Genomic DNA, 72,089 nt, shown 5'->3' with positions numbered 1-72,089 from the left:
CTATACACTAATATTCACTTAAATCGGCCTCTGGAATCTTAAACCATTAAGTTATAGCTATTTAAACTAACATAGAAGTGTTCCGTTGTTTCTTGCATTTGCTATATTCAAGTCACTCTACAACGAATTTTAATTTCGAAACTAATATACGCATAGATAGAAAATGTAATGAAAGTATTTTTAATGTTTTAATGAATTGAGATGACAAAGAGCAATGTTTTGTTTCCATTTACCCCCAAAGTGCTAATTTTTCAAAAAAAAATGATTTTAAACAAAATTTTCCGTTAAAAATCTGCAAAAATGGCTCAGATATAAAGTATACAGTCTACTCAAATGAACTACGAATAAAATAGAATGTAATAAAAATGTAGAATATTTAAATCACAAAAAGAAAAAGTCGGAAGTTCAAAGAAAATTGGGTTGTAGGCAGTTTCTATGGGATTTTTATGGGATCAGTTTGAATACCACCTTTAGGATATTTCCTGTCCTTTCTCCTAACTAACGTCCCCCTTGACACCATTCAAATATTGACCTTGAGTTGAGCTTAACAGCCAGGGTAGTTTAAGGACGGCCTCCCATAAATGCGATGTGTAGTGTGTATGAAGTGCGTGGGTGCGTGTTTCGGAAGACTGCAGTATATTCATATAATATGTTGTTTTATAGCTGAACTCTTGTTCTTTTTATAGTGTTATTGCAGATTGCATACTTTATATCACTGAAGCATTCCACCGAAATACCATGCAACACACCCCATCAGGTCACATAATACTGACAACGGGCGAACTAGCCATCCCACTCCCTTATCGCCATTTTTATAGACTTTGATATGTCTCGGCTAGGAGGTAGAACCCAGAGCCTACATCACATGGGCGAGCGCTCAACAGAAGGGAGATGTTAAGAACAAAAGATAAGATCCTGAATTTTGTCGCCCTTTACGATCATGCAAATAAGGGCAGCAGGTACTATTCTGACGCCATACCTGCAGGACAATCCTGTTTGGAAGGCCTGGTTTTCGTCCTTTATAGATAAATTGCAGGACAATCCTGTTTGGCCGGTTTTCGTCCTTTAGAGATAAATCTATAAATGTGATTGTTTCTGCCCTTGCTTAGCGCTCAGCATAAAGGGAGTGGGACGACTGGTTTTACCGTTATCAGCATAATGTGGCCGGGTTTAGTGTGTTGCCCAGTGTCTCTGACGGTATGCTTCTGTAGGATAGAGTGGGGAAACGTAATTTCGCACACTTTTAGCATTAAATTTAATAAACCTCAATCATTCCGGATAAAAAGACTGACTTACATCGACAGATGTGCAAGTCCTACATGACACACGAGTATGTAACTGGATACGCACAATCGTATCACTGCGCAAGGTAGCTGTTGTTAACTTGTGGTTAAACCTGTGTTTTAAGGAGTCTGGGGAACGTTATTTCGCACACTTTTCTAACTTTCTTGATTTTGGTGAATATTATTATTTGCAATCATTTCATGGACAAACAACATCATACAAAGATTAAGCACATATATAGTTTTGAAATGACATCTTAACCCAATCATACTTGAAAAGTGACATCTCGCCGCCATTTTCTCTACAAAATTGACCGCTTCCCATAGGAAGCGATAAACAGGACGTCATGAAAGTGATAGAATGTCCGCAGAAAATGTCTGATTTACATATGTTTTTTTTGTTATATTCTAAAAAGGGATGATTTCGTCATGTATTTGTACGCGAGTCAAATATTTAGCATCCAGTAATGTTTCCTATCAAATATTTTATCTTCTTATAAAATTTTTCACTAGATATAACACAATCACTAGCATCAAAGTACATCTTTCTGTCATTTAAAGAAAACCGCGAAAAATTGTGTGATTACGTACCCTTACTCTAGCACTATAAAATGGGGAAAAAGTTTTCACTATTGCAAGGAGACACATTTCCAATTACCCCCAAAGTGCTAATTTTTCAAAAAAAAAAATGATTTTAAACAAAATTTTCCGTTAAAAATCTGCAAAAATGGCTCAGATATAAAGTATACAGTCTACTCAAATGAACTACGAATAAATTAAAAGAAAAAAATATCTAAAGAAAACCGCGAAAAATTGTGTAATTACGTACCCTTACTCTAGCACTATAAAATGGGAAAACAAGTTTTCACTATTGCAAGGAGACACAACACGAACGTACCGCACCTTCAAACTAGCAAGCCATCCAAACAAACAACTACTAATAAATAAATAATGAACCCGTTCTGAGATGAGATGAATGTTAGGCAACTAATAAACCAACTTAATTTGGTGCTTTTATGTCTAATATCTGTTTCATGGCGATTTAATTTAGCGGTGTATTGAACTCACATGTCTATACTGTCCCAGCGCTTGAATCATTATCGCGATCGCTGGCGAAATATAATGACACGTCAAAGTTGTTTACAGTATTCTGTATTTACACGTTACAGAGTTATCTGCCCTTGCGGAAAGGTATTGATTATGACGTCATGTGTTTTTAAGTCATACATTTCGGAGAAAATGGCGCTAATTTCGCTCACAAAATATTGACGTCAAAATGGATACCTACTGGCATGGCAGGTAAACTTTGCAATATGCAAAGACGGAATATTAGATATGGGTACTTAAATAAATTTAATGAAATAGATTATATTTGATGATTTGACATTGAGGGAAATAGCGAAGACCTATCGTAGAGGTGTAACTGTATTTGTAGTGACTAAATATATCTCGACAGCGAGTGTGAAATTACTAATGAAACATACATCATGTAATCCGTCACATGTTACATGTAGATATATACTGTCATTTCAGTATTACAATGAATGATAACATAGAGAATTGAATGGGAAATGTAAATGTTATGTATTAATGTGTAGTAATAAGAGACCAAAGAATCCGGACTCAGAGAAACATTACTACCGGACAGAAACTTGGGGAAAGGAATTTACAAATGTATTTGGTGTAAATGAATAGACTCCACGTCTCATCGAAGGCTTATGTCACTTTAAAACGGCCTCTCTATTGTGTAATGCATTGCGTTTGTGAATATCTGCATGTGTTGGACAATATCGTTTTCTCGTTTGATTTACTGAACGTGAGAACAGATGGAATTATAATACAGTAAAACGCGCTAACAACGAATTCATGGTTATAATGTAGTAATTTTCATTTCCCGTAAAAGCTCTCTTGAGAAATCTACTTTATGTGCATAACAAACTACGTTTATAACAAAGTGATTTTGTTAGAACTACATGTTCATTATAAAAGTGTTTTACTGTATGTGAAACCAAAATAGCTATGTTTAAATTAATAATGGACTATCTTGTATCATTTAGATATGGATATAGATGTACTTTAATGTCTGCGTCCATTATAGTACATATTACATAATGTGCATGATTACAAACATATAGATCTACATCGACTCGGATTTATTTGGGCGTGAAATGATCTACACGTTATCGGGGTCGGACATACACTAGTTATTTACTTGTTGTTTGCCTTCGGATTACTATGTGTAGCTAAAATGTTCCGAAAGTTTGACTTTACTCGAAATTAATAACGGAAATATTAAGGAAATTAAGTAAAAACATGTTTAAAAAAACACCCACCAAATTAACTGTTATGGTGCCAACAACCAAACAGCGTTTACTTAATAAGGAGTTCATTTTAGGTCGATATTTATTTCTTTTTATTGAAATATAATATATATTTTCATATATCGAACCAACAAGATATTGGTTTAAGGTCCAACAATATCAAGCATATTTTTTGAGTTCAAGATAGAATGGACGGCAATAAACAATCTGTAGAGAAAAATACATTCTTCTACAGGGGTAAACTCTAATATCTCAAAACAATGTTATCAGTTTTTACCTAGATAAAGTCGATAAAAAATCAATACAAAGGTAAACATAGCGTGGTCTTGGCGTCGTCGCCATGCGTTTACGTTGTCGATATCAAACTTACCAGAGTCCAGATAAAAATTGTCCGGTTTAATCTTGGTCGTGTTTCACTCAATGACCTGACATCCGGGTTTATATATGAGATATCGTACCTACGATCGTAATGTACGGGTAACCTTTAGATAATCGGTCAAAATAGAACCATGCACAGTGACCCGGTCAAATCACATCAATGTTTGTACTTACAGGTAGTACTATTTATTAACAGTTTAAGAAAATCCTGCACCTGGGATATTTTAAGCTGCCAGGTATAAAGTTCTTGACTACTTCATCCTATTTCACTCTGAAAGCAAAGTAGAATATTCTCTTGAAGTAATACTTTGTTTCTCAAATTCTAACTGTATCACAATCCCACGTACTTGATTTAGCTACATGTATGTCTTACCGTAGTTGTGTGTTGTCATAAATACTGCAACACCATACCACTTTGTTTTGCTGATCAACAAAACGTGGACAACCTGTTATAACGATAATATTGTTAAAATACTTAGCACAAATAGGGCCGTTGAACGGTAGCTCTGAAAAAATACTACTAAGGCAGAAAACAAAACTGCATCATGGTATTTTATCATGGCATATTTATTTTCGTTATTTTTAAGTAACACATATATTACTAAAAGTTTATTCATTCCGATGACCTTACCGCTGATAGACAAAACCATATACATGCATGCTGTATACAGTATATTAGCGCGTTCCATTTGCGGGTTTGCACCGGTTGTACTAAATTGAGATAGCACCGCCTGATGGAACGCGTTTGGATTTTTCCATGATAGCAGCGGCACACATAATGGAAGATACGCTTTGAACATAAAAGCCAACTATTCTCTATGTTAACAATAGAATTTGTATAAATGTAATACCTAAATAATTTCGGCATACATTGAAATAAATAATCCATATAATTTTATCGCATGAAAAAATATCTGCCTTTTTTCAACAAAGAAAACATTACGATGACATATGAAAAATCTCGAGTATATACACATGTAAAGTACTACCAACAGCCCGTGGAAAACAACCGCCAAAGGGGCATAACCCATTTTCATATTTGCGGAAATGCGACAAATTGGTTAAGTTAGCTAGCAGTCCTTGTTATGCCAACCTAACAATGCACGTACGGGTTGACACGCACTTCACCAAACTTTAGAGGAATGTATTTACTACCCCCATCGCTTTTCTTCCCACGAGACGGCTTATTGTATGGTTTACTATTTCGCGCTCTCTGCTGCTCTGCGATCCGCCGTAGGCGTATGATAACTGGAGTACTTATCACTAGGTCGTCAGACTCATCTTCATCCTTATAATCTACTCCAAAACTGGCAGCCTTGTCGAAATACTCCTCAGCGCCGTCGGGACGCCCAACGCAGTCATAACTGTAGGCCAGAAGTACGTGTATATGCTCATCACACGTCTCGGGAAAACGGGACGTCTTCAACTTAGTCCACGCATCAAATTGCTTCAATGCTTTTGTAGCTGCGTCATGGTATGGAGAACACTCGCTCGTGTGGTTTGTGTGCAAGACAACTAGCGTTTGTATAATTTTGAAAAACAAGAACGCGGTGCTCGGTATTTTGCAGTCTACTATGGCGTCTTGGACACACATATCCATGGTAAGACGATTGTGGACGCTTATAGAGGTGTAAATGCCACCTTGGTATAGCATACCTCCGCGTGATGGCGCACGAGGAAGGAGATGAGTAGCAAAATGTTCCAGAAGCAGTTGGTGCTGGTTTGTAGTCGACAAGAGATTGTAGTATTCTCCATAAACCCAAATATGGGTATCAGCATTAGCAAGAGCCGTGTTAAATATCGCTCGACTTTTTTCTATGATCGTTTGATTTCCCTTGGCTAGCATTGCTCTTTGATGATACAGTGATGCCAATAAGCCGTTCAGACAACAAAGTGTGCTTTCTTCAGGCCGGTGTTTCAGAGCCTCCTCTAAACGATTTAACGTCATGTCGTTGTAATTATCTATACCCATTTCATGAAGCATATCAGCCCCTAACAGGTAGAGAGCCATGGAAATCTCACCTTTATCTAGTAAAATGGACACATAATCCAACACTACCAATGCCATAGCCCGCTTTGTCATACCATCACCTGACAAAGCAGGCGAGAGACACGACGTAAGGGAGATATCCCTTGAGAGCCAGCAGAACCGTTTTGCCTCGATCAAGTCCAGGACGATTGCCAAGCAGGTATCGCGAACCTTTACGACGTCACGTCGTATAGCTGCTACCGATGCAGCACTTATATGACCTATTGTGTTGTACTCCGCAATAAAGTAGTGTGGCAAGTAATGAGACGATAGAAATACTTCCATTTGGTGAAACAGTCTTTGTAGGCACTCAAAAGGATTGTCCTCCTTCCAGTCGTCTTGTGGACTTCTCTCACACGTCCAAAACATAATTTGTTTGCAATGAAAGGTTGACATACCGCGCTTTACTTTATTGATATGAAAGCGGAAAATGTATTTCAGCAGTTTGTAAGAACGGAATTGTGCCATGTTGAACGCATGTGCGACAGTCCTTGACGCTACACCGAAAGACAGTATAAATTCACGTGGGTCTTTACTTTTCTTGTGCGATTTTGCGACGACGAGACATCCACATTTTACAACTGCATTTAGAACTGACACGGGTGGCCAATTACGGGCTCTGTGTCGCCATGGTGACGCCTCAACTGGCCAGCTCGGATGAGGAAGCGCAAGAACATAATCCTTAGAGTAGTGTATGTTATATGTACGCTCACAAAGCTCCGCGGTCAGTGCAGGCCCATGATGTGAATATTCTACAGAAACATTTCTGCTTCCGTGAATGCGGATGAAGCTTCGTTCGTGGTATTCATTATGGCCTTCAATGTCTGCTTCTTGTTTTAATTTCCTGGCTAATTGTGCGCGCAAGACAAATCCGTCGCTATCGACATATTCCGCTGGGTTTGCAAAACTACTTTTTCTCGAGTTGAACATATAGAACTGATCATAGTAAGTCTGCCTTTGATTTAACCAATCGGTGTTGAAGGCCATATGCACGTAACCAGGGTATTCCCTAATTGGTATCGGTCTTGCGAATGCTCTTCGTTGATGAGGGTCGACTTTGAGGAAGGGATATAGATAAACAACATCTTCATCCGGCATTTCCTTGTACCACGATGACCTCGTAATATGTGTAATTTCTGGAAGTGAAAGACCGTCAGAGCTACTGCCAGCGATAAGTTGAACGTCACAAAAGGTTTTTCTACCGTAGAATGAAAACACCTGTTCTTCTTTCATGATTTCGCGAGCCTCTTTAACAGATTCCGCTACCGGGAGAATTGGAAGTATCAAATTCAGAACAAGATTTTCCGTCGATGATAGTGGCTGGTCGTTGCTGGCTTTCATCAGTGTTTTAAAGTAATTGCTTCTCTCCTTTTCATGGTCATTGACATTTTTCGATTGCATGATGATTTGCGTCACTCCCGTAGATATCTAAAAATGTAATTACACACAGAATGGTAAGTGATATTTTAGGTGGTTATATTATGTATTTTACGATAGCGCTTTACTAAATAATCTTTTTTTTTTGCATACATAAAACATATTGCGTTGTCAAAATCCATTGTTCTCTTTTCATTATTAGAACATGTCTTTGTATTTATTTTAATTGAACGTTATAACGAAACATGACCAGGTATGGCATACGCTCCCTGTTGATGTTAAAGGGGGTTCACCGTCGACGAATGTTTACCTATTTACAACTGGAGCAACCGAAGTAATAGCTATCTTAAATAACATTTACTTTACACTAATACCATCATTTAAAAAATTAAGTTTCATATTCTACTTCAGAATAAAAGTATTTAAAATAATTAATTGCATTCTGAAAAATATCCATAACACTATGCCCTATATAGATATGGAATAATGTACTGATTATGCAGACAACGAAAGGAAGTGAAACTATTGTACATATATCCATTTTGTTTTAATTAGACATAATTCAATTTTGCTTGTTAAGAGCATTTTCATTGGCTTAAAAATTTACTTTATCATCCCATAAAGGAAAAATGGCGTCGCCGTTTGTAACGTTGCTTCTGATTGGCTGAGATGACGGCGTAATGATTTCATAGACAAAATAGTCCCAAAATGAATTTTGAATATTGAAGAGATTATCTTTGATAAATTGAATTATAAGGATTAATTTGAATATATATTTTTATGTTATGGAGATATAACACAAAAATCTGAGTGTACTCTCATCCTAAACCGCTTCGCGGTTTATTTAGAGTACACTCAGATTTTTGTGTTAAATATCTCCATAACATAAAAAATCTATTCAAGTTAATCCTTAAATATATATATACCCGATTAATCAAACCTCATTTGTGTATTTTAATAGTGATGAATTTCGTACAATAATACTTTACTGTCAGATTTTTGTTTTGATTTAGTTTCGGTGATTTATTATACAATCGGACATATACGTACATGTTATTCGGCTTCAGTATTGATTGTTTTACCGATTGCCGGATTATCCCACAACATTGTATGTCTGTGACATTCATATGAAAATATCTATAAAAAAATAGGTCTCATAAAATCGCTAAACAGTTCTCTTTATACCATAAAAAGATGTTTTGTTGATTTGTCTTTGGTAACATTTATATAGTGTATTTTATCGTGGTTTGATGACTTTTGTGAATCAATAAGAGGATTCAAGACAATTTGTACGATTATCCAAGCAAAAATATATTATTCAATAAAATGTGAAAATTTACAAATCGCAAACTTCTCCCTATTCATGATTAAGAGCTTCATATTAATTACATAACATATCAATGTTTATTCAAGTATTTAAACTTAAACTTAGACCTCTGTGACATCGTATTTTGTAGGAGAAAATTGCACTAACAATTTCTTTCCAGATGAGAGAGTGTGGAAATGTCAAGTCTACTTTTATATCATAAAGACTACCGTGGTGACAGCATTTCCAGAGATATTTTACTTTATATATAGTATTGTAATGCAAAGATTATAAACCAAGTTTGTTTCAAAATTTACTATGATAATGTTTTGCAACTTTAATCTGCGTTCGTCGATTCTATCAAAATTGCATATCATACAATTATAATGATCACATTGATATTTATGAATATATATATATATATATATAAACCGCTAAATATACTTAGTATGACCATTGTTACCATCAGGCCTATTCATTACACGCCATACCAATACGTTAGCATATTTAGTTGTTCTCTTGTATAGACTTAACAACACACGTGTGAAAAAATACACATATACCAGTGTATACTAACTATATGGGTATATGGTCTATAGGCCACAGTTCCACCAGAATGATTTTGCTATCGATCACAACTAAATCTTAATACCGTGAGCAGTATATGTACTGAACACACATACATGTTTGTGTAGATATACTTACAATATCAGGCTGAGAAATGAATTCCTGGCATGCATGCACGCCTGGTAAGTATCGTGTAATTGTAGTCGGTATATATCAGACGAGAATTGCTGGCAATGTTTTGGAAATGGAAAGAGAGAAGCGACATCTGCCGATCATCAAATAAAATAAGAGGCGGTAACTCGCGTGGGTGTTCATGCAGATAGCTAATGTTCCATTACAAATCTTCACAAGTTATTCATTCCTCCATCACAATCATACTTTATTATTTTAGTATATAGGGTTTGTTTGCCTTGAAATATTGTTATGCTTACTTCTGTAAAAAGATTTGTTCTACGTGGTTTTCTATTAGTTTTCCTGTTAAAGTGACTTAATGAAATGGCCACATCTTACGTAATAAAAAGATTTTTTTATGAAAAAATAGCATCTTCAATCCGATTAAACTACTGGTCTCATCTGCTCATGCACACAGAGCCTTCAATTTTACTCAGTTAGTCCCAGGAGTGGATATAACGACAGTGGTAGTAACCCCTAGAATATCGAGGATCATACCATCTTAATACTGTACATGGAATGATGTTCGTTGTTAGTGACCTAATACGGAAAAAAACATCGGGTCTTCATTAACATGTATTGGGCGATGCGAAGCCGAGTCTGATACATATTTATTTTAGACCCAATGTTTTCCCGTATTAGGCCACTAACAAAATGTGTAACGAATTCATCCCGTCGGAGACATCTTCAATGAAATAACTGCAAAAAGCAGCCCCATCAACAACCCCCTGGTTTATATCTCAGTAAAGGTTGTGTATCAAATAGCATATGGTTCAAGTAGTTTGGTCCTTTTGGATGTACATCAAACGAACTGAATATCGGTACACGGGTTAACTTTTTACAAAACGTCACAAAACAAACATACAACAGTCTCCCAAAACACGCACTTATACCACACACAAAACACCACATACACGGGAGGTCGTCTTTAAATGAAAATTGCTGTTAATAGGACTTTATATAATCGAACAATAACTTACTAGCAATCTCAGTGAAAGAAGCCACCAAAACGTTTAACAGCACATTCAACCACTTGGTTACTCGAAACGAGAATTGGTGGAGGGTGTAAGCTGTAGGTACTATATATGAAAGACAAAGGAACCAACCATTTTCTTTGAAGAGGTACACCTGCCTCAACAAAAGTCACCCGTATTCCGTCAAACATGGTTGAATAAGTACATATTTACTACCAATATATCGTTATTAAAATAAATTTTCGACATGGAAAACACAACTTCACATACGAATGCATTAACATACCTTTATTTTACTTTATATTTAGATATAAAGATTAATGTATCAGTGATATATTCTAAATAGTATTATACTATAAGACTCTTATGTAGATATGAAGGGGGGAATATACTACCCGAGGGTCACAAAATGTTGTAAAACCCGAGGCTTGCCGAGGGTTTAACAACATTTTGCGATTCCGATGGTAGAATATCCCTATCCTTCATATCCACGTATAAAAGAGTATTTTACTCTCATACCTCGACGTTTTATTTCAATCTTCCTACAATGATTTTCCGCCATTTTAAAACAAATTCGAAAAAACGACTGCGAGTCAATTCTCCATACATGAAAACTGCGTTTCTGAAAACACTTCAGTTAAAATTGTACCGAGAAAATAGTAATTTTGTTGACACTGTGACGTCACAAGCCTTTATTGCATGGGAAGCCATGAAATACAGATTCAGGCAATATGAGTTATTGCCCTAGACCAGCCAGTATTACACGTGTAGGTATGAGAGATATAATAATAAGTGCTTGTCGAATCAGGTACATAGTTTTGGTCAGTGTTTGTAGTTAGAACACTAAATATATATATATATATATCAAAATAAGGATACCACTTTCAGGAAATGGATGCAATATGCATGGCACAACAGCCATGGGTTACAAATGATACGTAATATATCAAATTTAACTTAATTATTGTTAAAGATGCTCCACCGCTGACAAATGGTGTTTTTTACTATTAAAAACAGGAGCAGACGATTTAGTATATTTCATCAGTTACAAAAGTTACTTACTTTACACCATTACCACCATTGAAAAGTTTAAGCTTCTAATTTTACTTCAAGTTAAAAATACAAAAAAATAATTAATTGCATCCCGAAAAAATTCCGTGCCGCTATATCCTATATGGAATGAAGTACTGATTTCGCATGCACCAAAGGCAAAATAAATTAGTTTATATTATTTTTTTGTGTTAATTAGACATATATATACACAATTAAACACCAATTATTGTTCAAATGATGAATATCATTTATGCTCTGTCAGCGGCGGAGCATCTTTAAATCATAGTTAGTAAAAACAGTTATTGATGATAATTAAATGTTATGAAATATATGAACGGCTCTGACTCCATCGTGCACTGAAAGATATTCAAATTGGATTATTTGTTACAATCATTGCAAGATAAAAATGTTTAAATGTCAAAGTGGTTATGAGTAACTTATGAGTAATATGAGTAAATAAGTTCAAAACGTATTTTGGAGAATTACTCGTTGTTCAATATACTTACTACAAAAGAAAAAGATATGTTCAGTAGTTCAATATGCAATACCACATTCACCCATTGATGATTCTGCTAAATTTTCATTAAAGAGGTCTAAGTTTAAGTTGCTACAGCAGTAGAACGAATATACGTACCCGGCCTACTATACCTGTCGACCAAGTACGAATTGGTTCCTATGTGTCGTAGTGGAGCACTGCCTTTCTATACTTTTTTGTAAGTTTCCAATTATTTTATGCGTATACATGCATTAACATATTATTTTTGTCCAAATCAAACATAACTGCCATTTTTGATATCTAGCCTACCGTACCGCTCACAAAACGTCAAAGTCACAATTTAGATTTCAGATTTTATTAATACACTCTGGGCACACCTTTGTGTGCCACAAGAGGTCAATTTATACAAAACATACATGACAGACAGGGTAATTGATAGTACAATGTGAACATAATACACTCAAGCGTACATATCGGTGTATGAAATATTTTACGTACATTGGTGAGTATAATGCATGGTCATTGTTAGTTATGTATGATTGTAGTATGAACAACAACCATATCAATATTTTAATATTATAATGGTATATGTTTAATACTTCATATCATTGACCTTTAGCGTAGCCATAGCAGTATAATACAACTGCATAACCTCTAAATATATTTCAATTTTACTTAAGTTCATACTTTTAGCTTTAATAGAACTTGAACGCTTAATACTGTGTACAGAGTATAAATAGATTGAACATATACATGTAGTAGTTATACAATTGTATATTCGATGCTATATCGTATAACATATATAATCAGCTATATCACAGCATAATAAGAAGTAATAACAAACATACAAGTAATATAAATGCAGGTGTATGTAACCAGTACACTGTACTTTTTGATCAATTTAAAATACATGACTGTTTCTATTTGTTTAAGAAAATAACTCACTCTCGTTAATAGAGTTCGATTACAGATTTCAAACATGCCTCCCATTTTTAATAAACTTGGATTTGTATAATAGTATTGTGGAATATATTTATGTCTATTATTAGTTACACTTGCATTACTACATTGAAATAAGTAGTGATATTCATCTCCAATACCGTTATTACATAGTAAACAAATACGGTTATCACGCGGTATACCAGCCCATCTTCCAGTTTCAATAGGGAATTTTAAATTCGAGGTTCTAAATTTACTAATAATAACACGTTCTTTGAAATCAAGCTTTACTAAATATGGTTCAAGTTTAAAACTGCTTTTTAAAGGTTGAGTAGAATTGTCCGCGAGACGATGTTTCAAGAATAGAATACCAATTTTGAATATATTGATCACATAAACGTCGTTTTAGCAAGTTTTTAAACAAAGCTCTATTCATCGTACATGTATTTTGAAATGCCCATAAATTGTTAAAACCTGTGTCATTAAGGAGTGACTTTATATGCCCAAGCCACTTAAATTCTGTAGTATCGTTTTCTTGCATTCTTAATGTAAGGCGATAAAATACACTGGAGAGTTTATCTCCCCCTGTAATTACTTTGTGCCAAAACATTAACATCCGTACCTTGATTTCAATTTCTAAGGGAAATTTACCAAGTTCTCCATAAACCATAAAATTAGGAGTACTGTTTCTAAAGACCTTCATATGTAACATGTTTAAAAATAATGCCTCGATGAGAATTTGGTATTTCATGTGATTAAGTTTTATTGTCTAGTAGGTAAGCGATATCAAACAAGTACGATAAAATGCAAACAAACGTTTTATAATGGCTTGCATAATCATTACTTTGCTCCTACTCTTGCAGTAATAGGCACCAATTGTAGCTCTAAAGACGACACGATTATCTGTCTAAAAGTCTTTTAAGCTACACAAATGCAGCTACTTATTCAGCAGCTGTTCCTTAATTGACATATCAGAATATTTTCCTTTTGCCTCAATTGAAGAAAGTACATTGTATTGTACTTTCTATTATATGTGAGATCACCTTGTGTTGATTTAGAAGGTGATTTAAAAAAAAAAATGGTTGACAGAGGTGAATATTTGTTAGGTAAAATCTTGGAGCAAGTTCATTATATTCTTTAAAGGTTTTTGTAGTGAAACAAAGCCCTTGTATTTTATATAGTACCTACAGCAGACACACAAATACACTCACCCCATTTTCGTTACAAGCCCCTGTGGTCCCACTTACTTTACGCTGATCGCTAGGCATGAGGAGAACTATCGATTTGATAGACTTTGCTTTACTCGACGCCAAAAGTGAAGCGGTTTCAAGGGGGGGGGTTACGAAGAAGAAAGTCAGTTAGGAAGAATAGAAAGGAATATATCACATTAAACATATAACGATCATGTAATTAGGGCAGCTGATACAGTTATAACGCCCTACTTTCAGAACAAACTCATCAAAAAAGAAGGGTATTATTTTTCAGATTACATTTTATATTATGGTCAACAGAAACCAAAGGTAAATCGTCACTGCTCATTTTTACAGTATTTATCTATTCTAGTTATCTAATTATCATTTGTATACAATTGTTACAGGGCTCGCGCTGTCAGTCGCCATAGGCGCCAATGGCTAATTTGAAATGCGTTTGGCGATTTTAAAACAGTATTGGCGAAAGAAGAATTTTTCATGAACCCAAAATTTTCCTCCCAATATAGACTTCAACGTGAAGAGATCGCAAACTGTAAAGGTAATTTCAAAATGTCATAAAATTTTCTTCCATTGTTAGTAGTATCCCATTCCACCTTGTTTTCAATATTATTGGGCGTTTTGAAAACTTTAGCGGACTATTTTTACTGCAAATATTTTTAATGACGTAGATTAGGTTTAGATCTCCTTTTAAAGGTGAAAAAACCCATGTTATTGCCGAGACTATTCTATAGAAACTGCCAGGGTTGAGGCCCTGGGGTCAGCCTCCTCGCAAACAAATGTCCCCACACACGAGGGCTCTCAATCATCACACCTACATTTATCCCCATCTAAACACAGAAACAACTCTCAACCCTTTCATTCTTAAGTACATAAATTACATATTCAACATCAACAAACATTCATCCTAGCTCTCACTCCATCTGATTCTCACTATCATTAATATTTCATACAGTACCATATCAACTTTTCTTATTATATAATTTTACTGCAAACTAACGGAACAAGAATTGTGGAAGATAAAACAAGCCTTGTTAACGTTATCCTTAGTTTTCTTATAGATTGGGTTTATTTTGATAAGATTGATATAGTTTTATCATGTAAGCACATGAAACAGTGTACCGTGATCCGTCATAAACTACTAGATTTATGCAAAGAGGAGCAACTCTTATATTTCTAGCTTCAAAATGTGAATCATGGACCATCACTTAGTGTATCCTATATCTATGTATCTATCTATCATATCTGTCTAAAGAGTATCAATTACGAGTGAAACATTTCTTGTAATAAAACATAAATATCAGGACTTAAATAACGACCCCAAAAAAGATTTATTTAGAAAGTTTTATTTATAGTTTTCATACTAACTCACGTGCATAGAAATATTATTGATCACATAATGTCACATCAGTCAGTAGCTGTCACGAATCTTTAATACCTGTCTTAGAAATCTTAACTTCCGGTTCGGACATGACGTCAGTAAAAACCACAAAGGGAAACCCCGCGAACTGTTCACCAGTTAGTGGATCTGTCCATTTCTCTAGAGTAGAAGCGGCCCCATACTCGTGCTAAAAATATCAAAGGTCACACTATCAGCGAGAATTTTGTTTATTCAAGGCCCACCACGTTTCCGAAACAAAAATTTAAAGTTAATTTATAATAATTTTAACGCCAAAACATCTATGATAATGGTTTAGATGAATATAAAAACAAAACAAATGTAAGATTTCCAGTGAGTGAGTGTCAACTACGTATACATACTGCGTGGTATTCAAGACGACGCTGGGAAACATAAGACGATCGGTCGTGTTAAGGAAATTATATTTTATCTATCTGTTAAAAATATTAAGGAAATGATGATAATTGTAGTATTTAATAACGGTAGGCTGATAACTTTACAAGAATAATTTTACATTTAAAATAAAAATAATAATAATATCCGTTTCGGAGCCGTGGTTGGCCTTTAATAGTTCTTTGTACTACAGGACGCACGGATTGATGTGAGAAAGAATACAGTAGACAATGAAATGCCTTAAAATTATATGCAAAACGAAATAAAAGAAATATGTATATATAACTGCTTATGCAGTGTAAACCGACTTAATTTCGCGTGTTTTATACATAAGGATGTTTCCATGGAGATTTATACTCGCGGTCTAGACTTCTGAAGGTCAACTTTACCTGTGACTATAGCGCGGTAATATATTTTCGCTTTTCTCATCGACCGCGAAATCCCCAAAATTGAATCCCATGCGAAAGTAAGTTGTTTTACAGTATTGAAAGCTATTTTTGAATTTGATCATTTCTAGTCTAACAAGTCTAAAGATTACTAAATGGATAAAGAGCAAATGGACTTTATAACAAAGTGGTCATTGTAAAATTGGTCATTTGAGTTCCCAAGCAGGTGATGTTTGTGTTATCAATGTAACTGAACATGGACTTCAACATGAATTTTGTTGAAAAAAGGACATTTGTTTCATTTAGATAAAGATATTTTTGATCAGTTCCTAAATAAAGCAATAGGTTTAAGATTAGAAACAGAAAAGTCCAAGGGTAGAAAAGGAAATGACGATTTTTTTAAATTATTTGTCTATGAAAACTTTAAAACTATTTTCAATGTATTTCGATTTTCTATTGGTTGACATATATGTCAGACATATGTCTGTACAATATTGCCATGACACAGTTCTAATCCACACACCTACCTTCATATTAACAGCTATAATAGACACTTCAAACAGCTGTCCACCACACTTCCGGCGGATGTCACCAGTCACTTCCTCACAAGCCACCTGCGGATGTTTCCCCTAAACAAGGTATACGAACGGGAAATGTGTATGTCATTTTCACACAAACTATCACATGCTGTAAACCAACGTATTTTTGAGTGCTATCAATCCCCTCAAAACGGCAGCTTCCCCATCCCCTTATCATGATTTCGTGTTAATTTCCATGTTTACATTCGTTTTATGATTACTACTACTGTAAAAAAAATGGTAGATTTTGATTCCTTTAGAAAATAAGTAACTGCAACATCATACTCATGTTCCACAAGGAAAGATTTTTTATGAAAGATGCATTTCATCTAACACAGGCAAATTATAAACGTTTATGTTTAACTCATATCGTATCTTCAAAACAGTCTGTTTGTTGTTATCTAAAGTATTCATAAAGGATTTCCACTGGCTTTCTTAAATCATGGAATAGCAAAATTGAGAAACATGTACTACACTTACCTACATCGTTACGGTAGTAATTATTAAATAAAATAAACAAATATTTTTTAATAGTACATTTTATGTATATCTTCACGTATTCCAAGCTAGAAGCTTTGCGCTATACTGTGATTGCGTCCATTTTATTTCCTTCATGTCTTTGATAAAAATCATTTCGAATGCACGTATTCGAATTAATTATTGCCCTACCTTATCTAATATCCATAAAATAAATTAACAGTACCTAGTTGATGTTTTAATGACTATTTGGTGTTTATTGCATCATAAACATTTATGTGTACCACGATCATAATCAGTTAGAACAAAGACAAACACCGAATTTGATATGCGATTGTTCAAAATGACAATGTTATGGTTCTTCCATAATCCAGGGGTTACTATCACTGACGTTATATCCATCCCTGGACTATCATAGTAAAATTGGAGGCAGGTCAGAAAAAACTAAATAACTAATAACAAGCCAACAGAGACTTCCTTTGAAGATTAAAGAGTGAGTGACGCCCAACTTCAAAGCAACAGAGTCAACCACCGTGTATCCAAGGAATTACTGTTGTCTTCTGGTGATATGCTAACACGCTTAACATCCTTGGAATTATAATTTTTCGGATTATCGTAAAATGATTTGTTTGGCCAAACAATAACCATTATCAATAACATAAGATGATGAGCTATCTATTATCCTTTTTTTCCAACATCTGTTTTTGCATTTTTTTTTAATTTCCGTCATCAAATACTAAATGTATTTTAAATACACAATGGGTGGCATATTTGGCACTTTTAAACCTTTGCTTTTCAAAAGTTTTTTTTTTCATTTCCGTGAAAATATTTACATGAAAGGGATATTACTGTGTATTTTCACAGCTGGGACTAGCACTGACCTCTTTCATCAGCTGGACGACCCTGAAACAAGGGCAGTACACCATAATCTGGTCACCGTCTCCACTACAGCAGGCAGCACCGGCTTCACCGTCTGTATAGGAAGGTAAATATCAACATAGCATTTATAAAACATTTGTTTTTGTTCTGAGATTTCTAACATATTTTTTCATTCCTCAGATATCGGTCATATCATTTAAAAGCATTATTTTATCTCTAGGAAGTCTTTCATATCATTGTGTGTTTTTTTTTAAAATCAATTCCTTTCAAAGATCTACGGTATATTTTGCTATTTTTCAAAAATATTTTAAACTTTGAGTTACCGCATGACCATCATAGTTATTAACATTGATATCGATTCTGAGGTTCATATTTCAGCTTGACCGCCTCGATGGAATTGCTTGATGCAGTAGACTTATTCAAATTCTTACAGTATTATCTTTCTTTAGTTCTTCAATACGATCATCATTTACAATATGTAATGCAAAAACATTTCTTTTTACAAAAAGAAAGTATTCCAAATATTAATTTATTTTCTCAGTTTCTTCTTGAAAATGACACTAGTCATGAATAATTTAACATTTAAAAACCTCTTATTGGGATCGATCCTCATTGCTATCAATACAACGTCAAACTGCAAATTTTGGTCATAAGTGTCATGGAATGCCAAGATAATATCCATATTCTAACAAGCAAAAATATAATTTGAATCAAAAGTTAATGAATAACCGGTGAAAAGTTATACGTGCACTACATCTGAAATACATTTGTGATAATAACACCCACTTGCCATTGAACACTATAAAAATGGCTAGAGTTCCACAATCACAACATGACAACACGAATATACCGCAGCCTTCCAAAGCATAAGACATTCACACATGCAACTAATCACACACGTGGGAGGCCGTCCTAAAATGACCTTGCTTGATAAAAGGAAGGTATTCCTAATAAAGCAAATCATTTGAACAATACCTGCATACAATCCGTTTCCAGGAAGTGCGCTATCTCCAACTCTCCCGGGATGTTTATTTCCAGAACCGCTCGTGGAGACTCCTGTGGAGCGATATAAAAGTAAATAGATAGTTTCTATACACATGTAGTTCAACATTTGCAGAAGATCAGCATGGATTAGGATTTAAGCAGTAGTTGATTTCGTAAATGTCATATGTCAAAAGATTGGGGTTGGTATCTTCTTTAACGCAATTACTTGACAGATCAAAACACTGACTAACTCATGTGAATAGCATTGCCATTCATTCACGGTAACGTAGTGGAAATGTAGGTTAAGGGTAGAAAAAGGTATGTCTGCAGGATCCCAATAAATTCGAATACAGTAGAAAACAACGGGCAATAAAGTAATTCCATCAGTGTAGACAAAATAGGTTGTCTAATTTTCAAGGCAGCCAATAAACCATCGGTGAGCGGAGGACGGAGTTGGAATCTGGCACAATAGAAACCGTTGAAATGACCGAGATATAGATATTTGAGATAATGTAAAGATATAAATGTGAAAACGAAGACGTAAACGTCATTTTAGGGCATTATTTGTTCTCATTTGTTTTTAATCTTGTTGAAAATTTAAATATTTATTTTCTGAACCTGTATTGGTGTTTATCTCATTCGAACTATATCTAATGGGTTTTACCTGCACATACGTTATTTTGACTTACCTGCACATACGTTGTTTTGACTTACCTGCACATACGTTGTTTTGACTTACCTGCACATACGTTGTTTTGACTTACCTGCACATACGTTGTTTTGACTTACCTGCACATACGTTGTTTTGACTTACCTGCACATACGTTGTTTTGACTTACCTGCACATACGTTGTTTTGACCGTCCACTGCCAATATCCCCAAGGTATCATGACCGGACATGAGCTGTTCCGTCTGAAACCAAGTGAATAGGTATACGGGAAAACCTGACAGTGATATTTAATGTTGATCAACATGAGATGAAGATATGCCAGACGACTATCCAAAATGGATTTAACGGGAAAAAAATGAGAATGAAGATATCACTTATTACTCGAATCCCGGTTTCTCAGATTCTCTGTCGTCAACGATATCCATCATTTCACCAATACTTTTCCTTTACTCCTGTGTATGCATGTCTAACTTACACCAAAAATATATTTTTTTTCTTTTGGTGCATACGCAATCAGTACTTCAATCCATATAGGGCAAAGTGCCACGGAACTATATCGGGCACAATCAGTTATCTTAATACTTTTATACTGAAGAAAAATAAGAAGCACAAATCCTTCAATGTTGGGAATGGTGTAAAATAACTTTATAAATATAAGACAAATCCGCGTTACCTTGCAATCTTAAGTGAGTGAGATTCAGTGCAAAATCCATTTGAGACAAAGAGACTCAAAAAATAATTTATAAAGTAATTATAAACATAATGGAGCTATAATGACGACAGTGAAACGTATATTTAGTTACAACACCAAAGAAATCCAAAATTCCCTATGTAAACCTATGTTAACAATGAAGGTTGTTTTGCTGAATGGTATAATGAACTACTGTGCGGTAATTATATACATGACGAATATTATGATACATGCATATATGTGATGTTGCATACTTTGTTCGTCTTGGCAGTCAGTAAATTTTCCTCGATGGTGAAACCTTGCTCCTTCGCAAATGCCGTGGCCCCGCTACCTGACAACATGTTGTGGGGACATTTTTCCATTACAGCTCTTGCTACCGACACTGGTCGTGATATCCTACAAAAAGTTTGCTGTATATTGGTGGTTTTTTAACAATAACATTAGTATTACACGATTGCAAGTGGAGCAATAGACATTTTCTCTAGAAGTCTGAATGTCGCATCTTAAAGTAGCTTTTTAGTACTTTACTTTCATTCAAAGCACTTATTATTATGTCGTTTCAAAAATGGAGGAACTTTTCAACATAACGCTCTGATAGTAATTTGTTTTTTGTCAGGAAACTATGGCAAACAGATTACTATGTAATGTCGTAATACTTTTATATATTTGGCTTGATTTCGGGCTACTCCTTACTTATAAGTTAACTTTCATGGTAAAGAAAAAAAGGTTACCCTTGCATCGCGGTCACAGCGCCAAAGCGCATGCGCAGTCCCCGCCCCTCCATCATTGCAGCATCCAGTTCCAAATATCCATCCGCGTTCCGGAATCCGCCTACACCCACAACACAAGGGCCATAACTCTCATCCACCTCAATCTCTACAATTGGAGTAGAATTTCTCATTGTTTATTTTTTTAGTATTTCTAATTGTCTCATACAATGTTAAAATTTCCATTACGTGTCTTACGAAAACGAAACCTCACAGTAGATGGTACATTCAACTTTGGCCCTACACATTGTATACACCAGGGAGCCCGTCCTTGACCCTGGCTGTTAATAGGACGTTGATATAACAGACAAAGCCAAACAGCCAACTGTAATGAAGAAATAGTCAGTTGATGTCGTATTTCCTGAAAACTATAACGTTAATGCAGTCAAATTATATTCACGTGTTCATGGCAAGATAATTCCGTTGTAAATCGCACGAAAACGAAGCAGGTCAAAGTTTTGCTAGTGTCAACCTTTTGCTTGATCCATAAACCCCGAGGCTAAAAAATAAAACCGTGTCCTACGGAATATCAATTACAGATAACTTAGCCTTTGGGCTCTTGTAACAGTTTTAGTTATTACACAGATTTTAATGATTTACACATGTATGGGGAATGACATTTATATCAATTTATTATCCAGGTAAACAAAAAAAACAAAAAACATAAAATTGGTATCCGCAGTGTAACATTGAAAGCTTTCACCTCAAAACAGCCGCGTTGAAACTATAGTTATACTCAATTGGGTCTTTCGAATGTGCAATATCAATTTCCAAATATCAATCCTGTGAATGTATTGTCGACTTTTTCATCATCTGTTTATGTCTTTGTTTATAAGTACGCGTATTTCGAGCATTCTGAATGGGGTAGTGTATGTCGTATGTCAAGTTGCACAGTATTGAAAAACTCCATTTATTGTCCAGAGAAACCCTGACATAGTGAAACTTATGATGTTGAATTTCCAATATTGAGCTGCACATCATTCAAAGTGCAAATGTCGGATGTTGAGCTGCAGAACATTCAAAATGCAAATGTCGGATGTTGAGCTGCACAAAAGTCAAAATCCGAATGTCAGATGTCGAGCTACACAATATTCAAAAGTCCGTTCTCGTTTGCCAGTTACAGATTCTGAATGTTGAATGTCGAATGTCGAGCTGCTCAACATTCAAAATGCAAATGTCGGATGTCGAGCTGCACAACATTCAAAATGCAAATGTCGGATGTTGAGCTGCACAACTTCCAAATTGCAAATGTCGTATGTCGAGATGCACAACATTGAAAATGCAAATGTCGTATGATGAGCTGCACAACATTTAACAGTCCTCTCATTTTCTAAAGAAACCGTTATGATATTGAACTCTATCATGTTGAGTTTCAAATGTCAAGCTGCATAGCATTCAAAAGTCCGTTCGTTGGCCAGTGAAATAGCGTCATATCTTTGAATGTTTAATGATATATGTTGAGTCAACTTTACGCAGACGCAATAAGTGTCACACTTAATAAATATTTCGTTTTGAAAACAGGACCCTTAATCACATATGATTAGTGAAATTTGCATTACTCGATCATTTACTGTAAAACTTTTTATTATACCTCACTAAAATCAGCACGAAAATACATAAAGAATGGAGAGGTCTTTTTAAAAAAAAAAGTTTAAACTCAAGTGTCGTTAAACTGTGATTAGCCTAATCACGTTTTGAACAACTTGGCTCCATGGACATTAGTTTGTCGGTTTAAATTCTGTTCAATTTAAGATGCTCCACCTCCGGAAGAGCATAAATGATACTCATCATTTGAACAATAATTGGTGTTTAATGGTGTGTATATATGTCTAATTAAGACAAAAATACAAATAAAATAATTTATTTTGCTTTTGGTGCATGCGCAATCAATACGTCATTCCATATATGACATAGTGCAAGGGAATTTTTCGGGGATGCAATAAATTATATTTAATATTTTTATCTTGAAGTAAAATTAGAAGCTCAAACTTTTCAATGGTGGTAATGGTGTAAATTAAGTAACTTTTGTAACTAAAGAAAACTACTTATTCGTCTGTTCCTGGTTTTTACCGAGAAAAAAATAGCATTTGTCAGCGATGGAGCATCTTGAAGGACGACCACACATTTTTGAAATGCGTTGCCTGTGTGTATTGGGAGACTGTGGTATACCATTTATGAAATGCGTTGCCTGTGTGTTTTGGGAGACTGTGGTAATAAAAATTAAACCATTTATGAAATGCGTCGCCAGTGTGTTTTGGGAGACTGGTATACCATTAATGAAATGCGTCGTCAGTGTGTTTTGGGAGACTGGTATACCATTAATGAAATGCGTCGTCAGTGTGTTTTGGGAGACTGTGGTATACCATTTATGAAATGCGTTGTCTGTATGTTTTGGGAGACTGTGGTATATTGTGTATCCTTGTAATTATCTCTTTTCCCGTTAAATTGCACAAAGTCATTGAAACGTACGCATAAGTGCAATCATCTTGCATTGAAAATGTAAAGAAAAAATCGCGACGTCATAGAAATCTGATTTAAAGCATATATTCATGGATTATTTGTTGCCTTCGCTGTCTGTTCAGTCGTAACATTTAGCAAACAAAGGCTATTATCGGATGATTTTAACCAAATTGACGTTATAGTTTTCTAAAACCAAATGAAATTATCGAAACCAGTGGAAACACAATTCCTTTGTTTGTAAACTTGGAGATTGTATGAAGATGACGTCCTACGCCATTACGTGGCACATGCACCTGGCATGATATTTTTAAACCAACCGTAAACATAAAGTATCTGATACTATAATAAATATATGTATACTGTTGGTTAAAAAATTCATGCCAGTTCTCTGTGTTACGTGGAATACCCTTTGTTTTATCTCGCGGGAGAGGATTTACGTCTGCGCAAATTTCAGTGGTTAATGTGCACTAATGATAATGTGGCCACGCGGGTCAGGTGGTCAAAATACATATCTGATGAATGACGTCATCTCCCACTCCTCACTGACCACCAGTCCAGTAAAAAATATGTCTGTAAACATTCATGTGGTCAGTCAGCTTGTAATTGATTACCTCGGTATATGATGTTAACATCGTCTTTGGAATGTTACGGTCTGTTGACCTTGGTGTTATTTTTACACTTTTTAATTTGAATATGAATTGTTTATCTTGAATCTGCGTTAAATGATCTTTGTCCAATGGTTTATAAATAGAAATTATATATTAACATAAACTTTGTAATTTTTGACGCTTTAGATATAACGCACAATATACGCGAGGTTTCCGAAGAGTTGAAAATGACGTTTTCAGAGGAAGACACGACGTTTTGTTCATATCGATCACTTTAATGGAATGAAAAAAAAAATCATGGTGCCAATTAAAATTGAAATCGCGTTCTCATATACAATAATGATTATGCTATTCCGTGGTGATTCATGATAAAAGACACCACCAATAATTTCAAATTTCACTCTCGAGCTCTCCGGCCAAAATCTCTCCGTCTGGATGTTGTTTACTCTCCTTTACCTGTGCATTGTCTGGCGTATTGTATTGATTGTCCATAAAAGGAACAATTCATCAAATGCATTGTTATTATCATATACAGATATAACGTTATTGGCATTGTTGTTTTGGTAAACAGGCGTATAGGTCAATAAGGTGACGCCGATGTATGAGCATAAAAGTCACACATAATTTATCAGAACAAACAAGAAGAATTCCTAGTAAAGAAACGAATAGATGTACATAGATTACACATAGGGAAGATTCAGAGAAATACATTCGACTTAAACTTTACACCCATACCCTATCTTACAGTTTGTACAAAACCGGCCACACGTTTTGAAAAATGCAATCGAAATTGACTGTATTCCTTGTGCAAAGATTTCCGCTTGCCATCTTTGGGTTTTTTTCTGAATAAGAAAGTGATATGTCATATACTATATATTAAATACCTAACACCATGTTGTAACATTTATAAAAAAAATAATGGGGTGTCTCCGTATGTCCTGAAACGCTCAGTCGAAATATGGAAATATCCCGGTATTATTACAGGTGTGTATTCCTTAGATGACGTTAACCAACAGGTGGGCAGGAGTAATCCGTGCGATGATGTATGTATTAGCAATCAAACTATCCCATTTGAAGTCGATACGCGGCTGTCAATTTAGAACCTGTAATATATAGATCTAAACGATACAGTTCTTTACGGGTCACTAGTGGTCAGTCTTGGTCAGTGGTCAGTCTGATGATGGATCGGGTACACGCGGACAACCGGGAAGGGTGGACGCTTATGACAGACCGGAGGTTCCGGCGTACGTACTTATACATGTACACAAGTCTACAGCACTAGTGGCACCCCCGGGCTACTGCAGAACCGATCGATCATCGATCAGTGACGTGTTCGATCTATTGATCCGTTAGCCCACGGTATTATTGGTAGTATTGCCATAAGGACCGTTATACACGGAAGAGCCAACTATTGTCGGGAGATTCAGAAGCTTTTGTGATCTAAACATTAGCACACTAGGAACACTTGAGGATCAAGGGAATAATTCGTGTGGGAAGACAGAACTTTCGGAAATGTTTACTTTTGAAACTGTGTTGTGAGATTTGAGAAACTATTTAAGTGATTATTTGGGAACTTGTTCATATTTCGCATCAAGGTAAGTGTCCGTAAAATGGTGATGGGATTATATCAATTCTCCAAATGGTATGACATAATGGTTGTCTATTTGACACATGACTACTATTAATACTATACATGTATTGTATTCATTAAACATCACAGCAAAAGGCGATATGTCCAATTGTCATATACAAATACTATAAACGATAATCAAGATCAGCTAGCTGTTGTAACTTAAACTATAAGAGGCATTGGTAATTTACATCTTCAAAATAAGACACTTTCAAACCCTCCATTCACGAAAGGTTATGTCATTCTTGGTGGTAAAAGAATAACCAACCTCAGCAGTACTTTGTTGAGGCGATGATACATTTTTGAAAATGACGTCACGTCATCACCTGACCGTAGTAATATTTCATGAAAAGAGTACACATTTCTCGATCCTTATCAGGGAATGAAATATGTAATTGAATAACCGTTGGTTTTACAAGACATACAAGATTAAGTGTGTTAGAAAAGAATGGGTTGGTTAACAACAATCAACCCCACCAATCCAATCCGTTTTCCTAATACACTATTGTACTCACTATTGATTCCGCTCTCCACAGCGTCCGTACAAGACAGGTTTCGTGTTAGACATTGTCCGGTGGTAGCGACGGCTTCCTTGGAGAAGGTCCATGTCCCCACAACAAGGCAAGTCATCACTGTGTTATTGAAGGCTATTGGAGAAACATAGTGATCATACATTAATAAATATACAATAGTCATTGTGAATACATTGTATGATGTCACAAAGAACAAGGAATTATATACCATACTAAATCGACATTTGTGTATAATCTATAGTATCTCTCGTAATTGTTCTATGGTAATTCAGTGGAGATGCCCTTACGATAACTGTCATTTGAGGACGCGTATAGAATTGAAACCTTGATTATGATATCGACTTAATAATGTAATAACAATAAGGGTTAGTTTATGTTTATTTGGGAATGGTGTCTGTGACTTTGAATGTGGCGGAAATTGCAACGGAATCAAGATTTGGGAAAAATAATAAAATGTTAATTTATTAGATCATAATTATTATCTCCAGTTTAGATTTTTTTTCATTTCTAAAGAAGAAAATCAAATATTTAAATTACTTAGTCTGTTAAAATATTTGGATAATTTTTAAGCCCGAGGCTTGAATTGAATTATTAGTACCGTATATTGGCTGCTTAGGATTAATTAATTCACAATTAAGTTGTATTAATTGAACGAAGTTAATACGTACTTCCAATGGACTATGCTACATAGAATACAACATGCATGGTTTTTTGTTTTTTTTTTTATTGTATCTTTTAGATAATTTAAATAGCTCTTGACAGATCTATAGATATGTAGCAAATAAAAAGAAATGAAATAAACAAATCTTTTTGATCATTAATAACATTTGAAAAAGAAAACTATGTTTACTCAAAATCAAAATGTTGAGCTAATTATTATCTATTTGTAATTAAATTGATATTAGAATATAACTGCACGGTAAAATTAAGCGGCACTATTTTTTCTATTTGGTGTATACGAATACAATACATATAGATAAGAATTTAATTATCCATTTCACATTAATGTAATTAGTTATTTCAGCGTTAAAACCGAGGAAAAGGCACCAGATACATTGACCTTCCACACAAACATAAATTAAATGTACTATTGTGCTTTCTTCAGTGTGAACATGCATGTATAAATATGTAGATGTACGTGCACAATGTAAGGAAGTTACAGTACTTCGTTTGTAATTTAGATTTTCTTAAACAACAGTTTAATAAAAATGCCTTGAAATGACATGGAATTATTACAAAGTCTAGTATTTCACTTCTAGGTTTAGTAAATGTTTAGTCAGAAACACGTTTCGCATGTATTTACATACCCTACCCACACACGACTGGTTTTATCTCACTTCCGGGTTAGAGTTATCTCCCTTGATGGAAATCGACTGAAAGCGGAAATGGAGTTGATTATTGACAGAGATTAAGATTAAGAAATGTTATTGTTGTTATAACAGTAATGGCGACAAAAAGATATGGTCAGTGCTTTCCCATGTTGTGAGTAAGTATAGCTGTAATCCTTGCATCACTTGATGTGGTCATCTATACTACAGAATCGCTTGTTTGAGAGTCCATCTGTTTAGTGTATCGGCATCTCGATAAATACTCAATCTGATTATGGATCGGGCCATTATTAGCAATGTCAGGTGCGAGGTTGCATATATCTAGATTATGATCTTGATATGCATCAATGAATATGATCAAGTGAATCATTTTGATTCAATGTGAAAGAACATTCATGAGATTAAAAACAACATATAAACCGTTAAAGCTTAAAAGATGAAATTAAACAGTTAAACATTTGAAGATAATATAAGGCCTACATCAAACATGTATATAATGTGATTATTATCCTATAAACAACTGTTTGTAAATCAAATATGTCTACGACTTCTTCACTGTTCTCCTCCCAACTGAAGACTTTAAGACTTAAAGCTACAAATTAAAATGAGATCCAGTAAAATATGTATACATCATAATGCGAACCTACTCTTTTTAATTATCATCTTGAATTGGTCAATTTTACTAGCATTTTTATTTCGTTTTTATCATTTTTAGCGATAGATTTATAATTGACATGTTGACCCTATTTAATTTTCCTTCTCGTTATTATGCAGCTAGCAACACACTCTACAGAACACTATTTCTATTGTGTTTCAGTCTTTTTCATTGTCAAACACGACATCCTTCGTTCAGTGAGATAATATAATAACACTAAAAAGGGCAAGCATTCCACTATTACAAGAGTCATAACATGAACTAACTGCAGTCACTCGAAACATGTACACCCTTCATAAACAGATGCATCACACCTATATAGAACATTTAAAGGGACAATTCAGTCTAAGAGAACATTAAAGTTTGTACATATATCGAAAAAAAACCAGTTCTAATGAAAATTAAATCAGTCGGTTTTACTGTGATATGCACGAAAAGTCCGTGGTTGTGACATGTGTGTAGGTGTTCAAACTCGCTCGCTGTCCGCCATTACACATTGTGGTCGAACTTCTTGTATGCCGAACCCTGTCCCTTGCTCGTAGAGTAATGCAACTTTTGTCTAGAACTGCTCAAATCGCTCTGACAGTAGTGTGTTTACCTTATTAGGTGAATTGTCTTGCCTAAAAATTATTTTATCACCTTCTCAGTGGTTATGTAGTTTATTTGTTTAACGTGCGTTACTTTGACTCGGGTATGGGTACATCGTCCATATTGTACCTGCTTAATCGTATTGATCAACGATTTGATATTTCAACGATATTAATTAAAATACTTAACAATGTCGTGGAATTTATCAATGTTTTACGTTATATGTTTCATAAGAAATGTAGAACAATACATTTATGCCATATTTTGCTTCTTGTTTATGTAAAAGAATTAGCCTGAGTGCATTGTCCCTTTAAAACTAATTGTCCTATTTTATTGATCGAGGTCATTGTTAGACTAGAGTCCTGTTTTGTAGGCCATGGAATAAAAGGGTGCATTGTTTGTTAGTCCAAATTTTCTGGCGATCTTATATGATTTACAGGATTTGCCTAGATGAGTCAAGGACTCATCGTTTTCCTGTGCATGTGCACGTGGGACTCACCAAAATTTTGAGAACCCTCTAAATGTCTTTGTACTGGGACTCACCAAAATTTGAAAATTACTTTAATTAGTGTTCTGAACTCATCTATAAAAATTCTGTGTAAATTGCTGACATTTAACAATTTAATGTCTTCCAGTCGAACAAGACTAGTAGTAATCCAGAGAGTCTTTAAATAAAAGGTGGCGAGACATACGACATACAGTCTATAGTACATGTTAGGTTAAATCTGATGAACATGTACCATGTACACCTGAAAAACCAGATTGTTCAGTGAGTCTGAGATATCTTATTGAGGCAGCAATCTAAATTTATATTAATCAGTTGCTTTCACATTTTCAATTTATATCTAAATAAACTACATATATATACTGCTAAATACATTATACATACTCCATCTAAATTCTATAGTCTTTCCTATAAGCAGGCATACATTTGTATATCATTTAATTAACACCATTTATTTGTTAAATTAATTAAAAAAATGAGCATTTTCTGATAATCTTTTGTAAGAAAACAAATTGATTTTGATATTTTCTAAAAGAGTTAAAATTTAATTATTCAAATAGCATTAACAGATGGCCAGATAATTTGAATAATGTGCTATTTACCTGTATACATTGATGATGGAGTGATATTATCATATGCAAGTATAATTGTATCACTATATATATATAAGCAAGGGTCTATGAAAAAGAAAGTCCATCCGTTTTTTGTCTATGATTTTATAACCCCAAAAGATATTAAGAATAATGCTTTTAATTTAATTCAGCTAACTCATTCAGGTAATAATTAGGCATAAATTTCTCTGATTTTACTTAAACCTTTAATAATAAATCAAATTGAGTTGTCGTGCAGTGATATCTTATCCAATAATTCAGTTTGGGTTTCTTTATATAGAATCAACCAAGGTTTACTCTGATAAGTCTATCAAATCTTGTTTCAACTATATTTCTTGTAAACTTATCGTTTGTCATTTGCAAAAAAACAGGTTGACTGGAAGGCAGAAGCTTGAAAACACAATGTTGTAGAACCTTTTTGTCAACCAGCTGTTCCATTAATCTCGTTTCTCGTTGTATATGGGTGTCATAATTTTAAATATAATATAATAGCCTTTCAATAATTTTTGTTTTGATAAATTTTTCTAATGTAATTAATAAATACATATGGGTTGAATGTATTTTTCTAATTTCCATAGTCGCTATGAATAGCAGAAGCTACCGAGGAGCGCTAACACTTTTTGAAATTATATATTTATATTGAATTGTAAAATTTTTATTATTGTTAATAATTGAAGCCTAGCTATAGCTTTAAAGATGCTCCACCGCCGACAAATGGTATATTTTCACTAACAAAAACAGGAGAAGACGATTTAGTATTTTTCTTCAGTTACAAAAGTTACTTACTTTACACCATTACCACCATTAAAAAGTTTGAGCCTCTAATTTTACTTCAAGTTAAAAATATGAAAAATAATTAATTGCATCCCGAAAAAATTCCATGGCACTATATCCTATATGAAATGAAATACTGATTGCGCATGCACCAAAAGCAAAATAAATTATTTCTATTTTATTTTTTGTCTTAATTAGACATTCATATACTGAATTAAACACCAATTATTGTTCAAATAATTAATATCATTTATGCTCTGTCGGCGGTGGAGCATCTTTAAGCTTTGTTCAATGTTGTTGTTTCTTGTTAATATGAACAACCGATTATCCATATTATATATAAAAAGGTTCAATTTATAAAAAACAAAATAATGAGTTTATCCAACGCTCGAACCCCTTTAAGTACGAAATGTTACACTGCAACATGTATGATTAACTAGTCTTTTTACTTTTCATTAATTAATTAAGATCATTATCATATTCAGGTATTATTTTTATCAAAACTGTATACACCAGTCTATGATGTTAACTTTTTTCACTGCTAGTCCTTTGGACTTGTAAACCCAAAATTATACTAGTCTGGCTATTTAAACACTTTATCGTCCAAAATAAATATAGTCGTTTTGCTTCAGCACTTTGGTCATCATCAGTTATGCTTTTTTACCCAAATTACAGTTTGGATGCATTCCTGAACGCAAATTCTAACAAAATGATACATCCGGACTGAAATAATTGCATACAGAATGCACTCAAAATGTGTTGAAAATGCAATTGACTACTGCAGCATTAAGCCATGTAGTCCAATCAGACTAGTTCATAACAATTACAATAGAACACTAGTCCGGTCTTAAAATTACTAGTTTTGGGCATCTGGATTAGCACTTAAATTCGAAGACTGTATACACATTTGATGATTTGGGTCTTCAGTATACTATTCAGTATTGGATTTACATAATATAGCAACAACATTTAGAGGTGTCATTATAGGATATTGGCAGGTATATATGGTAGGTTGTAGTACACTAAGTATGTGATAATGAACGGCGTCATTATACTGCTAGGCAGCACACTTATACCATAGCAGAAAACAGATCCAATGATATGAGAGTAAAATCTCATCAGCCGGGGTAATCTGCTTATCAGTCTCTCATCATTGTCATCAACTCCTAGCTAGGCTACACTATTATATTGATGGGCATTAATTAAATATAACCTGAGAGGCTAACAAGTAAACAACCACCTGTGGTGACCCTGAGAGGCTAACAAGGAAACATCCACCTGTATGTGGTGACCCAGTTTACCTGTTGATGACCATTCCACCATAGCTTACCTATATTGTCATTTCTTTACACTAAAAGTAAATTTTTGTCTTCTGGATCTTGCACCAGCTGGCTTAGATATTCTGAAAGATTAAACATATCCTAGATGTTCAGATGGCATAATGTGATAACACACTTGAATGCATTGCCTTCCAGTTCCAGGGACCGTACACTCCTTAAACTGGCCATGTTCATTGAGTTTATGGAGTAGATAATAAACATCATTTTAATTAGATTGTTGCAGTAGCTGAGTGGTTAAGATGTCCCGACATATATCACCACAAGCTTTAGGCCTCCACCTGTATCTCTGGGTTGTGAGTTTGAATCCCATGTGGGGCAGTTGTCAGGTACTGAACACTGGTGGGTGGTTTTTCTCTGGCCATGGGTACTCCGGCTTTCTTCCACCAACAAAACTGACCCTGGCTGTTTATTTTATAATAGGATGTTGAACTAAAACCAGCATTCTTTGCCTTCCACCAAGACAACAGAAGTCATGTATTGACCGATGTCACCTATATCTGTACATGTTTGAGTGGGTTTTTTGTTACCACAGCTGCAGCTAGTCTAGTCCCTTCCACACCAAGCACTCTCGTTCACGCTCATCAAGGTCAACATGCAAGCATGATGTTCTTAGTTCACAATGGTTGTAATTAAAATAAAAAATGTTGTTTATTTACTGATCACCAAATAATTACATCACTGAATCATCTGGAGTTCAGTCTAAAGATTGCTTAGGCTGATTTTAGAGTGTACAAGGACATTTATATATATATATACATGTATTATGAATTTGAAAATGATGACCATGATGAAAGTACAATGATCAAACCTGTTTATAAAGGACAACAATGAGACAAAGAAAAAAATCCTTTATGGACAGGTGTCCTTTTTACAGAGGTCATTTATAAAGTTAATTGCACCAGTTGGGGTTAATGAGACTGTCTTTTATAGTGACATAGTCAGGTATCCTTTATATAGAGGTTCTTTTATAGAGAGGTGTCCTTTATATAGAGGTTCTTTTATAGAGAGGTGTCCTTTATATAGAGGTTCTTTTATAGTCAGGTGTCCTTTATATAGAGGTTCTTTTACAGTCAGGTGTCCTTTATATAGAGGTTCTTTTACAGTCAGGTGCCCTTTATATAGAGGTTCTTTTATAGTCAGGTGCCCTTTATATAGAGGTTCTTTTATAGTCAGGTGTCCTTTATATAGAGGTGTCTTGTACAGCAGGTTACACTGAATTTGAAGAATATATATAAATATTAACAGTATATATGTGCATGTCCTTTTGTAAGAAATAATTGCAAACTTACCGTTATAAGTATGTTTAAGAAGAACTACTTATGTGTGTATAAATGAGTCTGGGAGTTATATATATATATGTATATGCTACATCATGAACACAAGTAGAGGCCTGAAACGTGCCAGTGTACATGTATATAGATTTATTTGCTCAAGTTGTATGTACGGTACATGTATATGATTGTATATACGGTACGTACACATTGTATATAAGTAGTTCTTTTTCATTTAACTGTCAGAATGCTTTGTATTTTATTTCTGTGAAGAATGCATCTTCTGCATTCCTGATAATATATCAATGCATGTATATACATGTGTACAGTCAAACCTGTCTATAAAGACCAGTCATGGGACTTGCAAAACAGTCTTTATAGCCAGATGGTCTCAATACACAGGTTACGTTGTGTTAAATTTGATCATTTAATTTGGGGCCCTGAGAATGTGGTCTTATTATACAGGTGGTCTTTATACAGAGGTGGTTGTTAAGGCACGTTTGACTGTACATGTGTGTCACACAATTTAGCTGATCTTGATTGATGGAGTATTTATATTAGCACACATTATATATATATACATGCATTGTAACAAAATGTGTGCATTGATCGAGGTATGTTACATCAATCCATTAATTTTGACAAAGAAGTTTAGATGAGAATTTTTATTTTACCTGTATATCTTATTAGTAGGTTATTTAAATATCCACATATATGTTTTTGTGTGATTTCAGACCAGATTCTAGGAGACCCAAGAATTCTTAGGAGTGTTCTGATGCACGGCATGTGACAACACACCACTGCCATCACATACACAGACGAACTAAATGTAGCACAACTTTATAACAACAACGTAAAGTGCTAACCATTCTATAAACCAGACGGATCGGAAGTTTGGAGTTAAACTTGATGTAATATATATATATCTATACCAAAGGACGCAGACATGTTGGTGACCATGATGAAAAGAGTAATGTTGGTGATACTTGCTGTGCTGACTTTGACCTCGGCTCAAGCTGTGTTTCCGTCAAATTCCAAATTGAATTCTGTGATGGATTTAAGGATGAAAAATGTTTCTGTTAACAAGGTGAGTTGTCAGTGAATGTTTGCACTGTACGGGGTTTACCTGATAGTGATAAGGAGACCTGATCTAAGTGCTGTAGGATTGTCAGGGAACCTTGGGGATATTTAGTTCTACTGATATATATATATACCTGTGTACATCTTTCATGTAAAAAGATAATACAATTCAATGTTTACTAAATTAATAATCTGCCATGCTATGCAATTGGCTCTGTAGAATGGTTTTGATTTACCTAATATTGAAGTCAATTGCCTCACATCCTGAAAAATGAATTATGTACATGCAGCTTAAATCATGCATGTTTGAGGCTTTTGATAAAATATTGTGCAATATATGAAAGTTAATTGTTAGTAATAATTATATAAATTGAATATTTGCAATGACAACAAAGTACCCAAAGTTAATTAGGATAATATATGCACAAACTTGACAAGTTATAATTTTACCAGTCATTGATTCATATAAATTTCTGATTGATGATATTAATTTACAGTCAAATACTATATACAAATATATACCTATATTTACAATGTCCCTATATATATCTATTGTTTATAAATCTGGTGTAACGTTAACACATCAAACCATAACAACTCCACATAGACACAGCTGGCCGTATAATTAGATACCAGCAGTTGTAAAAACCACATCAAGTCAGTCAAAACAGCATGAATAACTACTAAGTTAACATTGGGTAAATTCAAATTATAGTTCAACAATATAAAAAAAAAAATTTGATACTAAGCTTTTACAATAATATTTCTCACTTTCAATTGAATCATTTATATGTTATTTTATCTCATATCATAAGTTACTATTTGTGCATATATACTGCACATTGTTAAACTATAAATATATCATCAATAATTATATAACTGCAGTGAAAATTTAATTATTCTATATAATTTGCTTAGTTATCTCCCCTTGTTGGTCAATTGGTCCTCATTATAAGTATATACATGTATATAAGGTCATGCTTTTGTGAATAGAATTCATTGTTTTTTTGTCTTAATAATTTAAATGAAGAAGGTCTTCATAGAAATGCCAGATAATCCAACTCATTTAAACTGCATTATAACAAAAACCACAGGTCTGACATACAGACAGTTGAGACATTATGATGTAGGCTTAACGATGAATACTAATTAATGTCTGTATACAGATGTATGTGTATATATAACTTAGGTAATGGGATGGTGATATATGACAACATTATACAGGGGACCATATATATTGTAATGCATATCAATTAATACCTGTCTGTATATATGTAGATTTCATCTATATCTGAAACAAAAAACTTAACTGAAAGTGTTTGCTCCTACATATACATGCATATGTGGTAAGCTTAATATATAAACAATTTGCTAATATACAGCTTCAAACTAATTAAAATATACAAGTAAGTCATAGTGATCTTTACCCTGTAACATGTCCACCAAATAATATCTTTTATGAAATTTCTGAGAAATAACTGTGTACGATTGTCTCCCCTTTGTTTGAATTTGCCACACAATAACAGTAAAATTTTCTGACAATCGATATATATCATTGCATGTAAATCACAGGAGAAAAGCTTAAGTGTCCCTGGATTTTAATTGGACATAATTACATGTAACAACTCTTTATCAAGTAATCTAAAAAAAAGAGCTGAATAACTGGATAGGAAATGTGGCACATGTACAGTAATTAAATGTTTCTACATTTTACTCAAAAATACTTATAATTCCTGTGATATGATATTGAGACCACTGTTTAAAGCTGCCTCTCAGATTTATTTTGAAATAAGTTAACTACCATATATACCACCAAATCCTTGTATGCATCTTTAAATAATCAAGGACAGCAATATAATTGGGACATTGAAAAGGTGTCCTTTATAGACAGGTGTCCTTTATAGACAGGTGTCATTTACTGACAGATGTTCATTATAGAGAGGTGTCCTTTATAGACAGGTGTCTTTTATAGACAGATGTTCTTTATTCAATGGAATGATGTCTCTTTCATTTATACATATAGAAAGGTGTCTTTATATAGATGTATCCTTTTTAAAGATTTGACTGTATACATATAGTGTATACCTGTAGCTAATTATAAGATCTGATTGTAATTAATTAGATTGCAATACAGTTTGCTTGCTTCATACATTTATTCGTTTTAATTTTCGATTTTGTTTTTGTTTAAGGATGACCAGTACTTATGTACAAGTTATAGAATGCCAGTCAACGAGTCCTATATTGGTAAGCTTTCTTCTGTCAGCTTGATTTTACCTATAATTATATATAATTACTTACAATCTCAATCTGTATTAAATGTTACGCGTCAAAGAAGTACGATATAAATATTCTGGTACACAGTATCCTTAATTACAAACTTATGTCTGTAGAATATGAATTACTTCAAAAAAAATTATTGATCGTGATCAAGGAAGTATAAAATTAATAAGTAAGTCAAACTGTCTAGACAAAATATATAAAAGATTCAAATTTTCAAGGCAGGCTGCCTCTTTATCAACAAATGCACACACATGAAACAAATATGTTCGCATGATATAGAATAATCAATAGAAAACACAAGATGACACGAAGAATTTTTTATATATATATATATATATAAATGGAAAACAAACAATTTGTTTTGTTAATATATTCAATTTCTATATCCTGTGCCTGCATGCTGTGTCATTTAATGTGATGTCATAATCAGTGGATCAAAGCTAGAGATGTCGGCCATAAAAAATATTTATATGCTTATGTATGTCTGTGTTTTGAATTCATAAACATAGAGCCTTAATGCAACACGTGCATGACAAAATGGCATGAATCAGAATGACAAGCTCCCTATATAAAGTGGTACATTTTATGTAACAATAAATATACTGTATTTATTGAATCATGAACGTTTTTGGTGTTAGGGAGTGCTCTGTATATATACGTATACATGTACCTAAACTATATGACACCAAAATAACCCTATGCCTCTATCATGAACATGACCCATGGCATCGGCTGTTGGAGACTTCCTGTTGACATTACCTTCAACCTAAACATTGGTATAACAGTTTCAGCAGATTTGTATCACATACAAAAATATGTACCAACATATTTTGTTTCCAGCTGAGTACTTGTTAATTAGGAAAGTTAGCCTGGTGTGTGTGTGTGGGGGGGGGGGGGGGGCAGTAAATATGAGTGCCCTGTATTGGAGTGTCCATCCATGCACAATTTGGTTTCTGGAGATTTCCTATTTCAGAGCATTAGAAAACTTTAACTTTGAATCAATTATAAATAGTTACCCTGGTATATGAAAAGAATCAATTAAATATATTCAATATAAACTTACTTTTCTTTGGTAAGAAATGTTAACAGTATAATATTTTCTTTTACTCCAACATCCAATAAAGTATATATAATTAGATATCTATGAGCTCTATATATTCAAGAACCAGTGTGTGCCAGACTGTACTGTGCTATCCAAATTACCTACAAGTCAGAATGGGGTATCATTAATGACCAATTGAGTAATAAATAAATGAATAATTTTGATTAACACTTACAGATGGCCTATATAAAACCAGTTGTAAAAAATGCTTCAAAGACAATTCAAGTAATGTTAATACTCAAATTCTGAAATTTTCATCACATGATCCACTCGCTTTAAAAATGCTTAATTACCAGCCATTTATTCAACAACCTATAATTCTCTTTGGTTTTCTACAGTGCAATTTGAACCTCTTGCCAATGCCAACACAGCTCACCACATCTTACTCTTTGGATGCTCAGAGCCTTACAATACAGAGGAAGAAGGGGCCTGGTAAGTATAGTATAAGTTATGAAAAAATATAATATCGTTCTCAGAATGGGTTCAAACCCATGATACATTATAGAAATTATTATACTGTGTGCTATGTAGCTGGTCATTTTCACAGGGATGATGATTGTCGCAATTTTGTGGCACATTTTTATGGTCTCAAATTTTTATCCAGGAAATATTGAGATATGCATATCTATACCTTTATACCCAGATTGTGTAAATTTAAAAAACAACAACATTAAAATAAAATTTCCTCCATTTTCAAAATCACAAAAATTTGACCTGATAAAAAAATAGCTACCTATGTATATGCTAATTAGATGGCACCACTTGTAAAATCGTATTCATTAATATATAAATACTGCATGTAATTGATTTATTGGGTATTATTTTAGATATCGTTCATATATAATGATATTGATATGTGACTAAAGTGTATTAGATTGGTTAGAGCTAATCATTACAAATAGCCCCTATATTATTACTGTATTATTAGTAAACTGTAGATTGTTTTACGGTATGAAAGATTTGTCAGGCCGGTCAGTAAGTGCCCCGGAGGGTGTCTAGTTTATAGACAACAATAATCAGCTGTCAAGGATACTACCTTACCATAGATAATAACAAATTACTATCAGGGTCAGAACAGTTATAGAGGTAATAACCCTAATTCCTCGGCTATGATGAGTTAACACCTGTGATTCGTTTGTAGGAGCTGCCGTATGATCTGTCGCGGAGAGGAACAGATTCTGTTTGCCTGGGCCCGGAATGCCCCGGAGCTGGTCCTACCAAAAGGTCAGTTATTGTGTAATAAACGCTGTCGGTCAGATGTCATCATAGGTCAAATATGCATGATATGAATCACATACAGAGTTTATTTTTATGTGAACATGTATTTGTGTTTTGTGTATACATCAGATATCTATAAAATGTACATTCATCTCTTTCATTTACTATAAAAAAGTACAAAATGCAGTTAGGATAAAAAAAAAAAAATTCTTTGCATTGACATTTCAGTTACCAAAATATTCAGTGGTATAATTTTCAGTAACTTTTTAAAGTTGTATGGTCTATAACTTTCGCTCTTTTTGTCATAGTGAAAACTGTTTAAGTGTTATACATATTTTTCACCGTCTGCCTGAGTTTTAAACTTTCTAATTTTACCACTTTTTATAAAGTTGCAGCACTGGAAGTATCTTTAATTATAAAAGTAAAAAATCTTTTTAACGTGTACACATGAAAAATAGGCTCGAAAAATGCCGAATCATTCCGAACTCTTCAGAACATTGTCGCGACAATCTCAAAGTAAAACGAGAGTTGTGAAACCAAGAGAAAACATCAACAATTTTTCATAAACAAAACATGTAGTCGACCTCATCAGACTCTATCTACAAAGAAAATAATGCTCGCACATTACTATATTTGATACACACAATATTTTACGGTAATGTGTAAATTGGATGTTTCAAATACTCTATCTGTGGACATATACCAGCATGATTTGCTCATATAAGCCAGAAGCAAAACGTAAACAAACACATGTGCGCTTACGCTAGTTATCTGGCTCACCACGTGCAGGTCGTGTTGAACGTCAGTCACGTGATACTATTCGGAATCCGAAGTCACTGAACATGGCGGTAATTGAAGGCGCTTTATTCAAAACCAGGAATATATGATTCCTAGATTTCGGCTCTCTTATAGGCCGACATATGCTTTTGGGGAGCTAAATCATCAAGTTACATTTCAATGTTTAAATATCAAATGTTTAAGTTACATATCGTTACAGTGAAATTAGCAGCAATACAACTTTAAAATTGCATATAAAACAAAGAGAAGGATTTTCTTTATCAGCTGCTGTAAGAATGTGTTTTAACAATCTTGAAGCATTTCATGATCAAAGTGCATAATATTTATATAATATATATACTGATTACCTGGTGTATCCATGATCATACCAATATTATATATTTCCTCATCGTCACTATTACTGAAAATTATCATGTGTCTGTTTCTATTTTGCAGATGTTGGTTTTAAAGTGGGAGGGCCATCTAAAGTCAAGTACATTGTTGTACAGATACACTACGCCAAAGCCTTGCCTTGTAAGTTTGTGTCTTTGTTGCCACTATCACAACATTTTGTAAGCCTCAAGTTATATGTTAAATCAGTTTCTACTCATCTATGTGTATTATAAGTATATTGTGTTGGATTTAAAATTGATGATAGCTCATTTCATTTCAATTGAATATAAAAATTTTATTCACCATAAACTGTAATTTTAAATCCAATTACCATTAAAAGTATAGATTTAAATTATTTTCAAGTTTACGTTCTGTTTTATGTTTACATTGTACCAGTAAATGTGAACAAAAATCCTAGGCTTTTTATACTGTGTAACTTTTCTCTATAATGACACAATATAACTTTTTAAAAATTGTTTATGTTTTTGTATCCAATTCAATTCTTTTGTGTTTATTTCAGCTTTTAAACCAACCGATCAGTCTGGAATCCGACTTTACATGACGCAAAAACGGTTTGTATTACTTAGTAGATGTCTCTATTTCATATGCAATGCAGCATAATACTAATATTGGAACTTTGTTCGTCAAATACAGTAACTCGAATATCATTTGGAGTTATTTCCCTTTAATCATTTTGGTTAATGTTTAACTTGAGACCTAAAGTTTGTTTAATATTGAGGGAAAATAAGAGAAACAATAATATACTACTTCATTATTACTGATAATTCATAGATGTTTAAACCTAAGGGGAAAGAACTTGGTCATTACAATTGTATATGAAAATCTGCAGTACAGTGTTGCTTGAGATATTCGCTGAATCGCTGTGATCGGATCGATGTAAGCTAGTTCTAGCTTGTGAAGATCCATCGTGGTAATTTAATTACTGGTTACAGTTTCAACTGTCACTTCACTTCCGGTTGCGCATAGCATTAAAAACACGAACTGTACAGCCTATTTACACAAGTACTGGTAGCATTTATATATTTTGACTTGCATGGTTCCATGCCAAACGTAATTTAATTGTCATTCTCCTCAATCTTAAGAACATATTCACAGTTCTCATTCACTATAAAAATTTTGTAGTTTGAGACGGCTTTCAGTCGCCCCTGTAGTTCATATATACAACATTACACATAGTTCGTGCTTGGTTTAAATAATGTCACTTAACACATTAAAAGGGGAGGCAGTAATCCCCAGTTTATTCATGCTGAATTAATTGTTACAGAGCTACATGATGTCTAAAGAATTTTGAATTTTCCCAATTTTTTTTTTTGAAAAATCATATACCGGGTATAACCATTCCAATGACTGACATATAAATAAATCTTGTGAAAAAAATAATCAATCTGATACTAAACACAGTCGTAACAGGTACCGTATGATGAATTTATACAAAGGCAGTTAACATTGAATGCTTATGACACTAATTAAATGCTTCAAAGTCCACTGTATGCTACATTGTACTTCATGGTAACAATAAGTAAAAATGTATTATGAACAAAGATATCAAATTGAAATATTTCTTTTGTTCAAGTGAATATGTCAGAGTCTGTGAATAGTATAAAGCATATCATTTATGAAAAATCCTCAGAAATGGAGAGGTAGTACTAGTTATAGTTGTTATACAGCTTTAACTAAAATGTCCCTTTTACTCTTTTCACCCCTGAAACATTAGTTTAAACTCATCCAACGTTGAGCTTAAAGAGTCCAAAAATCTGTCATCAAGGGTGAATTAGTAACTATCACCAGAATATCAGAGATTTGTATCCTTTTATGTTATTGGCTACTCTGCTGTTAAAGTTGGCTATTTATTGAATTATACAGACAACGTTACGAGGCTGGAATATTTCTACTGCTGGCTTACTCTCTCACCATACCTCCCAATACGCCAAGTAGGTATTGCATGCGTTTCAACAATTTTGTTACATCTTTATAGAATCAGGAACATATTTGGATGTATTTTTGGTGGCAAATGAATTTCGTAATTTCTGTTTCAAAACAAGTATTGCAGCGATTTATTTTCGCAGAATGAAGTTAAGGGAAAGGTAATCATATGTTTGTGGAGATAATACTTTCATGAATTTACTTTCAATTGATTACAAAATTCTTGAAAGATAATCGTGTGTGAAAGAAAGTTGGTTTGCAGTATGACCATGTTTCATCTAAACTTTGTGAATGATACTCAAGAGATTTAATATATCTAAACATTTCTAACAATGGATATTACTTATGTTCGTTGTATTTATGCGAGTGTATATTATCATAACTTACAATTTATTCATTATTACTAAACAACAATTTTTTTTCAATGAATGTATTATAATTTTCTATGTGTAACAAGAATGATGCATTTGAAAACTCTTGCCAAGTTACTTGTCTAGATCTGATGTAATTTATTTACTTGACTTTCAATCTGAATTTTAGAAACAAGTGCAGACATCTCCTGCAGTTTTACCGCCTCAGGGAACATTTATCCATTCGGATTCCGAGCTCATGCTCACAGTCTAGGTATCAACATTTTATCATATTTAGTTTGTAAAAGTTCATATCTAGTTATCTATATATAATATATTTCAATAAACAGTTAATTTTTAACTATCAATATTCAACAGATGTTATGAAATATCAAGAACCAACCAACTGATCTTTATTTTCATTGAATATTGAAACTGAAAGATATTCAAATTTGTGTTTAATTTATTTTGAATTTGTATAAATATCATAATTGACATTATAAGGAAAAAATTAAAAGTCATAATGTTTTCATGTTTTATAGGACGAGTCATATCCGGTTACCATGTCAACAAGTCAAACAGTTACCACATGATTGGCAAGGGAAATCCACAATGGCCGCAGGTAAGGGGAGATAACTCACATCATGCGGTAATAAAGCTCAAGAAATCAGTATCTTAATCATTGAATTTCTGATAATATTTTGAAGGTACATTTGTATTATAATATTGTGTGGATTTACTTATTAGTTGGAGATACTTAAAATCAAACAAAAACATATGTCTCTTTGTGTAAATGACTATTAAAATCAGATTAGGTAAATTTTCAATACAACAAAAGATGAAATCTTGAAACAAAATATAGCTGACACAATGTATTTGAATTTATGTTTCAGTCTTTTTACCCAGTGTCGGAGCAGGTGGTGGTTAAACCAGGAGATAAGTTGGTAAGTCTTGTTTTACTATTGATTTATAATCTTAATTATTTGTAATTGTCTAGAAAAGTCAGAGATGTAGAAGATGAGGAAGTTACTAGAGTATTTAACCTGGACTATCTTAATTCTTGTCAAAGAGTTATGTCCCCTTATAAAATGCCATTCTAAACTGAAGTACTTGTTTGGTTCCAGGTCGGGCGATGCACATACAACTCTACAGGTCGACAAAGAAGCACCATGATTGGGTAAGTTCATAGACATGTAGAACTGTACAAATCAACAAGTCATTAGGAGTTTCCTATTGTGTTTTAGGGGTGTAAGAACAAACTTAATCAAGTGTTTCATTATTGTGTCCTGTTAAGTGTTGAAATAGTAACAAATAAGTATTTTGAATTGAGATAACATTATAGTTACTAAATTAAATTTAAATGTGATATGCATACCTGACGTATACCACCTGTCTCCATAAAAGTGTCTGAAGGTAGTTACCAAGTGATTTTTAACTGTTGTTATTAGATGATGAATGGATATTTTTCAAAGTATATTTATTTATATAAATTTACATGTCCTTGTATCAATGAGGTTATAACTAGATTTATATAACTTTGATTGACAGGCCCACAGCTGCTGATGAGATGTGTAACTTTTACATCATGTACTATAAGGAAGTAGGCACACAGATACCGTTTCCACAGTGTGTCGGTAACAATGTACCAAGTCTTATCGCAAACCTCCCGCCCGGCTCGGACGAACCACTCCCTTATAATGCCACACTGGAAGCAGCAGCTCACGGCCATGGAAGCCACATGCAAGGTCACGAAGACCCTGACCCTACCATCACGGACGTTGTAGACACACCAACAGACAGTGGGAAGCCAGGTAATTTAAACAACATGCTCTACAACGATTATTTACCGTCACGATTTAAACAAAATGTCTACCCAAGGGAGTATGTTCCTGATTACCGATTGGAAGACTATTATACTGATGTAGAGACTCAGAGGGGCAGGAAACATCAGCGTCCAAGTTTTGATTATTACGGTGAAGCTATCAGTAGACTGCCGTATATGGGCACATCAGATGACATGGCTTCACCCAATATGCAAATGAAAAACCGTAATAGAAATAAAGTGTTTGACAGTCTAAGTCGACATTATGGTGAAACAAGTCGCAATGCTTTGGATGACGGTAGATTCCTTGAAATTCGGCCAGAATCTCAAGGACAAAATTTTCATGATCCTCGTAAAAAAATCGGGAAATCCGACTTTGCTGAAGGTCAGGGTATGCAAACAATGCCTGCCCCGGTGAAGAAGGTCAAGGTCGGGGGCAGTAAGTACAGAGGCATGGCTGTTACCCATAATCCATTGTTGTGGTTATTGTCAGTCTCCCGAAATAGCTTCTTAACAATTCGATTTTCTAATTTTGAAAGCTGATTTATGACATGTACACAATGTGTCGTTAAGCTTGAATCCATATTTGGTGTTTGAATGACCTTATGCTTGGCATGAAAATTAATATGAATTAAGGAAAATGAATGCAGCTTGATATTTGCTTTCAGACGAAACGGCCATATTTCATCACTGTTTTTGTGCTTTAAAGAAGCTAAACCCATCAGTTGTTGTTTGTATTTTACATCAGATTTTGTTTTTGTCAGTGTATCCGCCTATTGCCTCTTTTGTTGTCCCTTTTTGAGTTGTCATTATTCCATCAACGGTCTATTTAATAGGGTACTAGGTAACAATGTTAGTAAGAAAAGTCCTACTTATTGAAAAGTAAATTTGAACCTAAAAAAGACAAATGTAGGATAATACATTTTGTATTACTGATGTAGCCCAATATTTATTGTGTCCCTGTATATATATATATCATTGGTGTACTTGTATTGTAAAATATATACTACAGGTATATAAAAATGTTTAGCAATTATTGCTCAAAGAGAATAATCTTTAGTAGTTTTAGAATCCATAAAAATGATATCTACTACCTTGATAAATGAAATATTTTTTATGTGAAATTTTATCCAAAAAAATATAGCTTAAATTTCAACGTGAATAATTTATAGAATTACATTCCAAAGATATGAACATGAATTTGAGAAAAATGTAATTTTTTGTAGAAGTAATTCATTATTAAGCTTTGATGAGAAAAAAACATTTTTAAAAACTGAATTTCAGCATCTTTAGTGTAAATTTTATATATTTACGTCTAAGTACGCTTTATCATGATTATTCCACAGGACTCCAGCACTATGTAAATTTCCAGTCCGATTTTATGTCTGACAATTCTCAGACGAGCTCTTCTGTTAACGGCCTCGACTACCCCATCGGACAGGTTGGAGGTGTTGCTACAGACAATAAAGGAGGTGTTTACGTATTTCACCGTGGTAACCGTGTTTGGGATGGCAGGTAATACATTATGTATAAACATACAGTTTGTGAAGCATTTCAATGATTTTAAAGTAAATAATAATTTAAATATTTTATTGAAACTTGATTTCCATTTTATTGTTAATTATTGTTTTTTGACTAAAATGAAACCTAGATATATTTCATTGTAATGACGTATACCTAAGATGTCATCATGAACAGTGCCATCCTTTGAACTGGAAGAATTCAAATCTATCTTTAGGGGTGATTGAGTTATTATCAGTAACTAATAACAGATTTATTTTACCTGATATGATTATCAGAAATTTATAAGTAAATTCCTTTTTATCAATATTTCAAATGACTAACATTTTATTTTATTTTATTTCAGATCCTTTAACTTTAATAATGTTTTCCAACAACAAAACAGTCCTATCGAACAGGAAACGATCATCACTTATGATAAAAATAGCAACATCTTACGAAAATTTGGTAAAAATATGTAAGTATATTATACAGCTGTGTAAGAATATCATATCATATAGTCATTTGCATCTTAAATAAAATCCATAAATGCAAGCACCAAAAAAATTGTACTTTGATGGCTCATATTCAGTTAAAAGTCAGCTTATTATATGTTTCAGATCATTATGTGTAGTACTCTACTAAATTATACTGGTGACACATTGATTAACGGGAGACAACTAACTTAAATGTTTAAGATACCTCACTAGCTAAGTCTATAGGTTAGACAATGTATTGATGTACCACTATGAGTTCAAATATCATTAATGTAATATGACTGAAGGCAGGGCCTTAAAGGGCGCAGCCAGATGTTTTAATACGAATCATGCATGGCATGGGAAGAGCGAAGCTCTACTTGTTTATTTTTTTTCTATTTCATGTAGAAGACATAATTTAGAAATAAAAGGACGCACTTTAAACTATAAAAGTATATTATGACGTAGTAATTGTCAATGCGAATCCTATGATTTTGCGCCATTTGTTTACGGTATGTGACGTCATGATTCCTTGTGCTCATCTTCGCCTTGGTGGATATTTTGACTGCATTCATAGCTTTTTATTTTCAAAGTGTTATTATTATTATTTAAAAAATAATAAAAAAATGTTTAATTACTCCTGTTATGCATTTGCATTAGATAAATATATATTTACTGGGGAGAGCAGTACCGGAGCAACGCACAACCTCCCCATATGTATGAAAAAATGGCGGCTGCAAACTGAAGCTGTCAGTGTGAAGGATTGAATTTTGAAGATTGTGTTTTTTCTTATATTTTCGTGTATCTGTTACCTTAGAAGTGCTTCGCATTTCATGCCCTTTCATGCCCTTCCGGCACGATATTACTACTTTGTTATACTTTGATTATACCCAGTATTGATATGACTGTATGTTTTCCAGGTTTTACATGCCCCACGGTATAACAGTGGACCAGAACTACAATATCTGGGTCACAGATGTAGGTCTGCATCAGGTAGGTCTCAGGGCTTTAATTTTATCACTCTCAGTACCTCGCATCTTTTCTCCATGCAAATGTTTTATTTCAAAAATACACAGTCCTAAAATAAAATCCAGAATTATAAGTATAAACTTGTATACACTTGGGTAATATAAAAGAAACACTTACCGGGTAAGTTAATGGAACTATCAAGAATCAATAAATATATGCATGTAGAAATTTAAAATGTGAGAAAATTGTATTCAAGGGACATAACTCTTGTTTGTAGGTGATGAGGTTCCCACCAGGTAGTGACACGCCAGATTTAACCTTAGGGGTCAAGTTCCAGCCAGGCAATGATAACACACATTTCTGTAAACCTGCAGACGTCGCCGTTCTGTCAACTGGAGAATTTTTTGTAGCTGATGGGTAAGTCTCCTATCTGAAGTTCAATCTACTGAATATATCATGTTTAACTTTATATAGTCAAATTATTTTGATAGGAAATTTAAATCTAAACCTTCGTATCAACAACACAAATTGTATATGATACATCGTGTTTTAGTAGATAGATGATATCTCAGAAACACAGCGACAAAAGAAGCCTCATACTCCAGTTATATAGATGTATATCTGGCTAAACAAATAGAAACTTTTCCAATATTGATATAATTCTGAGGTGAATGTGAAAAAAATATTTGATTCTTGTCAAAATTATATTAATTTCTTTTCTGTCATTTGGTGAAAAGCGAAATTATGAAAATGTATAACTATTTCAAAATAACACTGTATGTAATATCAATGATTAACACAACCACTGATTTTCTTTGTAGATATTGTAACTCCAGAATTATGAAGTTTTCGAGTGACGGAACACTTTTAAAAACATTTGGCAATAACTTGATGACACCACAAGGTAAAGTTACATCATCATACATCTCCCTTTTCCTGTATCTTTAAATATCTACTTACATAGTAATACTTTTAACATGTACCAGAATCAGACACTGTTGATAATGAAATCCTTTACATGTAACAGGTTCATATTTCAGGATTTTATCATCAAATAATCCAAATTAATGTAAAATATCGATGAGCAATTGAATATGATAGTTTGTCTTGATCATGTGAAATGTCTTCAATTTCTTTAAAAAATGATTATGCTGTATTATTAGACTTAAGTTAAACATTCTTATCGACAGCTGACGGTTATCCTCCTGAGGGAAGCTTTGATATCCCACACAGTCTAACCATCGCAGAGGATAAGGGGCTTTTGTGTGTAGCTGACAGGGAGAATGGAAGGATTCAGTGCTTTGATTTCAATGGAAACTTTCAAAAACAAATTCATCCGCCAGAGTTTGGACCAAGGCTGTTTGCTATTGAGTACTGTCCTTTACATGGTTAGTATCATATTCATCAATTATGGACCTTTTTTGAGGTACATATGGTGTTGTAAGCTTCAGTCATTATTTTTTATTCTTCCATGGGTGTTATATAAGATAATTGTTTCTTTCACAAATGTATAAGTTCATCAGCATGTTAATTACAAGAAAAACAGTGGCCATAGACCACCACCCTGACCCAACTTTGGGCTTATGAATTTCACCACTACAATATTAACCTGGGTGTGACATTGCAAAAGGAATATTGACTTTATGTTTCTAAAAATTCAAACACCGAGTCGATATGCTGTATATCAATTTACAAACCCACATGACCATGTATTATCCAATGATAACAGTGGAAAATCAGAGCATACCTTATATGTATTTAATCTAAATCCTTTGTTTCACTGTACAGATGGTTTGCTGTTTGCGGTCAATGGTCCACCTCTTGACAACAGCCAGACAACGGTCCAAGGCTTCATCATCGACATCAACACTGGCAAGCTGTCCGAATCCTGGAACACACAAGATGTAGGTGTATTCTACTGTAGACAGTGGATTCGCGATTAACCAGACTCTGATAGTCCGGAAAACTCACAATCTGAACTAAATTATCAGGGAACAGGTTTTAGTATTGACTAAGTAAATGGAATCTGGTAGTCTGGAAAATTTGCAATCCGGACGGTTTGGGCTTGTGACACAAATGTTAAGATTACATGTATTGAGGGTCCACTGTATGTAGTACTAAGAATTGAGTTTATTTAGTTTAGCATCCTATTCACAGTTAAGGTCTTAACATGTAAGGTTCAGGAACGGAATAAAGTCTGAGTAAAACCATCAACCTACGACTGTCTCTCATAGGTTTTGAACATGCAACCCAGAGATGGAGGGCTAGTGGTAATACGCTGTGACATCTTAATTATATAGCTTCTATTCAGGTACTTCAAGCTTTTATTGATAAAGGTTCCTCTGATAAAGTGACGGATGCAGTTTTCGAGAATATTTTAAATCTATTTGAAACTATAATATTTGTTTTGCAATTTACAGGGTCTCAGGAATCCCCATGATGTGGCTGTCGATCCTAATAATCTGCGAGTGTACGTCGGCGAGCTGAATCCTTCTAAAGTGTGGAGGTTTGACATGATGGGAGACAGTGGTTCTATCGTAACGGACAAACCGCTAACTACTCCAGGTAAAATTCTTCTACAGACATTAAACCTAGACCATTAGAATTAGGATTACTAATTAATATAACTTTATTAATAACTCAATATTAGTATCTAAAAAATGAAGTTGGGGTTGTCCCCCTTTAGCTATAAAATTTTAAAAATAACCCTAATTGATGCAGAATGTATATAATATGTTAAAAAACTATATTGGAAAGGACTTAAATATGCATAGTCTAATGTCCAATCCATTTGATGTGGATTATATTAATAAAATCTTGTTAAAATTGACAAAAACAAAAGCAAATATCTGTTGAATTATTTATACATGCATTTAATTAAACAAAATTATATGCAGTAACCTTTACATAAAGTATGTACATGTATTATTAAACAGTAGTTGTGTTGAACATGTTATAAAATATGTGTATTTTTTTTCATTTAGCCGTTATTACTTCATTTATTTTAGAATAAACATGAAGGTTGACTGAAAAATTAAGAAAAACTGAGTATTTATAAATGACATTTTATTCAGCGATTTTATTTTTTCCATTTCTGATCAAACTATAGGCCCAGGAAATACAGGAACAACTTCAGCAAACACACCAGTGAGTAGCAGCACGACTGATACATCAGAACCAGAGGTTGCCAAGGGAACACTTCAAAAGGATGACACAGTGTTACCAGCTGTCATCATAGGCGTTCTTCTCGTCATTCCTGTTGTCATCATCGTCGTCGTTGTTATTGTCGTCCGGGTCTACAAAAATGGTAAAATAATTTAATCACTCTGTGTTTAACAGTTGTTTTTGCACTGAAATCACTTTTCTAACGGTTACACTCACAAAAGGTCAATCTTACGTCCACATTGTCAAAATGCTAAATATACTAAAATGGACAAGATTGCTGCTTGCGTGATTGTGAAGAGTTACCCCTGAAATTCTAAAGTGGACTATTCCAGCCTTTGTACTAGAAAGAATTTAAATGTGTCTTCAGGGGTGAGTGGGTTAATAACGAAACTAGCCAGAGCATTTTCCCGTCACACACATCACTTGAATATTTTATTTGAGCAAATTTAGTTTAGTTACATTAGTTTTATTTGTCTGAAGTTCAGGAATACATTTTTTAGACTGCGTACATTACTTTTTGGTACGCGTATACAAGAATGATCTTATTTATTGCAAGTAAAAATGTTCAAAAGTTATCTTATTGAAAAAAAATGTGAAAACTTTTGACTGTTATTAAAATGGGTTTTAAAGGGAAAGATTGAAATATTAAATGTGTTTATTCATAAGATGTGTGGCTCATAATAATCCAGTTGATATTTGACCTTTGCTTGACCCTGATCTTTACCTGCTTTTTAGATAGGTATGTGTGACTGTATTATCACTTTCTCTGTTTAAGTTGTGTGACTCTGTCTAGATATCTATAATCTGTAACCAGAATATATTCAGTGGATCCACGATAATCTGAACACCCATTAATCGCCAAAAATAAGTGATCTGTACGGCTAAGGCCAGGAAACACAATGTTCAGATTATCGAGGGACCGCTGTAACACCTATATTGTAAACTGTACTCATTGCTTTCTGCTTGGTGAGCAGTGGTTTCACTGTGAATTTCTCTGTAATTCTGTTGTATATTGTATATCTATACATGTAGCTCTCACAAAATGTCCGTCACTGTTTCCAATGACCTATTTCTAATAGTCTGAAATTCAGAAATACTACATATACATTCCATCATTGCATATTACCGAGTTATCTGCTTTTGAGAGTAAATAACTCTATAATACTCAATGTAAATACAATTACAAAATAAGCCCTTTCTCAGCCATATAGTGCTTTTTACAAGCTCTAATATTGTACTTAAATAATAATTAAAATCAAAGCTTAAATTATTGTTCTATGCTGTGAATCCAATATTTGGCCAAAGTTCATGTGTTTGGATTTTAAAGGGCTACAAATATCACAATCCTCAAAAACAGACAATTGTATTACAGACAATAATTATGAAATGATTCGGAGAGTTAAATATTTTTATATCACCACCAAATTACAGTTAATACTGGCTGTGATTTATACTACACTATCGTTATAAGTGTTCAGAACTGAAAAAAAATCTTCAATAGGCCTTTATGGCTTTTACTTTGGTGTGGCTTAAAATGTGGAAAGAAAAATACAAAAAGATCAAACCTTGGAAACAGTGAGGATATTTGTTTACACCAGTGTAGTCTAGTGATTTGTTTGTGTGTAACTAATGTCTATGCTTGCTCCTGCTTACCCTAACACAGGTCAGAAGACACGGAGACACAATGTAAATCCTGCAGACTGTATCGAGGTATACCCAACACAAAATTTTTAAGTGGGCTGAAGTGAAAATATCTGGGAAAAAAATTGTGGTGGTGTGAATATGGAAAGGGATTGTACTAACATATTTTATTTTTACCTGAATGTAGAACACTTAACTGCAAAATAAATCCATGTAAACTCATTTACCCCGTTATTTCACAATGGACTGTTCTATTCTTTGATTTGGAAAAGTCTAAATGTGTTTTCAGGGATGAATGTGTTAAACATCAATCTTTGATTTGAACTAGGATTATCTCCCCTGAATATTAATTCAGTTATTTTCAGATTTTCTCATGTCTATAAATTCTACAAAATTTAAATAATACCACAAGTTATTTACACATTTTTATCAAAAATAATAATTTTCAAAATTAATAGATAACACACAAGTCATCCAAGACATTTGCTGAAGTATGTATGATGTATTCATACAGAATTGATTTAGAAGTTATGATAAACAAGTTTGATATTTGCAAATATTCAGTATTCAGTCTCTTTGTATCAATAAAACCTAACAGAAATCTGATCATACTAGAATAATGATCGCGTATATGTACTTGACAAAGTGTGAAAATAATGACAGAAGCCATATATATGTTAGTGTTTTATTTTTTTGTAATTATATTATAAGACTCTTTTTATAAGTGGATATGAAGGATAGGGATATTCTACCCAAGGGTCACAAAAATGTAGTAAACCAGAGGCTTGCACATTTTGTGATCCCGAGGGTAGAATATCCCTATCCTTCATACCCACTTATGAAAGAGTATTTTCCTTTCATACCTCAACGTTTAATTGCAATTTAACAACTATAATATCACGCTATTTTGAAATAAATTCCAAGAAATCCATGACTGTAAGTCAATTTTCCATACAAGAAAAATTACACGATACTGTCAACACAAATTCGGTTGTTTGCATCATTTATAATAAAACCAGTCATATTTGTGAAAAAAAATGTTAAAAAATTTTGCCGAGGAAATAGAGATTTTGTTGACGCCGTGATGTCACGAGGCTTTATTGCATGGGTAGCCATGAAATACAGCCTCAGGCGGCGTGATTACACGTGTAGGTATGAAAGAATATACAGTATAACATCTACTAACATTTTATTTGACTTTTTGATGAATTGGCAGCAGTGATTTACGTAGGATAATTCCATGCTGTAAATTTTCATTGAATATTTTGATTGGTTGATGGGTTGACAGGAGTGAATTTGATTGGTTTATAATGACATACTGACAGTTTTGAGTGGGATATTTGATTGGTTGATTGATAAAGGGATGCAGTTTGATTGGACAGTTATACTGATACTTTGTGGATAATTTGTATGTAGTTGAGTAAACAAAAATGAACTAATTTCAGTAAAGGACTAAGTATGGTTTGTGCCCTTTTTTGGTCCCCAAATCCATTAATTTTTCAAACAAGTTATTTAGTGTGTAGAGGGATTGGACTGGGTCGATCATCAGTGACCAGGTAGCTCAGTCGGCTAGTATTCCAAGGGTCCCGGGTTCGAATCCCGGTCTGGCCACTACATTTTCTCCTCTCCTGTTACAAAATTGGCGCCAAACTAAATAACCCACGGTGTTGGTGTTTAGAAGGGTCTCGTATGTATTCAAGGGCGAAGGCTTCGATCAAGAAAGGAGGGAGGACTGTAGCAGGATTGGACTGGGTCAATCATCAGTGACCAGGTAGCCCAGTCGGCTAGTATTTGGAGGGTCCCGGGTTCGAATCCCATTCTGGCCGCTACATTTTCTCCTCTCCTGTTACAAGTGATTCAAATAACAAGTACTTCCCTGATAAAAATTGTACGATAGTTGTGTATCATTGGAGTTGCTATGGTTACCATCCAAAATAATGATTCATTATGTAAATATGAAAACTTTATCAATTATTGGCCTTTTTTTCATCCAGAAATCATACATGTACATGTAGAGCGATTTTTGAACAAATTTATATTTCTAATAAAGATGTATCTGAAGTCCCTACATATTCTCAGTAAATGTTCAGCTTATTCAAAATTGTGTCAAATTGTTTTTACAATAAATAGGCTAAAAATGATCATTTTTTTACATTCACTTTTAAATAATTGATGCATAATTTGGATGGTTATCATATGGCAGCTACAACTGCAAAATTAGAAAACTAGTTACCATTATAATTAAATCAGGGATGTACTAAATACTTCAGACACAAAATCCTTAGTTGAGGAATTGATGGATTTGGATGGACAAAGAGGGCTCAAATAATACATAGCCCTTTGCATGATTTAAACTAAAACTTAACGATAGCTGTTCGACATGGTTGGATAAGATGATATGTGGGTTGAACAACTGTTAGAGAGTTGTACAATTGAAGGTCACTTTAAATGTTTCAAACCATATTATTGCAAAATAATAACTAAAATCATTTCAAAATAACTTGATAATTAGAGTGTTACAATACACACTTTTATTTCTATCTTTTATCTAAAATTCTGGGAAATGTTTTTATCATTGGGTATGGATGTTCATCTGATTCTCTCCATTTAAGCATGAAGATTGGAAAAAGCAAATGAATTCTACCTTGAATGGAAACTGAAACACAAATTATACAATAAGTATCATATTTTATTTTTTAACCATAAATATGTATTTTTTATCCAGGCAAACACGATTGTTGCGGACGACATCGATCATACTCCAGCAAAAAGTTTAACCTTGGTAACTTCCTCAGCCCACACAGAGGATTTGACCGACTGAGTACGGACGAGAGTGATCATGAAATTGACCTCAGTGACTCAGACCAAGAGGAGTACAGTATTACCCAGAAGGCATGATCACAAGGTGGTTGCCATAGCAACCCATGCATTAATTTCTATATGTCAGGGGAAGTAACTCTGATGAAATTGTTGCAACAAATTTCTCCCATTGTATTTGTTTGGATGAATAAGAAACTTATTGTTAATTGTCTAAGTATGTGTCCCTGTTAATTAATTACAAACTTTTGGAAATGCAATGAACTGTTACTTTCATTCTGAAGAAAAAGGTATTAAGCAAGTTGCATAGCTTAATTTTGCTTAAACTTCAGAGTTCACTTTTTTCAGGGAGGAAAAATTGTATTGATTTTCAAAATCAACAAAAATGAGACAGAGTGACACAAGCAAATATAATATAAGCATAATATGTTTAGGAGGAACTGAAAAATAACAAAATATTATTTTGAAAATGAAATAATTTCTCCTGGAAATCCAATGCTAGAATATGAAGTCAAGTGAAATACTTTTTAAAACAGGGAAATGCATACTGATATATTTGTTGTTATTGCTAAAATCAATTTTATTGAAATGTTTTATTTATTTATTTGTATATATGATAGTAATATATGCCTTTCAGAGTTATTATTGTTGTATTTTAGAATGTATTTGTGTTCATGAGTTAATACGGTTATTTGATCAAGAACATATACCTATATAAAGTTATTGTTTGAAATATCATGCCAACTTTTTGTAGTTGAGAAGCATGTCAACTTTGTTGTCTTTAGGATGTGTAATGGTTACAAATCTATTGGTTTAGCCAAAACGAAGCATTATATATTAGATTTATGTCTACATATATCGAAAAATCATTCCTATTTTTAGGCATTTTGGTTTTGAATGTTATTTATACAACATGTTAGATATATTCGAAAGTCACAGTGCTTTTATTGACTATGCCGCATAGTAGAGGCAAAAAACAAATTTCATAATGTTACCATGGTAACCGTATCACAATAGTAACCAATAATGTCACATAAATGTGATACTATGGTTTCAAACTCACAAACAATTTGAAGTGTTACCATGGTAACAGTATCAGTAACTAACTGTTACCAAGGAAACAGTATCAGTAACTAACTGTGTCACAATTCCATGGTAACATGGTAACAAGCTGCCATGGTATCAAACAAAGAAGTATGTTCCCATAGTAACAGACACATGTAGGATCACAAAGCTATGGTAACTAACTGTGTCACAATTCCATGGTAACAAGCTGCCATGGTATCAAACAAAGAAGTGTTACCATAGTAACAGATACATGTAGGATTACAAAGCCATGGTAACTAACTATGTCACAATTCATAGTTCCAGTATACACTGCCATGGTAACAGTTCCAAAATGCTATTATAACTATTAAACTGCCGTGTTTCCATGGTAACCAGCAAATTGACTATGATACCATGGTAACAGTATCACAATATTATAGTGACCATCTATTTGTAATTTACCAGGTGTTGTTAGGTATATAGTGTACATATACCCTATAAATCATATTGAGATCTATTTTTGTGTGAAAGTGTGAGAACGTGAGAATCCAAACCTGATCTGTCTGTGCCTCCTTGTAATCTCACGAACTACGGCACTATCATGTCAGGAACAGGGGCCATAACTCTAGTATACAATAAAGTCCTCTGTTTTTGACCGATCTGGTGACCTGACAAATTTGATGTAGTATTGAAATTGTCTTTCATCTTGTAAATTCATTCCATGTCAAGTGTTGACCTATATATATATGTTGTACAGTTCATGAGCATCATATGTATGACATGACATGTATTATCTATATCGATGTTAGTTGCTGGTTTGTTAAGTTGTATTATTTTACACTTTGTTTTTATTCTGCTGGTCAATTTTCTTTTTGTGATGTTATATTTGGTCAGTAAACATAAGATTCTTCTTTGCTCAAAACGATAATTTAAATTTTGAGAAAATCTTAAAGGGCCAATTTAAAAAAAATACCGCGGTATCGATGGCTATCAACTTGTTAACAATTTTAAAAATGTAAAGATATGTTACGAATCACAAAATTTAGAATCATCTGCTTTTAAAAATTTTCAATGTTAAGCATACCATGAATCAGAAATCTTAGAATCTAAGAACTATTTTTGAAACATTTTATTTTTTCAGATTTTCAATTTTTATCTTTGTTTGTGTCAAAACTCTCCTGTGTAATTAATTGATTTTAAACTGATGCTAAATCTTGTAAACACATATATACATATTTGTATATTTGGATCTTATGTAAAAAAAATTTTATCATTTTTTTGCTCAAATCTAAATCTAAATATCTTAATATCATATTTGACAGAATTTATTAATCACAATTGTTCTAGATTAACTTGTTGAATATTTTTCTTATGACTGCATAAGTTTTATATACCATTTGTTTAAGTATCAAATTATAATATTTTTAACTTAATATACATCTTATATCAATATATTTTCCACTGTTGTTAACAAATCAGTTTCCTTCAGTATTTTTTATTCCATGTTTTTACTAGATTTATCATTATTTGCGTTTTCTTTTTTTTCTGCTCGAAAAATCATAATACAACTGTAGATTGTTATTATTACATTTAAATCTATATAAGAAAAACTTTCTGTTCCACTAAAGTCACAATTATTGATAATTCTACATTATATCTTACTTTTTTAACAGTACACAAAAAATGATAGTATTACCTATTCTTAGCTTAATTGTAGAATGACAAAAACATTTCTGAAATAGATACACTTTAACATAGCATCATTAATTAGTCCTCTTTGATAATGACATGTAAATATGTTATCGTATGTATCTTGTAATTAAGGAAACCAATTTTTAGCCCACCATCATCAGATGGTGGGCTATTCAAATCGCCTTTCGTCCGTGGTCCGTCGTCCGTCCGTCCGTCCGTCCGTCCGTCCGTTAACAATTCTTGTTACCACTAATTCTCAGAAAGTGCTGAAGGGATCTTTCTCAAATTTCATATGTAGGTTCCCCTAGGACTCTAGTTGTGCATATTGCATTTTGGGACCGATCGGTCAACAAGATGGCCGACAGGCGGCCATCTTGGATTTTGATAGTTAAAATTTGTTACCGCTATTTCTCAAAAAGTGCTGAAGGGATCTTTCTCAAATTTTATGTACAGGTTTCCCTAGGACTCTAGTTGTGCATATTGCATTTTGGGACTGATCGGTCAACAAGATGGCCGACAGGCAGCCATCTTGGATTTTGATAGTTAAAGTTTGTTACCGCTATTTCTCAAAAAGTACTGCAGGGATCTTTCTCAAATTTCATATATAGGTTCCCCTAGGGCCCTAGTTGTGCATATTGCATTTTGGGACCGATCGGTCAACAAGATGGCCGAAAGGCGGCCATCTTGGATTTTGATAGTTAAAGTTTGTTACCGCTATTTCTCAGAAAGTACTGAAGGTATCTTTCTCAAATTTCATATGTAGGTTCCCCTAGGACCCTTGTTGTGCATATTGCATTTTGGGACCGATCGGTCAACAAGATGGCCGACAGGTGGCCATCTTGGATTTTGATAGTTAAAGTTTGTTACCGCTATTTCTCAAAAAGTGCTGAAGGGATTTTTCTCAAATTTCATATACAGGTTCCCCTAGGACCCTAAATGTGCATATTACATTTTGGGACCGATCGGTGAACAAGATGGCCGACAGGTGGCCATCTTGGATTTTGACAGTTAAAGTTTGTTACCGCTATTACTCAAAAAGTACCAAGGGATCTTTCTCAAATTTCATATATAGGTTTCCCTAGGGCCCTAGTTGTGCATATTGCATTTTGGAACCGATCGGTCAACAAGATGGCTTGGATTTTGATAGTTAAAGTTTGTTACCGCTATTTCTCAAAAAGTACTGAAGGTATCGTTTACAAATTTCATATGAAGGTTCCCCAAGGACCCTAGTTGTGCATATTGTTAATTGGGACCGATCGGTAAACAAGATGGCCGACCGACGGCCATATTGGATTTTGATTGTTAAAGTTTGTTACGGCTATTTCTCAGAAAGTACTGAAGGGATCTTTCTCAAATTTTATGTGTAGGTTCCCCTTGTACCCTAGTTGTGCATAGTACCTTTTAGGACTGATGCATAATGCCTTTCGGGACTGATCGGTAAACAAGATGGCCAACCGGGTGCCATCTTAGATTTCATTGTTGAAGTTTGTTACCACTATTTCTTAGAAAGTACTATAGCGATCTGTCTCAAATTTTATATGTCATGTGTTTGAAAAAGTTTGAAAAGCAGGGAAAAGATCCCTCTTTCCATTGTCAGACATAGATCTTTCTTTGGTGGGCGCCAAGATCCCTCTGGGATCTCTTGTTGTACATATATCATGTACGGTAACTACAGATTTGTTTTCTTAATAAGTCTCAATTAGTATCTTGTAACTTATGAATTCGAACTATGTTTATATATCAAAGTCCTCTGTTTTTCAACCAATTGAAATTATCTTTACTTAAAGACTCTGTTTTCTATCTAGGTACAAGGAAATTTTTCTAAATTAAAAGTCATATCTTCTGTCACTAAAAAATCAAACTTTGAGACCAATATTTGTTTCTAAATCAAATCCTTGTATATACATCTTGTAACTTAAGTCCTATGTATCTTTTCTAATAAAATCAAATAGTGATTTCTGGTAGCTTAGATGAACATTTTTTTGTAGATCAAATTTTTTTACTTTTTGTAATTTAGAAAAGCAATTTTTGTTTTTTCAATCAAAGTCAATTTTTGTTTCTTAAATCATGTACTTTAGCCAAGGAAGCATTGATACGTTTCTACGTCTACGTCCTGTTTCTTGTAACAAAGGAATGTTTCCAATTTGCTAAATCAAATTCCTGTATCTTGTAATTTGAGTATAAAAAGCTTCTTCATTTTGAAATCAATATCTGAGGATCAAAAAGAGACCAACTTAGTTGAGCACTAATTTCAGGTTAACTGATTCATCCCTGAAAATTCATAATGAACTGCTCCTGTCTTTTAAATAGGAGGGTCTAAACATGTCTTCAGGGGTGATGATTTCATATCTCTTTCTCTACAAGTTTGAGTTATTTAGTTGAACTTACTGTTTTTTTACCATACTGAAATATTTCATGTATTTTTATTTGGCAAACATTTATGAGTTGGTGCAAAAAGTGCTAAATTGCAGTAAATGTAAAAAGATATATTTATTCTCATCATCATGATAATCTTGTCATCACTCATTAACTAAAAAAAAATAAACTTATGATTTTTGTCGCAATCAATCTGAACATTTTCTTTAAGCTCATCTACTGTAACTCTAAAAATTAAGGTTTTTTTTTTGTTGTTGTTATTTTATGCCATTTATTTTTGTACTGCCAACTTCAAAGTTCAACTTCTTACTTTATTCACCATATTACCTTCTGTTTGTATCATATTTTTGTGATGAACAAATATTTCTATATTTTTCCACTGATACTATAAAATAAGATATTTTAAAATACATTTTCCCTTTGTATGGACTACTTCAGGTTATCTCCCTTCACTAAGAATTTGATATCAGAAACGCTTTTGATATCAGAAACGCTTTTGAAAAAATATTCTGGTTTTTTTTTTTAAGGGAAGAATTTGGAATTGAAAAATTAACAGTTTAAATACAGTCCAAATTAGTTTTTGGAGCTTGACAATGCTAAGGCAGTTTTATTCAAAATAAATTATAACCGTTCAAATGACAAAAGCTTTGTTATTTTCAGTATTTTTATAAGTATTCCTAAAGTCTGGATTTAATTCATTGTAACCAGACTGGACTGTATTACAAAAGTGTTTGAATGATACCACGCTGTGACTCATTGTCTGTATCTGAGCTAGACTGTACTTAACTTTCCATGAATGATATATAGAGTTTAATAACTCAAATTATTTTTTTCAATGGAGGATGTTGTCTTTATCATCTTTTTAATTGTTTTCCTTGTTTTTATGGTCAAAATAAGAAATAATTGATTTACATACACATTACATCATTAAATGTATTGATGTGATTTTGTTGACATCATAATATACCTCAATATAATCTATCATAGCCTTATATATACTAGTCCATTACCACCACAAGTCACAATCTTTATCCAAACTAGGTTTATTAAAGAAATTAAACTTTAAATGATCGCTGAATTTCAAAATATGATATTGTAACTTTTTAAAGATTTGAATTAGCCAATCACAGATAGCGTTGTAATAAGTGTTTTGATTGGTTACACAAAGATTTCAGCTGGAGCCTGTTCTTTCACTTTGAGTCCTCAAGCATCGCTGATACTGTCTTGCGAAATTAAAATATATATTTTATAGTTATAATGAATATTATGTTATTGAAATAAGAAAAAAGTTATTATTCAGGGTATACTAACTGTCAGATCTTTGCAAAAATTTTCTTTATGTTTTTCAAAACTGTTTTTTCAATGTTTAAACATGAATTCATATCAAGATTTCTGAATTATTATAAAGAAATACACATATTAAAGTTTCCATATCTTTTAAAAAAAAAGGTAAACTTACATTCTTGATAATCCAGGGATTACTATCTCTGTCATTACACCCAACATGGCAATAGTGATAGTAACCCCTGGAATATTAAGGATAGGAATAGGATGGCATTCTCATTGCTGTTTGATATACATGTATGGACGTATCCATGAAAAGATTTTTAAAAAATTTGACATGACTTGGTATCAAGAGTTATTAAGGTGTATGCCTTTTGAGTTAAAAGTTAAAATATTTTATGTGTAAACAGCTTTGCCAGTCAGCTTACCAGTTTTAGTCACACTTACTGTGTCTCTATCCTTCTCAATTTACAATACATAAGTCTTCATGTCTCTTATCACAACATTATATCAATTACCAATCTAAGCCGTGTAGCATAACAAATTCTGTATCAATGTTCCATAAAGTCATATCTAACATGCACTGGGCCCTGTCACATGATCTTCTCTTATGTCATGTGACACAACTTGTCATGTCTACTTATGTTATGTGACATGACTTGTCATGTTATATTAACTTATGTCATGTGACACATCTTGCCATGTGGTTTTTACTTATATCATGTGACAAGACTTGTCATGTGATATTTATGTATGTCATGTGACATGACTTGTCATGTGATATTAACTTATGTCATGTGATATTAACTTATGTCATGTGACATGACTTGTCATTTGATATTTACTTATGTTGTGTGATGTTTACTTATATCATGTGACATTATTTGTCATGTGATGTTTACTAATGTCATATGACATTGCTTGTCATGTGATGTTTACTAATGTCATGTGACATTACTTGTCATGTGATATTTACTTATGTCATGTGACACGACTTGTACTGTACTGTTCCATTAAATCATGTGATAGTGTGCTGGATCACATGTATTATTTTCCTGATAAATAAAAATGTAAATGTGAACTGTTGTTTGAAATGTTCTTTCACAGATTTACTGGCCTCCACCCCAACACTGACCTTCCACCCCAACACTGACCCTCCACACACTGACAGATTTACTGGTCTCCACCCCAACACTGACCTTCCACCAATATCCTCTGGTTTACAATAATCTTTCATTTGTGTGCATCAGCTTAATTTGACCTTGACTTCAGTATTTTTATAAACTAGAGTTATCTAGCCTTGACCTTGGTCAATTATTTTAGATATGTTGACCACGACATATGACATCCAAACTTTAACCAAATCATGTCTGTCGACTCCATTGACCTTGACCGAGTTAGATTACTGCCTTTATGACTCCATCTATTTCTAAGTTTTGTATCCCCGATCAAAGATATTCTGTCAGCGTCGACCACGTACAGCTAGTTACTTGCTGACGTGGACAATCCACGTAGCTGACTGGGGTTCCATTAAAGGTATTGCACCCTAGCTTATTGGCACTAATAATTCCGATTTGTTCAGCATCAAATATAGTTGGACACTATGATAGTCTATAAGTACGGACCGTAAATCATGATACATGACTTGACCCCTGTAAGTGAGGATTTTGATAGAACTCTTCGTGAGGATGAAAATTCCAACGGAACCACCATTTGCTGTCAGACTCGAGGTATTCCGCCAAAAACAAACAAACAAAACACACGGGCCGTTACTCATTGTAAGTATCACTTGTTTGGAAAACCACAAACATGAATAATGGTAGCACAAGGAATGTTATGTGTAGTGTTTCTATTTTTGATTCATTGGTTTGCATCCAAAACTGCAAGATCCGAAAGCTGCTGCTGTCCTGAAGATCGTGTAATCAAACCACTGGCGATACGAGTGTTGTCTGGCAAAAATGTATTTTCCTATTGAACTATATATATATAGCGAGCTACCACAGGAATATCGTCTGTGACACATATACTGTAGAACCCATCCCTCCAGACAGCTGTATGTACATGTATATTGTATGAGACATCCGCCGTACAAAACGTCATGTTAATAAGAGTCTGGGGGGGAAAAACCTAGTACAGTACTATCATTCTCCACAGTCAAACAGGCTGTCTAGAACACGATATTCTTTGCCCCGTCCATAAAACGTTACTGAAGTCATTCATGCCCAAAAGTTCGGTAGTCTGAATTTTGTAAGTGCTTGTATCATCTAAAGTAAATAAGTAATCACATCCTTTCTTTCAGAAGAAGTATAGATCTTACACAACTGACATATGTATCGGAATACGTTTGGAATTTGTGTAATATTCCATTATATGATCATCCTTGGTTATCTTACTATAGTATACATGTAAATGATGTATACTTTGTAAACGTTCAATTCAAAGTAGTTTGCTTTGTTGGGAAGTGATAAAGACTTTAGAAGCATACATGAGCTCGCTCGGGTTTGAGTTCCATTAATTTACGAGTTTTGATATCTTATAGAAAGCATGGATTTGCTTCAAATGATGTCCTTATAGTAAGCGTGAGTTTGATGACATTGATGCTTTCTCATATGACACCAGTTTGATGTCCTCATATCAAGCGTGAGTTTGGTGGTATTGATGCTTTCTCAGGTGACACCAGTTTGATGTCTTATATTAAGCGTGAGTTTGGTGGTATCGATGCTTTCTCAGATGGCACCAGTTTGATGTCTTTTATTAAGCGTGAGTTTGATGACATTGATGCTTTCTCAGATGGCACCAGTTTGATATCTTATATTAAGCGTGAGTTTGATGTCATTGATGCTTTCTCAGATGGCATAAGTTTAATGTCTTATATTAAGCGTGAGTTTGGTGGTATTGATGCCTTCTCAGATGGCATCAGTTTGATGTCTTATATTAAGCGTGAGGTTGATGGTATTAATGCCTTCTCAGATGACACCAGTTTGATGTCTTATATTAAGCATGAGTTTGATGGCATTGATGCCTTCTCAGATGACACCAGTTTGATGTCTTATATTAAGCATAAATTTGATGACATTGATGCTTTCTCAGATGGCACAAGTTTAATGTCTTATATTAAGCGTGAGTTTGGTGGTATTGATGCTTTCTCAGATGGCACAAGTTTAATGTCTTATATTAAGCATAAGTTTGATGACATTGATGCTTTCTCAGATGGCACAAGTTTAATGTCTTATATTAAGCGTGAGTTTGGTGGTATTGATGCTTTCTCAGATGGCGCAAGTTTAATGTCTTATATGCTTTCTATCAGATGTCACCATGTTTGATATCTTATAGTAAGCGTGAGTGTTGTTTGGTGACATTGATGCCTTCTCAGATGTCACCAGTTTGATGTCTTATATTAAGCATGAGTTTGTTGGGATTTGATGCTCATTATCAGATGTACACCAGTTTGTATCTTATATTAAGCGTGTTGTAGTTTGGTGATAACATTGATGCCTTCTCAGATTACACCAGTTTGATGTCCTGTATATATTAAGCGATGAGTTTGGTGTATTGCTTATTGATGCCTTTATATCATATAGTAAGATGTAGAGTTAGGTGACATTGATGCCTTCTCAGATGTCTTTATATCTAATTAAGCGTGAGTTTTGTTGGTATGATTCCTTCTCAGATGGGATTAATGTTTGATGTCTTTATATTAAGCGTGAGTTTTGTTGGTATAGAATGCTTTTTTCAGATATCACCAGTTTGATAATCCTTTATATTAAGCGTGAGTTTGGTGGTATTGATGCCTTCTCAGATGACACCAGTTTTGATGTCTTATATTAAGCGTGAGTTTGTTGGTCTTTATGGCCTTCTCAGATTACATGTGAGTTTATGATTGTCCATTATATTCTAGCGTTGAGTTTGGTGGGTGTATTGATGCCTTTCTCAAATGGACCAGTTTGAATGTCTTATATTAAGCGTGAGTTTGGTGGTATTATATGCCTTCTCAGATGGACACCAGTTTGATGTCTTATATATAAAGCGTGAGTTTATGTGGCATTGATGCCTTATAATAAGATGTGACACCGGTTTGATGTCTTATATTAAGCGTGAGTTTGGTGGTATTGATGGTCTACTCAGATGGCACAAGTTTGATGTTCTTATATTAAGCTGTGATGTTTGGTTGGCATTGATGCCATTCTCAGATGACACCAGTTTGATGTCTCCTATATAGTAAAGTGTGAGTTGTGCTGTTTGCAGCACTTCTCAGTGTGCCAGTTGTATGGATTTTTGATGTAAGCCATAGCTTCGATGCCTATCTCAGATGTGCACCAGTTTGATGTCCTTATATTAACATAAGCATGAGTTTGTGGTGGCATTGATGCTTTCTCAGATGACACGTGAGTTGTATGTCTTGTTTTACATAAAGCGTGAGTTTGGTGGGTATTTTATGCCTTCTCAAGATGGACACCAGTTTATGATTGTCTTATATTAATAAGCGTGAGTTTGATGGGATTGTATGATGCCTTCTCAGATGTGACAGTTGTATGTTTGATGTCTTATATTTAAGCGTTGAGTTTGGTGAGGATTGATGCCCTTCTCAGATTACACCTGTTTGATGTCTTATAATTAAGCAGTGAGTTGTTATGGTTGGTGTATTGTATAGCCTTCTCAGATTTACACCAGTTTGATGTCCTTTATATTTAGCATGAGTGAGTTTGATGACATTGATGCCTTCTCAGAACGGCCAGTTTGATGTCATTATATATAAGCGTGAGTTGGGTGTATTGATGCCTTCTCAGATGACACCCAATGTTTGAGTGTCTCTTATATTGAGCATGAGTTGTGGTGGCATTGGATGCCTTATAGGTGACACCAGTTTGTATGTCTTATATTAAGTCGTGAGTCTGGTGGCATTGATGATGTCTCTCAGATGGCACAACAGTTTGATTGTCTTATATTAAGTGAGTTTGGTGGTATCCATTGCCTATCTCAGATTACACCAGGTTTGATGCACTTAATTTAATGAGTCCTAGGTGATATTGATGCTTCTCAAAATGAACCAGTTTGATGTACTTATCATTAGCACATGTGTTTGATGGGTATTTTGCCTTCTCAGATGGCACCCAAGTTTAATGGCGTGAGTTTGGTGGCATTGATTTTTAATGGTGACACCAGTTTGATGTCTTATATTAAGGTGAGATTTGGGGCTATTGCTGTCTATCAGTGCACAAGTTTATGTTTGTCTTATATTAAGCGTGAGTTTGGTTTGGTTCATTCTAGATTACACAGTTTGATGTCCTAATAGTAAACATGGCATTGATGCCTTCTCAGATGGCGCAAGTTTAATGTCTTATATTAAGCATAGCAGTGATGAATTTCTCAGATTGGGCACTGTATTGATATCCTTACATTCTCAGTTTGATGGCATTGATGCACTCAGATGACACGGTTTAATGTCTTACATAAAGCGTGAGTTGTATGTTTGGTTTGTATTGATGCGTTTCATGTTTGGGTAACAAGTTTAATGTCTGTTTATATTAAGCTGTATAAATTTTGTATATAATACATTGATGCTTATCTCATATAAGCGTGAGTTGTATGTTTTGGGTTTTAATAATAATATAATAAATGAGTTGTATGTTTGGTGTTTTGATAATAATAGATGTGAGTTGTATGTTTGGATGTCTTATAGTAAGCAATGAGTTTTTTTTAAATTCATTGATGTGCTTTCTCAAAATAAGTGTGAGTTGTATGTTTGATGTCTTATATAATAAGCGTGAGTTGTATGTTTGTGGCATTGTATAATATTCTCAGATGAGTTGTATGTTTGATGTCTGTATATAATAATGATGAGTTTTTCATATTGATGCTTTATAATATATGGCACCAGTTGTATGTTTGGGTGTTCCTATATAATATAAGCGTGAGTTTGTTGTATTGATGCCTTCTCATAATATGATTGACATGTTTGGGAGTTCTGTATAATTAAGCGTGAGTTGTATGTTTGGGTGTTCTTGTATAATAATAAGCGTGTGAGTTGTATGTTTGATGTCTGTATATTAAGCGTGAGTTGTATGTTTGTGTTTGTATAATCAGTGATGAGTTGTATGTTTGGGTGTTTTGTATAATAATAAGCGTGAGTTGTATGTTTGATGCCTTCATAAGATTTTGAGTTGTATGTTTTGTTTGTATAATAATAAGCGTGAGTTGTATGTTTGGGGTGCTTGTATAATAATAAGTGTGAGTTGTGTTTGGGTGTCTTATATAAATAAGCGTGAGTTTGTATGTTTGGGTGCCTGTATAATAATAAGTGTGACACATGTCTGTATATAATAAGCGTGAGTTGTTGTTTGGGTATTTTGTATAATCTCAGATGAGTTGTATGTTTGGGTGTTTATATAATATAAGAGTTGTATGTTTTTGCTGTTGTAATATAATGAGTTTGAAAGTTTGTTTTGTATAATAATCAGTGTGAGTTGTATTTGGTGTTTTGTATAAATAAGCGTGAGTTTATGTTGGGTGTTCTGTTAGTATAATATTGTGAGTTGTATTGGATGACACCATTGTGAGTTGTATGTTTGGGTGTTTTGTATAATAATAAGCGTTGAGTTGTATGTTTGGTGCCTTTGATACCAGTGTGAGTTAATATGTTTGGGTAAAGCATAATAATTATGAGTTTCTGTATAATAATAATGACACCATGTTTGGGTGTCTGTATAATATAATAAGTGTGAGTTGTATGTTTGGTGTTTGTATAATCAAATAAGTGTGAGTTGTATGTTTGTGTTCTGTATATAAAGAGTTTGAGTTATGTTTGGATGTTCTGTTACTGTATATAAGGTGAGTTGTAGTTGTAATAATAAGCGTGAGTTGTATGTTTGATGCCTGTATAAGATGGCAAAGTTGTTGTGTCCTGTATAATAATAAGCGTGAGTTGTATGTTTGGATGATGTATTCTAGTGTTTGTATGTTTGGATGTCTGTATAATTAAGTGTGAGTTGTATTGTTTGGGATTGTATAATAATAAGTGTGAGTTGTATGTTTGATGTTCTTATAATTAAGTGTGAGTTGATGTTTGGTGTTCTGTATAATAATAATGAGTTGTATGTTTGGGTGTTTTCTCATAATGAACCAGTGTGTGTTGTATGTCTGTATAATATTAAGCGTGAGTATGTTTGGGTGTTTTATAATTTCTCAGTGATTGTATGTTTGATGTCTGTATAATTAAGCATGTGTTTATGATTGTATGCTGTATAATAATAAGCGTGAGTTGTATGTTTGGATGTCCTTATAATAATATAAGTGTGAGTTGTTTTTGGTGTTTTATAATCTAAATGTGACCATGTTTGATGTTCTGTATAATAATAAGCGTGAGTTGTAGTTTGGGTGTTTGTAATAATAATGCCTTCTTGTAGTTTTTGATGTCTGTATAATTAAGCGTGAGTTTTGGTTTATTTGCTGTATAATATAAGTGTGAGTTGTATGTTTTGATGTTTGTATAATATTAAGCGTGAGTTGTATGTTTGGGATGTCTTATGATAATATAAGCGTGAGTTGTATGTTTGGGTGTCTTATATATAAGCGTGATTTGGTATGTTTGTGTTTTATAAGATGAACCAGTTTGATGTTTTGTATAATATAAGCGTGAGTTGTATGTTTGATGTTCCTGTATAATATAAGTGTGAGTTGTAATGTTGGAGTTTATGTCATTATGTAAGCATAGCATGTTTGGGTGATTGCCTTCTAATAAGTGTGAGTTGTATGTTTGGGTGTCCTTAATAAAATGAGTTTGTTGTATGGCATTGATGCTTTCTCAGATGTGTGAGTTGTATGTTTGATGTCTTATAATATAAGCGTGAGTTTATGTTTGGGTGTATAATAATGCCTTCTCAGTTGTATTTTGAATGTTCTGTATAATATAAGCGTAAGTTTAAATGTTTGTATAATTATCAGAGTTGAGTTTTGTTTGGGTGTTTGTTATATTAAGCGTGAGTTTGTATGTTTGGGTGTGTCCTGTTAATCAATGACATGTTTGATGTCTGTATAATAATAATTTAGTATGTTTGGGTGTTTGAATAAGTGTGAGATGTTTAAATAATAAGTGTTTGATGTCCTTATAATAATAAGCGTGAGTTTGTGGTTTGGGTGTTCTATCTCTACGTGAGTTGTATGTTTGGTGTGTCTTATAATATAAGCGTGAGTTTGTATGTATTGATGCCTTCTAATAAAATAAGTGTGAGTTTGATGTTTTGTGTTCTGTATAATAATAAGTGTGAGTTGTATGTTTGGGTTTTCCTGTATAATAATAAGTGTGAGTTGTATGTTTTGATGCCTTTGTATAATAATGTGAGTTTATGCGTGAGTTTGTGTATTGTTGCCTTCTATAATAACAAGTTTATGTTTGGGTGTGTCTTATATAATAAGCATGAGTTTATGTTTTGGAAATGCTTCTCAGATGGCATAAGCGTGAGTTTTGATGTCTGTATAATATAAGCATGAGTTTTGTTGACATTGATGCTTTCTGTATAATAATAAGTGTGAGTTAATGATGTCTTATAATTAAGCGTGAGTTGTTTTTGTGTATTGATGTATAATCTAGATGTGCACAAGTTTTTTGGGTGTTCTGTATATAATAAGTGATGAGTTTGGTTTCATTGATGTATAATTAAGTGTCAGATTGCACACAGTTTAATGTTCTTATATTAAGCGTGAGTTGTATGTTTGGGTGCCTTTGTATAATAATATCAGATGTGCACAAGTTTTGGGTGTCCTCTTATATTAAATAAGTGTGAGTTGTATGTTTGGGTGTATGTATAATTGATGCTTGTGAGTTGGCACAAGTTTGATTTCTGTATAATATAAGTGTGAGTTGTATGTTTGGGTGTTTTGATGCCTTAAGATGTGAGTTGTATTTTTTGATGTCTGTATAATATAATATAGCATGAGTTTTTGATGTGATGGTGCTTTCTCAAATGACACGTGAGTTTGATGTTTATATTAATAATAAGCGTGAGTGAGTTTATGGTATTTGTGTATTTCTCATGATGTATTGATGTTTGGGTGTTCCTTATAATTAAGCGTGAGTTTGGTGGTATTGATGCTGTATAATAATAAGTGTGAGTTGTATGTTTGGGTTTGATGTCCTTATATTAGCGTGAGTTTTGTTTGGGTATTGATGCCTTCTCAGATATATTACCAGTTTGATGTCTATATAAGCAGCGTGAGTTGTATGATTTATGCCTGTATATATAATAATAAAGTGAGTTGTATGTTTGGGTGTGTTGTATAATTAAGCGTGAGTTGTATGTTTGGTATTGATGTATAATAATAATGACAGTTGTATGTTTGGATGTTCTTACATAATAAGTGTGAGTTGTATGTTTGGGTGAATTTATAATAATAAGTGTCATTTACACCAGTTTATGTCCTGTATAATAATAAGTGTGAGTTGTATTGTTTGGTGTTGATTTGTATCTCAATGTGAGTTGTATGTTTGGGTGTATTGTATATAATAAGCGTGAGTTTGTATGTATTTATGCCTGTATAATATAAAAGTTTATGATGTATATAAGCGTGAGTTGTATGTTTGGGTGAGTTTAAAAATAATTGATGTATTTTGGGTGACACCAGTTGTATGTTTGGATGTCTTATATTAAGCGTGAGTTGTATGTTTGTGTGTTCTGTATATAATATGCCTTCTCAGATGTGAGTTTTTGTTTGTGTCTGTATAAATTAAGCGTTGAGTTTGGTACTGTGAATACAAATGATGACACCAATCAACTGTGAGTTGTATGTTTGGGTGCATTGATGCCTTCTCAGATGAGCACCATGTTTGGTGTCCTGTATATAAAGTTGTATGTTTGGCATTGTGTCCTTATTAATAAGTGTGAGTTGTAGTTTGATGTCTGTATAATAATAAGCGTGAGTTTGTATGTTTGGATGCCTTCTATAATAATAAGTGTGAGTTGTTTGTTTGGGTGTTTGTATAATATTTAAGCATGTAGTTTGGGTGACATTGTATAATTCTGTGCACCAGTTTGGGTGTCCTTATATAATAAGCGTGAGTTTGTGGTTTGATGTTCTGTATAATAATAGATGTGAGTTGTAGTTTGATGTTCTGTATAATAAGTAGTTGTGAGTTGTATGTTAGTTTGTATAATTAGTTGATGCCTTCTCAATAAATAGTGTGAGTTTATGTTTGGGTGTTCTGTAATAAGCGTGAGTTGTATTTTGACATTGATGTAATAAAATGCATGAGTTGTATGTTTGGGTTCCTGTATAATTAAGTGTGAGTTATGTTTGGGTGTATTGATGTATAATAATAAGCGTGAGTTGTATGTTTGGATGTCTGTATAATAATAAAGTGTGAGTTGTATGTTTTGATGTTTGTCCACGTGTGAGTTGTGTTTGTTGTTTATAAGCTAAGCGTGAGTTGTATGTTTTGCTTTCTCAGAATAAGTGTGAGTTGTATGTCTGTATAATAATAAGCGTGAGTTTGTATGTTTGGGTGTTTTGATAATAATTCGTCAGATTGTATGT

General features: G+C 33.6%; 3 protein-coding genes across 7 annotated transcripts; 1 reads left to right on the top strand and 2 right to left on the bottom strand.

The window, feature by feature from the left end:
- Positions 1 to 4,530: 4,530 nt before the first annotated feature.
- LOC138333625 (uncharacterized) lies at positions 4,531 to 9,667 on the bottom strand. Its single transcript, XM_069282110.1, has 2 exons — positions 9,400 to 9,667; positions 4,531 to 7,439 (listed from the first exon to the last, which is right to left on the bottom strand). Exon 2 carries the CDS (start codon positions 7,410 to 7,412, stop codon positions 5,076 to 5,078), a length of 2,337 nt encoding a protein of 778 aa, XP_069138211.1. The 5' UTR covers positions 7,413 to 7,439; positions 9,400 to 9,667; the 3' UTR covers positions 4,531 to 5,075.
- A 5,747-nt stretch (positions 9,668 to 15,414) lies between these two features.
- Positions 15,415 to 32,456, bottom strand: LOC138333624 (N(4)-(Beta-N-acetylglucosaminyl)-L-asparaginase-like). Of its 2 annotated transcripts, none has more exons than XM_069282109.1 (9): positions 32,349 to 32,456; positions 26,540 to 26,671; positions 21,291 to 21,435; positions 20,814 to 20,955; positions 20,038 to 20,110; positions 19,190 to 19,270; positions 18,217 to 18,308; positions 16,808 to 16,909; positions 15,415 to 15,670 (listed from the first exon to the last, which is right to left on the bottom strand). In XM_069282109.1, exons 2-9 carry the CDS (start codon positions 26,652 to 26,654, stop codon positions 15,524 to 15,526), a joined length of 897 nt encoding a protein of 298 aa, XP_069138210.1. In that variant the 5' UTR covers positions 26,655 to 26,671; positions 32,349 to 32,456; the 3' UTR covers positions 15,415 to 15,523. The 2 variants fall into 2 exon arrangements, with proteins under 2 accessions (XP_069138210.1, XP_069138209.1); XM_069282108.1 differs by lacking the exon at positions 32,349 to 32,456 and adding an exon at positions 27,865 to 27,936 and having other exon boundaries at positions 15,416 to 15,670.
- On the top strand, positions 25,885 to 60,760 carry LOC138333623 (peptidyl-glycine alpha-amidating monooxygenase B-like). Of its 4 annotated transcripts, XM_069282107.1 has the most exons (24): positions 27,921 to 28,043; positions 34,364 to 34,716; positions 36,899 to 36,953; positions 38,430 to 38,523; positions 39,233 to 39,315; positions 40,543 to 40,620; positions 41,000 to 41,051; positions 42,364 to 42,431; positions 42,964 to 43,047; positions 43,316 to 43,395; positions 43,667 to 43,717; positions 43,898 to 43,950; positions 44,322 to 44,584; positions 45,942 to 46,110; positions 46,463 to 46,573; positions 47,492 to 47,564; positions 47,818 to 47,957; positions 48,362 to 48,444; positions 48,731 to 48,928; positions 49,329 to 49,444; positions 49,961 to 50,105; positions 50,650 to 50,847; positions 52,369 to 52,415; positions 55,072 to 60,760. In XM_069282107.1, the coding sequence occupies exons 2-24, from the start codon at positions 34,576 to 34,578 to the stop codon at positions 55,165 to 55,167; spliced, it is 2,478 nt and encodes an 825-aa protein (XP_069138208.1). In that variant the 5' UTR covers positions 27,921 to 28,043; positions 34,364 to 34,575; the 3' UTR covers positions 55,168 to 60,760. The 4 variants fall into 4 exon arrangements, with proteins under 4 accessions (XP_069138206.1, XP_069138208.1, XP_069138204.1 ...); XM_069282105.1 differs by lacking the exons at positions 27,921 to 28,043; positions 52,369 to 52,415 and adding an exon at positions 25,885 to 25,989; XM_069282103.1 differs by lacking the exon at positions 52,369 to 52,415.
- Positions 60,761 to 72,089: the final 11,329 nt, after the last annotated feature.

This window comes from Argopecten irradians, chromosome 10, assembly GCF_041381155.1.
Source record: "Argopecten irradians isolate NY chromosome 10, Ai_NY, whole genome shotgun sequence".
Lineage (NCBI taxonomy): Eukaryota > Metazoa > Mollusca > Bivalvia > Pectinida > Pectinidae > Argopecten > Argopecten irradians.
Note: the sequence above shows the minus strand (reverse complement) of the source record. Positions and strands in the feature narration are given on the sequence as shown.

Excerpts from the sequence above, each read along its gene's own strand:
- LOC138333625 (XM_069282110.1), bottom strand. The coding sequence starts at position 7,412 with ATGCAATCGAAAAATGTCAATGACCATGAAAAGGAGAGAAGCAATTAC.
- LOC138333624 (XM_069282109.1), bottom strand. The coding sequence starts at position 26,654 with ATGACTTGCCTTGTTGTGGGGACATGGACCTTCTCCAAGGAAGCCGTC. Across the intron at positions 20,956-21,290 it reads GCTGTGACCGCGATGCAAGG|GATATCACGACCAGTGTCGG; the intron begins GTAACCTTTTTT and ends AACTTTTTGTAG. Across the intron at positions 19,271-20,037 it reads TCAAAACAACGTATGTGCAG|GAGTCTCCACGAGCGGTTCT; the intron begins GTAAGTCAAAAC and ends ATCGCTCCACAG.
- LOC138333623 (XM_069282105.1), top strand. The coding sequence starts at position 34,576 with ATGTTGGTGACCATGATGAAAAGAGTAATGTTGGTGATACTTGCTGTG. Across the intron at positions 40,621-40,999 it reads CTACGCCAAAGCCTTGCCTT|CTTTTAAACCAACCGATCAG; the intron begins GTAAGTTTGTGT and ends TGTTTATTTCAG. Across the intron at positions 43,396-43,666 it reads GAAATCCACAATGGCCGCAG|TCTTTTTACCCAGTGTCGGA; the intron begins GTAAGGGGAGAT and ends TTTATGTTTCAG.